The 72,089-nt window shown below is 45.0% G+C and overlaps 4 protein-coding genes and 3 pseudogenes across 4 annotated transcripts in view; 2 read left to right on the forward strand and 5 right to left on the reverse strand.

Moving 5' to 3' along the window:
* Window positions 1-660: 660 nt before the first annotated feature.
* Window positions 661-2,351, reverse strand: LOC136526462 (uncharacterized; annotated as a pseudogene).
* Window positions 2,352-20,938: 18,587 nt separating this feature from the next.
* Window positions 20,939-23,209, reverse strand: LOC136529524 (F-box/LRR-repeat protein 3-like; annotated as a pseudogene).
* A 316-nt stretch (window positions 23,210-23,525) lies between these two features.
* On the reverse strand, window positions 23,526-25,761 carry LOC136526463 (protein FAR1-RELATED SEQUENCE 5-like). Its single transcript, XM_066519123.1, has 3 exons — window positions 25,552-25,761; window positions 23,650-25,071; window positions 23,526-23,561 (listed from the first exon to the last, which is right to left on the reverse strand). Exons 1-3 carry the CDS (start codon window positions 25,759-25,761, stop codon window positions 23,526-23,528), a joined length of 1,668 nt encoding a protein of 555 aa, XP_066375220.1.
* A 12,283-nt stretch (window positions 25,762-38,044) lies between these two features.
* Window positions 38,045-55,053, reverse strand: LOC136526464 (putative disease resistance protein RGA1; annotated as a pseudogene).
* A 4,467-nt stretch (window positions 55,054-59,520) lies between these two features.
* Window positions 59,521-60,273, reverse strand: LOC136526465 (uncharacterized). Its single transcript, XM_066519125.1, has one exon. It carries the CDS (start codon window positions 60,271-60,273, stop codon window positions 59,521-59,523), a length of 753 nt encoding a protein of 250 aa, XP_066375222.1.
* Window positions 60,274-66,768: 6,495 nt separating this feature from the next.
* On the forward strand, window positions 66,769-69,168 carry LOC136528362 (probable receptor-like serine/threonine-protein kinase At5g57670). Its single transcript, XM_066521314.1, has 5 exons — window positions 66,769-67,553; window positions 67,702-67,939; window positions 68,041-68,176; window positions 68,298-68,447; window positions 68,838-69,168. Exons 1-5 carry the CDS (start codon window positions 67,067-67,069, stop codon window positions 69,018-69,020), a joined length of 1,194 nt encoding a protein of 397 aa, XP_066377411.1. The 5' UTR covers window positions 66,769-67,066; the 3' UTR covers window positions 69,021-69,168.
* Window positions 69,169-70,360: 1,192 nt separating this feature from the next.
* Window positions 70,361-72,089, forward strand: part of LOC136526466 (uncharacterized) — a 3,074-nt gene continuing 1,345 nt past the window's right edge. The window contains exon 1 of the mRNA XM_066519126.1: window positions 70,361-72,089. This exon is cut by the window's right edge and continues 791 nt beyond it. Coding sequence (XP_066375223.1) covers window positions 70,361-72,089 — 1,729 coding nt within the window.

Below are 72,089 nucleotides of genomic sequence, written 5' to 3' on the forward strand. Positions count from 1 at the left end.
TTTCCACTGTTTGCTGTCTAAGGTTATACCCTTTTATACTAAATATGTTATATCTTGAGCATTGTCTTTTGATATTACCCCTTATTTGTAGCTATATGTGAGATTTGACTTTCTGGGCTCACATATGGTGCGTATCTGGTTTTGTTCTTAAAACCGGGTGCTACACAACCGGTCCACGATCAAGTACTTCCTCCATTTCAAATTATAAAACATTTTAATCTTCTTTAGATATATAGCTTTTGCTATGTACTTACATAATAAAAGCAATATATCTAGAAAACCCTAAGCGTCTTATAATTTAAAATAAAGGGAGTAAAAAACTTATGGGACAATTGTCTAGCGGACACCGAAAGTGGAGGTCGTTGGCTGGCGAACACCCAAAATTGAGCCATTTGCTGGAAGACAATCTCGTTACAGATAATTATGTTGTTGGACACCGCGCCCCTTATTTTATTCATTTCCACTGGTTGAGGAGAGAGAACAGCGGTGAAATAACATTCTTGCTCCTGCCGCTTTCTTCTTCCTCTCTCCTTTTCTCTTTTTCCACGAACAAGACGAACGAGACGTGAAACGACGAGATGCGCGCACGTCATGGATCCCAAGCAAAGCAGTGCCCGCTGATCTGTGTGCATGCCTGAATAAGCCTACCTACCTAGCTAGCTAACCGCGGCGACGCTGGTAGGCGTCCGGCGTGGTGGCGGTCGGCTGTAGCCTGAGCTGCTCGTAGAACTTCCGTATGAAGTCGTCGGCCTCGGCGTCCACGCACTCGTTGCAGCACCCGTCCTTGGGCACGGCCGGGAACGACGAGTCGGTGACGCGTAGCGGGCGGATCCCGGCGGGGCTGCGGCCTAGGATCCACGCCACCATGGGTGACGGCGTCATGGTGGCCACCTTGGGCGACGGCGCGACCGTGGGGGTGCCGCCCCCGGCGTCCACCTCGGCGCTGAGCATCTCGAACGCGCGCGCCACGGCCGCCGTACTACTCGCCGCGCGCCCGACCGCCACCGCCACAACCCTTGAAAGAGAAGAAGAGCCCCTGCGGGTACGACGACATGGTGGTGCAGCTGAACTCCACCTCCCAGGGGTGGCCGTAGAACGAGGCGAGCGTGGAGGACAATGATGACAACGACGCGTGGGATGACGCGCCACCGTAGTTGGTGGCCGTGGCGGCGGTGGTGGCTCAACGGGATGTGCACGAGGGGGGCGCGCAACGTCCGCACGACGAGCTTGCCACGACCCAGGAGGAGGTGGACGTCCATCATGATACGCTTGTGGGACAGGCCGGCTCCATGGGCCGCTGCGCCGAGGTCGTTGCCAGATCCATGGCTAACTGCAGAACTCTAGCAAAGCACTAGCTTGCAAAGGCCGGATCAACGATGTGCCGGCGGGTGCGCGACGGCGGGTGCGGGAGGCGGAGAGGGTGGCGGAGACAGGAAACAGAAAAAAGAGAAAGTGAGAGAGGAAGAAGAAAGCGGTATGGGCAAAAATGTCATTTAACAGCTGTTCTCTCTCCTCAACCAGTGGGAATGAATAAAATAAGAGACGCGGTGTCTAGCAGCATAATTATCAGTAACGAGAGTGTCTTCCAGCAAATGACTTAATTTTGGGTGTCCGTCAGCCAACGACCTCCACTTTGGGTGTATGGTAGACAATTTTCCCAAAACTTATATATACTTAGAGCTTGGATTTGGATCATGCCATTTAATTAAGAACAAATCATGGTAGATATTGTTTGGCACGGCCCAAGCACAACATGGCATAATATGAAAAAATTTGGTTCATGCTAGCACGACATGAACACAAGGGTGAAACCAAGCCTAGGACCTTAACAACCCGTATTTTAGGTCATATTTACACCGCACGGCACAAAATGGTACATAAGCACATCTACAATGCTAAAATATAATTTTTCAGTATTTATTATACTACCTCTCATCTAATTTTTAATACATTACAGACGTTATTAAAACTTCTCATAAAACTAATATATGCTATAGCGATCAGAGAAAACAAGCAAAGATATTTTAAAGATCCTACTTAGATAATGTTTGGATTCCCAAGGATTTCAAGAATCTAGATAGAAAAAAATCTCAAAATCCTAGAATTTCCATCCGAACACTGTAGGTTTCTGGAGAATTCTAACACAGAGACACAGAATCCAAAAAAACATCAGAGATTATTTTTTTCTAGAATCCGGATTTTAGAATTGCATCCAAACATCCTCTTTTTTTTAGAATGCTGGAGGCCGGGGCTTGCGCCCCTACAGTTGTCATTTATTTAAAAAAACGGAAACAAGTTTACAAAGTTACAGAGTTTCGAGCAATCTCGCCGTGCCCCTCTTGAGTCTTCATGGGAGGTGTCAAACTTTTCAGGCGAGACGAACGGGCGTCTACACTACGCGGCTGACTTGCTGGTTGGCCTCGCAGTTTGGACCCCTCTCCGCTACGTGCTAAGCCATGTGTGACGTGAATCAACGTCAACAAATCCCTTCCAAATTCATTATATAAATTTGTAAACCTACAGACAATTAATCTCATAGGTGTCACCCTCCATAGCAGATGCCAAGAAATGTGCACGGTGGACTTGTCAACATTACAAGGTTTTATAAGAGTTTATGAGTATGAAATAAGATGACATGATATAGTAAAATGAAGAGACGATGGAAATTTTATGGGGTAAAATGAGTTTATAGAGATGAAACTTATCTATACTGTTTTTAAATACATGAAAGTATTGAAAATGGAAATATGAGACTCGCACCGACACTGGCCTAGAAGCAACGCCTGGCCTGACTGCCGTAGTCCGCTGACCGTTTGACCCGTGCAAACCACGGCCAAGCCTACCGGGCTCTCTCGGTCTTACAAGCAGCTTCCTCCGAACATTAATTCCTAGCAAATTCAGTTCCCAGTTTTGAACATTAATTTGTAGGTTGCTGGAGCATTGCTATACGTGAACGCGTCTAGTAGTATGCTAAGCTTTTTATATTCTCCTTAAAAAAAAAGAGTATGCTAAGCTTGCTCTCTCGGTTCTAACTTTTGCCCTCTTTCCGAACCTCGAATTCCCAAAAATGTCACCGAACACTGTCCATTTCTCGTTCCAGTTGCTGCGTGTCCTCTTCATTTTTTTACTGGTTCTTGTGAGCGGAGGCCGATCCGGTGGCCTAGGTCCATCATGCGGAACTAGTAAGTACAAATTAAGTGCTTCCCTGACCCTGTTTCATTTTAGGCTTTGTTTGAATAGACTGGGATTACGTTTATTCCATGGGATTACTGTGGGAATGGGATTAGTTCACTTTTACGGCCAATCTATGGAGATTGGGACTACTCCTTAATGAAATATGTGCTGTGCACGTTCTCGAAAAAAGAGATCGGGACTACCTGCTCATTCTCTCCCAATTCCATCCAACCAAACTCTACAGGCCTTATTTGGATCCTTGAAGTCGAAACTCATTCTGTGGATTAGATTCTATTTCAGATAAGTAATAAAAAAATTCAGATAAGTAATTGGATTGGCTAAAAAGTGATTCAGATCTTTTTTTTTATTTGTTGGCAAAACATGGAATTTGTTTCCAACAATCGAATGGAATAACTGTTACATTAGCCTTACCTCAATCACAGTTAGTCGACCAATGATAATATGATGTCACAGACCGCGGTCCATTTTCAGTTTGGGTTGTTGCTCGTCCTCTTCGTTTTAACTGGTTCTTGTTGTGAGAAGAAGCCATACAGTTGGCCAAGCAACACTAGTACTCCCCTCACCTGTTTCATCTTATAAGCTCCGTTTGGATACACAGGGATTACTAGTACAGTACCACTGATCCATGCTATTGGTGTGAGATCAGTTCACTTTTACGGCCAATCTACCGAGTTGGGGCTAGCTATTAATGGGTTTCCATCCAAAACCAAATTCCAAAAGAAATATCGACATATTTCCATTACCTCAATCACATCAACGTTACGTCTCGATAATTTTCCATCTTACTATATGTGTTGTGTACTGGAACTACTGTTCCTTTTTTTTTTAACATGTTCCTCTAAACCTTTATTATTTATATTTATATTCATGGCCTAACTTTTAGGCCACCATTTGCAGATGATCCGAACCACCCCCTATGTCAACCCTCCTCCTTATTGCTGTTCATAATGGTAAGCATTTGAGAGGGAGTGTACGTAATCTCTCTACATGACGTACAGGAAGATCAGAGACGTGACAAAAATCTCCAATTCCTTCAGTCCCTACACGCGGTTAGCGGCCTCGACGTTCTTTTATAGGCAAAAAAAAAAAAAACCCAAAATAGAAACTACACCTCACACACGCAAAACACGGGTACAGAAAATCTAGGAGACTACTATAGTCCTTCCGTATAATTCTCTACAAGCCTTGTTTCAGAAATATATATATTGAAAAAGTACAATACTAATAATTTTAATTCCTTATTATCTCCAGAAGGCTGTATGTACAACGAAGCGGTCCATTTTTGCAATATTCAAAAAGGAAGCAATAAAATCTTGCTCTGTCCTTACATCCCAACAAATCTTGTTCTGCTCTGTGCATGTGACCACATCTGTGTGCAGTGTGAGTGAGTGTGCCTGTGCGCATCAAACAAAGATCAATCTACGATTAGCGATGAATATTGAGTGTTGCAACACAGACACGGTTACAAACTACGGAGAGAACAATCTCCATAAAACTGAAGAATAAGTTAGCGATTGGTACAACTCTCACCTTGGCTGCTGAGGGGCGCACTATTCGGATGCCAGCCATCATGCGACGACTTCGCATCCAGCATGCGCACAACGGTACAAGAGATCTTCCTCATCATTCACTGGAAAGCGGGTCCCTAACGATGAAAGACTTTCATGGCATCTTTTTTTTTAGCAGTCAGTGGAGAAATTCCCCACCTATTTTTTTATTATTGATAAAAGAGGGTTACATGGTGCACAAGGAGTGCAAAAGGGGGAGCTTACAAAGTTCAAGTAAAAACACCAATTAAGACAGCTAGGCTAGACTCTCCTACAAATCCAGAAGGGGCCTTCTATGCTCGGCTTGGCTTTGGTACATACCAATCCAAGTTCTTTCATGTGGCATCTTTGCTGGAGTATCAGAGGGCATGCACGACGATAAATCAACTGGCACCTTCACTCCACGTAAATTGGTAATCTTACTCTGCCAGCTAAATATGTTCACTCAAATTGTTTACCTACTTGTTTGAGTGAGGACAGGATACAGAACCTCATCACCACCCATATATCACCATTGAGGACTAAAACCGGTGGTGATGGGTTCCAATCCGGCGGTGATGATGTTTCTCTAGTAGTGCTTGTAACAGCTAGTTCCTTTGTGCGGGTTATAATAGCCTCCTCGACCAGCCATGGCCCCTCGATCTCTTCGACATTTGGATTGATTGCTACACACTTTGGTGCTTGAGAAACACACTCCACTCACTTGACTCACTTAAGTTTGTATTTGTGTGAGATTGAGAGTGATCTAGTGCATTGCAATAGAGTGTTTACATCTTGTGGCACTAGTAGATCGTCTTCGCTGAGGTGCTCTTGTTACTCTGGGCAGTTGTCACCACCTAGCTTGGTGCTATTGGATATTCGTTGAATGCCGCTTGGTGATTGTGCGGACACTCCGGATCATATGAGGGGCTTTATATATGCTCATCCTCATGGGAGTTCGTTGAAGAGTAAGGATGGCAGCGGATCAGGTTTCGGGGCGAATATCCGCGAGTTTCGGGTCCGCGGGTTTCGGTTTCGAGGCCTGGTCTTCGCCCACGGTTTTTCGGGTTCGGATGCCCGAAATGCTGCGGGTTTGGTGCGGATCTTTAATCCCACCCGGGGATCTCCATTGGGCCCCGAAAGATTTGAGCCCACTAGCAGCCTGCGGGGGGTCCAACCCCGGGTACCCACGGCGAAAGACATGGGCCGCATCACCAGGGACGGTCCAGCCCACAAGATGAAGACTTGCGGCGCATGGCATTGCTCGGTGCACGCCGCAAGGCATCCTGGCGATATCCTGAAGATAGCATAGGATCTGTTAGGATATGCCGAATGCTTGATTCCTTATAAAGATTGTATCTTACCTGATTAGACTTAGACCTGATCAGCATGTAACCCTACCACCCAGGCTATATAAGGCGGGTAGGGGACCCCCTCAAAACGCATTCAATCTCAAACGATAGCCAATACAAACCGACAGAACACAGGACTAGGATATTACGTCGAGCTAACGGCCTGAACCTGTCTAATCTTGTGTCTCTGTCACCATCTTGCTCCAGTTCACGCGCACCTCTCCGATCAATCTACCAACTAGCAAACCTAGGTATATAACCTGGAATCCCAATCCCTTAGCCTCCTCACCCGCTCCCACCTAGGCGCCGCGCGCACTCACCCGCGTGACCACGTACCCTCGCGCTCTCACGGTCCCCTCGCACGACGGCCCTCTCTCTTGGCGCTCGAGTGCAGGCGAGCAGGGCCAGTCGACCGGCCACCGGCACCATCCGCCCAGCAGGTCCTAGCCACAGCCATCAAAGCGCCGGCCTCCTTCATCTCCTTCGGCTTCCCAATCCCCTCCCCTATGGCATGCCTTCTGCTTCCTAATCCCCTCGCATCTACGGAACCTGCCAACGCTGGCGCCATGGGGGCCTTCACGAAGAAGGGGCACCAGTTCCTCGCCAAGCTCGGCCTCACGCAGCGCAACCCGGGCGTGTTTCGATGCGGTGCGTGGGGCGGCTCAGGCCCCGCCGTCACCTCCACTTGCACGGAATCACTTCAATCCGGCTTCTGTGTGCAAAATGCTTTTGGGTTTTGGATAATCCGTCGGGTTTCAGGGATCCTTGGGTTTCGATTTCGGGGATGAATTTTCACCTGAATTAGTGTTCGGAGCGGGTTTGGGTTTTTAGTTCGGGTTTTGGTTTTGGGTGCCCAGAGACTCCACCCGATCTGAATCCGTCCCGTTGCCATCCTTATTGAAGAGAAACTCTAGTAGAATCATAGAGGCTTAGGGACTGCCTTAGTGACCCACATTGAGGGTTGAGCTTGTGTGCTCACGAGGCTCATAAAGTGGTGGTCTAATAGGACTCACCTCAACGGGAGTAGATTGTCGACAAGCAACGGATCTTTCGTGTAAATCTTGTGTGACTTGCCCTTGTTGGTTGCTTCTCTCTACACTTGCATTTATATTCGTATTCTTGTGCTTGTGTAGTTGTAGTTGTAGTTGTAGACGGCTAGTTGAGTAGTGCAATTCGTTTAGTTGCTTCACGTGAGTAGCTCGACTAGTAGGTTAGTAAGCCTCAGTTACTTTGAGTGAACTAGTGTAGCTTGTTGTTTTGTTCCCTAGAATTATGTAGGGGGCTTGCTTTGAAGTGCTATAGGCTAGGATGTAGGATTATAAGGGATTATCTTTGTTACTAATATTCTTGGCTAATTATATTTGTATAGGTGCCAGTGATAGCTTAGTGTTATCTATGGTCATCTATGCGATTGGATGACTTTGAAAGTAAGAAGGCTCGCCGACGCGATGCCAAACACATTGACTAGTCAAAGCTTACACACCACTTTGGGTCTATGGATGGAAACGGACCGGGGTTGATATTTGGATGACTTTGAACCTATGAACGACTTGCAGACATGCGACTTTGAAAATTGAAAGTATGGAAGACTCATGGATGTGATGCCAACCAGTCCACGATCAAGTACTTCCTCCATTCCAAATTATAAAACATTTTAATTTTCTTTAGATATATGTAGCATTTGCTATACACTTACATAAAATCAACATATTTAAAAAAACCAAAACATCTTATAATTTAAAATAGAGGGAGTACAAAACTTATATATACTTAGAGCTCGGATTTGGATCATACCATTTAAGAACAAATCATGGTAGATTGTTTGGCATGGCCCAAGCACGACATGGCATAATATGGAAATTTTTGGTTCATGCTAGCCCGACATGAACACAAGCGTGAAACCATGCCTAGGATCTTAACAACCCGTATTTTAGGTCATATTTACACCGCACGGCACAAAATGGTACATAAGCACATCTACAGTGCTCAAATGTAATTTCCTAATATTTCTTATACTACCTCTCATCTAATTTTTTTAATAGATTATAAACATTATTAAAACTTTTTATAAGACTAATATATACTATATGTCTTGAGCGAACAAAGAAAAGAAACAAAGATATTTTAAAGATCATGCTTAGATAATGTTTGGATCCATAAGTATTTTAAGAATCCGGATAGAAAAATCTCAAAATCCTAAAAATTCATCCAAACACTGTAGGTTTCTGGAGAATTCTAACACACAGACACAGAATCCAAAAATATATATAAGAAATTATTTTTATCTAGAATCTGGATTTTAGAACCTCATCCAATCATGCTCTTAGATTAGCACGACATAAAGATATGCCAACATATATACTATAGGCTGCGCTTGTTTTTTTTTTTTTTGCGATAATACGCTGCGCTTGTATTAACGTAAAAACTTATTGTGATGTACCCATATGGGCCATATATATCCATATGTCCGATGATACCTTGCATGTCTAGAGGCTATAATCAAGAGTAATATAATAACATAAGGTTATAATCAAGATACCTTGCGTGGGGCGGCTCAGGCCCCGCCGTCACCTCCACTTGCACGGAATCACTTCAATCCCCGTCACCTCCACTTGCACGGAATCACTTCAATCCGGCTTCTGTGTGCAAAATGCTTTTGGGTTTTGGATAATCCGTCGGGTTTCGGGGATCCTTAGGTTTCGATTTCGGGGATGAATTTTCACCTGAATTAGTGTTCGGAGCGGGTTTGGGTTTTTAGTTCAGGTTTTGGTTTTGGGTGTCCAGAGACTCCACCCGATCTGAATCTGTCCCGTTGCCATCCTTATTGAAGAGAAACTCTAGTAGAATCATAGAGGCTTGGGGACTGCCTTAGTGACCCACATTGAGGGTTGAGCTTGTGTGCTCACGAGGCTCATAAAGTGGTGGTCTAATAGGACTCACCTCAACGGGAGTAGATTGTCGACAAGCAACGGATCTTTCGTGTAAATCTTGTGTGACTTGCCCTTGTTGGTTGCTTCTCTCTACACTTGCATTTATATTCGTATTCTTGTGCTTGTGTAGTTGTAGTTGTAGTTGTAGTTGTAGTTGTAGACGGCTAGTTGAGTAGTGCAATTCGTTTAGTTGCTTCACGTGAGTAGCTCGACTAGTAGGTTAGTAAGCCTCAGTTACTTTGAGTGGACTAGTGTAGCTTGTTGTTTTGTTCCCTAGAAGTATGTAGGGGGCTTGCTTTGATGTGCTATATGCTAGGATGTAGGATTATAAGGGATTATCTTTGTTACTAATATTCTTGGCTAATTATATTTGTATAGGTGCCAGTGATAGCTTAGTGTTATCTATGGTCATCTATGCGATTGGATGACTTTGAAAATAAGAAAGGCTCGCAGACGTGATGCCAAACACATTGACTAGTCAAAGCTTACACACCACTTTGGGTCTATGGATGGAAACGGACCGGGGTTGATATTTGGATGACTTTGAACCTATGAACGACTTGCGGACATGTGACTTTGAAAATTGAAAGTATGGAAGACTCATGGATGTGATGCCAACCAGTCCACGATCAAGTACTTCATCCATTCCAAATTATAAAATATTTTAATTTTCTTTAGATATATGTAGCTTTTGCTATACACTTACATAAAAGCAACATATCTAGAAAAACCAATACGTCTTATAATTTAAAATAGAGGGAGTACAAAACTTATATATACTTAGAGCTCGGATTTGGATCGTGCCATTTAAGAACAAATCATGGTAGATTGTTTGGCATGGCCCAAGCACGACATGGCATAATATGGAAATTTTTGGTTCATGCTAGCCCGACATGAACACAAGGGTGAAACCATGCCTAGGATCTTAACAACCCGTATTTTAGGTCATATTTACACCGCATGGCACAAAATGGTACATAAGCACATCTACAGTGCTCAAATGTAATTTCCTAATATTTCTTATACTACCTCTCATCTAATTTTTTTAATAGATTATAAACATTATTAAAACTTTTTATAAGACTAATATATACTATATGTCTTGAGCGAACAAAGAAAAGAAACAAAGATATTTTAAAGATCGTGCTTAGATAATGTTTGGATCCATAAGTATTTTAAGAATCCGGATAGAAAAATCTCAAAATCCTAAAAATTCATCCAAACACTGTAGGTTTCTGGAGAATTCTAACACACAGACACAGAATCCAAAAATATATATAAGCGGCCTATTCGCTGGTTGGTTTCTGAGCTGGTTTGGGCTGGCTGGTGCTGGTTTGTTGTGAGAGAAAAACACTGTTGGCTGGCTGGTTTGGGCTGGCTGAAACCAACAAGCGAACAGGGTGAAGATATTATTTTTATCTAGAATCTGGATTTTAGAACCTCATCCAATCATGCTCTTAGATTAGCACGACATAAAGATATGCCAACATATAAACTATAGGCTGCGTTTTTTTTTTTTTTTTGCGATAATAGGCTTTGCTTGTATTAACGTAAAAACTTATTGTGATGTACCCATATGGGCCATATATATCCATATGTCCGATGATACCTTGCATGTCTAGAGGCTATAATCAAGAGTAATATAATAACATAAGGTTATAATCAAGATACCTTGCATGTCTAGAGGTTATAATCAACCACCTCCATAGTTATCTATGGAGTTAACCGACTGGGAGCTTGGCCCTCGCTAGTGGCTCCAACAAAAACTAGGGGAAGCCCGAGCTTCTCCATACCTTTGGAAAAATCATCATTGCAGAAATTTGCATTCTCTAACCCTTTATGTTTCCACTTTTACTTGCATTCCTAAGATTGTGTAGCTACCGCTAAGTTCCCGTGCACCTAGCTAAGCATGGTCCGGATGGGTGTGTTTGGTTCGTTTCCTAGACGAGCATGGCTAGAAAAACTAAGACAGGCTAGCTCTAGCCAGCTTTAGCCAATGCAAGTAGCACATGTTTGGTTGCCTGTACTGACTAAGCCAGGCTAGGATTTGGTATGTTTGGTTGTCTGGTTTAGTTTGCATGGAATCACCTCTTCCTTCAACCGGTAAGTTTACCCTCTTTGTGGACTTTAGTCAAACAGGCGGTGGGCATGTGTGTCTACACAGCGGTGGGTACCTGCAAGCACATCAGCGAGCATGGCAGCAAGCTACGAGCTCCTCGGCGAGCATGGCAGCAGGCTATGCTGTGCATCCCCTGTCGTGCGCCTGGCCGGAGCGCATCCGCCTGCCGCGCATCCCCTGCCGTGCGCCTGGCCTGAGCGCATCCACGGCGCACTACCGGAAATAGTAACTTTGCCGAGTGCCTGTGGCACTCGGCAAAGACCAAAAAACACTCGGCAAAGGCTTTGCCGAGTGTAACACTTGGCAAACAGCACATTGCATCTACCGTGTCGGCAAACAACTATTTGCCGAGTGTTTTTTATCGCGTTGCCGAGTGTCAAATTTGACACTCGGTAAAAAAAAGTATTTTGCCGAGTGTTTTCCAAAATACACTCGGCAAAAAAAAGTGGTTTGCCGAGTGTTTTCCAAAATACACTCGGCAAAAAAAAAAGTGATTTACCGAGTGTTTTCCAAAATACACTCGGCAAAATACTGTTCACATTGTTGTTTGCCGAGTGTTTTTAGAATTACACTAGGCAAACCTATTTTCCAAAGAAAAAAAAATAAATTTTTCTCAGCATATTTCAGTTACATGAAGCGACGAGATGTAAAATTAAAAAAATGGATATGTAAATAATGAAATAAATACTAAGTTAGGTCCTAATTCCTCATGTGAATCAAACGCACTGACAACAAATTACTCAAAAATATATAACAAATAACTTACCGACCTAAGTCCTCATACGAGTCAGGTATCAATAATACACAGACCCATGGGGACCAAAAGCTCCAAAAAACAAAAAGGCAATCCAAAGACCAACTGATCTCCAACATTGAGAGGGTGCTCTCCGTGCTTCCCACGCGGTAACTGACCTCCAACATTGCCGTCGCCGAAGATCAATTGCTTCGAACTCGCCTCTAAATGAATCAGATAGCTGAAGAATACAATACACCTAGAATGACAAAAGAAATCAGAATGAGAACAAAGGTTCCAACCAGATCTAAGAGGTAGAAACGAAATAATGAAGATGGACAAACCACGAAAGCTAAATCGCCGTAGAAGAAGGTCCACTCCAACAAAATCAAAACAAGGCAAAAGGGAGGAAATGAAGAAGACTATGCTTAGCTCTTGATGGCTAATAGTTCAACAGCTAAATTGCATGCCAAACAGCTGACTGAAACCTTTGCTAAAGAAATGTTTGTGTTGAACTCAAGCATTCGGTAACTACGTACCCGACAGACATATGAACCTAATCAGCTTTACTGATCTTTCAGACATTTCTCCTCTCTAAATATAAACAATCCCTTGATTATCATTAGATAAAAATAAGGTTAGCTTATGAATAATAGTTCAGAAATAAGTTTGGGGTTGATCATGTTTAATTCCAGGGTCATCTCCTTTCTCAAAGATTCTCAGAAAGAGCATGACTACCCTTTACGTACAACTTCCATCATGCTATATTTCTGCTTCAGCAAATTAGGATTTGACAAGTCCTTCAACTTCTGAGAAACTAATTGCCAAAATATGCTGTGCAAAAATAGAATGGTTGATATAGACAGGAACCATGAAGAAACTCGAATAACTCTAGAGAGATTAAACCATGCTTATCCGCATGCAGCATGCAGAATAATGCTTATATAGAATAAACAAAGAATGAAAGCATGGAATACTAACTACACATGAGGGACCATACTGGTTCCAACAAGGGCCCAAACAACATTACCATGACTCATTGTCAGTGCAAGTGTACAGCCCCAAGTTTCATACAGCAACGATTATTTTGCACCTATGGGTTTGTTTAGTATAATGTTTAGGGATCAGGACAGAAGAAAGAAGAAAGAGTAATCCACAATTTAATCTCAGTTCTCAGTGGTTCAAAGAAAGGAACCATGGAAGCTAGTCTAATAAAGGTAACGAGGAATGCAAAAGGGTCATACAATTCATCAATAACAATGCTTCGAAAGTATATTAAATTAAATTGTTAATCATGCATTCTTTACCAGTAGGGATAATAAAGCATATACTGATATACATATTAGTTTCAACATTACCATGCCTCTCAGTAGTAGGTAAATGAGCAAAGAAACATAACTCGCAGAAGCTTCATGGCCAAAATATCCATCCACTTCCCCTAGACCAACAGCGGCATCAGCTGACCATGGAGAGCCTCAGAGCCACCACTGGCTCCAATCTCTTGGTGCGTTGCCAGAGACAAGAGGCCTGATAGGCTGAATCACATGGCAAACTCAATCACAAAGCTAATACTCCATGCTTATAGAGCAAAAAAAATAGCAGTCATATCCATTGGCCGTAGCTATCAGTCCTAAGGACTGATCAAGACCATTGCCTTAGTCAAAACACAGGACTAAAGGGGTGTTAATTTCAGACCACCAGCAATTTTATCTGTTCAGCTGCACTAGGCACATGACCATCAAATATAAACTAAACTTTTTGATCCTGCTGCCAGCTTAATAATTAGAACAGAGATAAAGAAAATAATTAATATATTGAATCGCTCTTGTGAACGAAGTTGTTTGGCTCTGATAATGGGATCTCACAGCCTTAGAAAATTGAAAAGTATGTCGGACTGCGATAAACACTATGAGCTAAAAAAGACCAAAATGCATCATATTCCAGATCTATAGGACGACAATACTTACCTGGATCCGTTCTGCACCGAGCCACCTCGTCGGATCCGCCCGTGCCACCTCGTCAGATCTTGCTGCCGCCTGGAGCACTGGGGCCGCGTGGTACAGGTTAGCCGCCATGCCCTTGGACTGGCCGCACCACCGCACACTGCCTGGGGTACTTGGGTCGCACGCCGTGCTTCCATCGACCAGGGCTTCGCGCCGCACCGCCGCCTTGCGACAGCACAGCGGCGCCCCCTGCAGCATCATCGAGGGCAGCATCGCGGCCCCCACTGCCCCACCGCCGCTAGCCTTGGCCTTCTGTGCAGGGCCACCACGCCGCCGCCAGCACACCCACAAACCACCACCACCACCACCACGCCAACACCACGAAGCCCGCCGCCACGCCGCACGCCGCACGCTACCACCAGAGCCCAGATCCGGCCGCCACCGGCCGGATCCGGGAGAGGGAGGGCCGGATCCAGGAGAGGGGAGAAGAAGGGGAGGGGCGGCGGCCCGGGAGAGGGAGGGAGTGGAGGGGCCGGCCGCCGGCGGGGAAGAAGAAGGGGAGGGAGGGGAGGGGCCGGATCCACGGCTGCCTGAAGAAGAAGGGGAGGGGCTGGCCGCCGGCGGGAAAGAAGAAGGGGAGGGAGGGGAGGGGCCGGCGCCGGCGGTGAAGAAGGGGCGGGAGGGGGAGGGTGCGGGAGGAGGGGAGGGGTGGGGTGGGTGCGGGGTGCTGGGGAGGGGAGGCCGGGGCGCGGGTGCGGGAGGAGTGGGGCTGGGGAGGTTGGGTCGGGATTTTAGGGGCGGACGGTTTTTTTTGTTTTTTTTTGTTTGCCGAGTGTTGTCTTTGGAACACTCGGTAAACCTGTTTTTTTGCCGAGTGTTTTTTTTACACTCTGTGAACTTCATATTTGCCGAGTGTTTTTTTGTTTGACACTCGGCAAACTGCCTTTTTTGCCGAGTGTTTTTTTTTGCCGAGTGTTTTTAGTATAGCACCCGGTAAAGAATTTGTTTACCGAGTGCCCGAGGGAATACACTCGGCAAACGTAAAAACACTCAGCAAATTTAAGGATTCCGGTAGTGGCGGGTACCTACGAGCACATCCGTCGGTGAGGAAAGCTCGTCGCCGGAGTGGAAAGTTCGACCTACAGCCATCGCGAGGGCGTGGAGGAGGAGAAGCGCGAGTGGAATGGAGGAGGAGGAGAAGCGCGAGGGGCATGCTCAACTGCGTCCTCCTCGCGAGGGGAACAAAGATAGAGCGCACTCCCGGAGGTCGACAGCGCACGCAGAGGGGGGAGGATGACAACTACGGCCGTGGGGCACGCGGAAGAGGAGGAGGAGGAGGACGGCCCGCGGAGGAGGACGACGGCGGCCATGGCGCATGTGCAGGATGCGCCGGAGCAGGGGCAAGGCGGTGGGTCGCCTTCAAGCTGCCAGGGGCGAGGTGGTGCTCCTCCGATGAGCTCCGGGTGGACGCCGAGGGTGGCCGAGACTGGGCGGCGGTGGCAGTACTAGTATCTCCACCATCACCGAGCGATGAAACGAGCCCGAGCGCAAGCCTGGCTCCGCAAGAACGAGCGATGCGAGTGTTTCTAGCAAGCCAACTTATACGTACGAAATGGACTTGTGGAAGCCTAGAGCAGGCCAAATAGAGAACCAAATAGGCCCAAGTTGCATTATGCAAGCCTGGCTAGGGACTAAGCCAGGGAACCAAACACACCCGGTATGACTCGGGACAGCCATACTCATGAAGGCCTGTATTCCTAGCCCTAAACTCAGAACGTGGGGTCTGGTGACTAGTCAGGAGGTGCCCCAACCGATAGTCTAGCCCCCTCTAGCTGATAATCAAATGGGTTCAGGTATCTATATAAGTTTGAAATTTTTTACAATAATTGGGGAAAAAATCGATGGCTGACATCGACCGAGAGCGGCCAATCCGACGGTAACAAAGGTAGGAGGCAACGGGAGGCAATGGGACGGAGGCAATGGGAGGCGATTGCTGTGTCTATGATCGGTGGGCCATATGCGCAAAAATCGCCTTCCATTGCCTCCGCAAATGTGGGGATTAGGACTGGGCGGTAATTCCATTCTCGTAGTTTTTTTTGATAAAGGGTAAAACGGTAACTCTATAAATGCAAAAATAATGTTTTGAGTAATATAGTTAGGATGGATAATACAATTAGTATAGTTAGTTAAATGAATATGTCGTTTACTTCTTCTAGGGTTCCACCGCCGCCGTCCTGCGAGCCGCCGCCGCCGCCGATGGGAGGAGGCCAGGCGCAGGGCAACGGGCCACCCCTACCCCTCATTCCTCCTCGCCATCATCCGCTCAGGCATCGCCCTCCTCCTCACCGTACTCTGCTCGGGCGCCGCCCTCGGCATTCGTCCATGGTGGAGCAAGAGGAGGCAGGAGAGGATGGGGGCCATGAAACCTAGATCCAAGCGCGCCATGAGGAGGAGGCGCCGGTGCTGACACCGATGCTAGTGCTGGCATGCTGCACATGACCAGGGGCAGGTTCGACACCACCACGGTGCTATCTGTGATGGGTAGGTTCGGCGTCACGCGCCTCGCGCTGGGGCCGCCGGCGCTGCTGGCCATCGTGCGCACCGCGGAGGAAGCGAACGCGGGCGCGGCCGCCCACGTGGCCACGCTCTTGGCGGTGAACTGCGGCGGCGCGCCCCTCGCGGCTGACCTCATTGCGCGCTTCTCGCGCACTTTACCCGGCGTAGGCGTTACCCAGGTTGGTTTCTCGCTGCTGCAAGTTCATGTCTTTTGATTCTTAGTTCAGAGAATATCGTAACTACTAGAGTAGTTCATACAAATCACTTGCAATTGTGTGTTCATCATAGCATACAGTGCTTGTTTCTAATTGGCAAAAGGGGTATGGTCTTACAGGATTGATGGTTTTCGTATACTAGGTTATAAACTGTCAAGTATGCTCTCTTTAGTTAGTGAATTATTTATTGACAAATCTCATTTGCAGATATGAGCTTGAATTAAATGTTCTTGGACTTAGGTTTTTAGTTTGACACAGCCATCATGTGTAATTTTGAGTTTTGTGAAAAGAAGTATGAAGAGCTACTGATACAACTATAGTTCTGTCAGCCGGTTCAACTTTGACTTTCATAGTTTGCAAAATTTCTGGTGGCTTGGTTGGAGCATTTGTAACATTGGGCAGGATTGGCATGTCATTGAACACATTAGTGCTTGCATTTCTGTTCTTCTAGGCAAGTTTTTCTCTATATTAGCTTCAAAAGCTTTGGAGCACTACCTGTTTAAGAAGGCTTTGCTTATATTTCACTTAACTAACCTGATGGTATAGCGGCAAAGCTAGTGTGAGTATATGCATTGATGATTTTTATTTGTAAGGATGAATACCTGTTCAGATCTACAACATGCATTTCTTTGGATAGGCAAATGGTTTAGTGCAGCAATTGTCTCGGTTAGATTTTCCTTTCTGGTACATGATGTCTATTATTTGTGTCCTGACAGAACTCACATCCACCATATCTGCTTCAATGAAAGGAGCAGTCAGCTTCTTTTTAATCATTGCAAATTTTAAGAGAAGTTTTCCACTACATTGTAAATGTGCAAGTGCAAAGATTGCTTGGATATATGAAACCGTAAGATTCTAATTATATTTTATTCTCCAACTTACGGCATTTTGACTGGGTGTTACTTTATAAATTCGTAGGTGTCATGGAACAAGTTCGGAGGTCCCTACAAGAGTTCGAGGAGAAGGCTACCGAACTTAAGAAGGTCCACAACAATGAGTATTTGAAGATCAAGCTTGACCGTACCAAAGCTAACATCAAGAAGATGAAACAGCAACATCAAACTGACACGGACATATCATTTGATCGTGACCAGCTGGACAAAGCAGAAGAGGAAGAGCTTGTTGCCTTTGCCAAAAGAATTGAAAAAGAACAGGTTGCCCAGCTAAAGAAAGCGCTAAATGATCAGCGTGATCTCTTTGCCCACATGATATCAAAAGAACGTGCTATTGCAGATGAAGTCTTACAAAAGACCCATCAAGAATATGATGAGAACATGAAGACACAACAACAAACAATTGATTCCTTGAGTAATCAAGCAAGGTCACAATTGGAAGGGTTGCAGAATGACTGCTCAAAGTTGAAGGGTCTGACTGACAACTTGAATGTCGAGGTAACCACGGTACTCTTTTAATTTAAAATTTTTACTATATACACAGTGATCTTAAACCCTCTATTGTTAGGACTTTAAGGTACCAGATGATATGATTTGTATGCCACGTTGGTACTTCGACATGGCAGTGGATAACTACTGTGCACCGGTATATATAATTTTTGGACATTTTTTTGTGTAAGAACTCGTTGTGCTCAAATGATTCTTATTCATGTAATCCCTACATGCAGTATTTGGCTATGAGATTTAAGGTTTTCAAATTGGAGGAGCTTTATTCTGATCTAGAGAAGTACGACATTCGAGCAGATTTGAGAGGCTTTGCAATTAAAGGCAGATCTGTTAAGTTCCACAAATTCATGAGGGCTTTGACCTATAATGGGCACATATTCGACTCAGAGGTATACTACCTCAATCCTGCTCCTTGGAGTAAGCCATCAACTGACCTTGTAAAGATAGTCGGAGAAGATGACGTGAACCAAATGGTGCGTGCTCATGCTGAACAGGGGACTAAGATTTGTCTTTTGTACCTAGTGAGTAGATATGAAGACCAAGACCCGGATGTGAGTATTGGTTCCTCTTGACAAATACTGCTCCTTGGAGTAAGCCATCAACTGACCTTGTAAAGTACCGATGCTCTAACATCTAATGGACTATAATGCAGGATGTGCCAATGGAATCATCTGATGAGTCCGATGATGAAGCTGACGGAACATCTAATACGAACGTGGTACTAAATAGTACTGAGGGCATAAGGTGAGATATTCGATCTATTTTCAAAGATATACTAGTTAAAACTTTAGAATCAGTCGTGTCCATATAGCAGTATGCAAAGTACAGTAACCTTCCATGCAAGTTTTGACATAGCTATGTCCTATGTGTTGCTGCTCTGGTGCTGACATTTAAGAAAGCGATCTCTTAGCATAATCGGAAGACATTTAGTTACTTGTCATGTCGGATACTTGTCATTTATGTAAAGATTGCTTGAAACCAATGAATTAAGAATCCATTGATGATTCATCTTTAAGCTGCACTCAATGTGTGACAAGAAGCTGAAATTTTAATTTATGCAGACAATCTGGAGATGATGGACAGCTACCTGGAGCTGGAGACAACCCTTGAGGCAGACCTAAAGGTGAGCGCGACCTTCGTGAACAAGAGCACACTGCAGCCGGAGAGTCTCAGCAGCTGTATCTCTAGACAAAGAAAAGGACGCTGCTCCAGCTATAGCTGACCAACAAGATGTTGCAGCTGAGGAAAAGGAAGCTCCTTTAGCAGCCTAACACGCAGACATGTACACACTCCGTAGGTGTCTTAGTTCTTGTGGTGACGACGATCTTTTCTCTCCTGTTTACCAGTTTGGTTTGTTTAGTATTTTGCCCTCAATATTTGTTTGGTGCAATGTCTATTTTTTGTTCATCTTCTCTGCCGATTACCGGCTTCCTTGGCCATGCAAATGATTTGATGCAGGTGGCCCTACATTTTGGATGTAACGATGTAGGTACACTCTGTCCAACTTGGGACTCCATTACTCCAATCCCCTTCCCTCTGAGACTAGAGGATAACATGAGTTCAGTTTGTGATGGAAACCGAGTCGCATAATTTTGCCTAAGTTTCCTTAGAGCTTTATAGATTCTAACATCTGAAGCTGAATCGGTTAACTTTTCTTTTCTGAATCAACAAAACACACTTGGTTTCACATTAACTCTCAGTTAATTCCATTGACTACCAAAAAGAGTGTCACTACGAGATTCATATTGGTCAAACTTTTTTTAAAATTTGACTAGGTTTATAGAGAAGATTAACAACATTTAAATCTCCTAATAAGGTTATTATGAAAATATATCCAGCGATTCAACTAACGATACTAATTATGCACTATAATGTTTTCTTATATGTATTTGGTCAAAGTTGAAAAGTTTGACTTTGTAGGAGTATAGGACAATGATAAATAGAGAGGGGTCAAGACAAGATTTAGGTTGTTTTACATCAACTATGCAAGAGCGGAGAGCACCAAACATGAGCAGGAACGATGAAGACTAGTCAGAACTCAGAGTTTAGCTGTGAAGGCCAAGGTGAATCCATCAATGGTGCTGTGCTGGGGCCAAGAGGGCAAGGGCTGCATGATCACATCACCATGGGCAACATCCTCGACCATGACTATTTGGACATGCCATCACCAGGCTTCACTTGAATTTGTCACTAGGTATGCTCGACGCGTGCTTAGGGTCAGAAGAAGACAACTTCAAGATTAGCCTCCGACCAATTCTTCAAATCGCTTGTAGGCTCAGGGGCTAGAATCACTGAGACCACTACGTGGCCTCGGTCGACTACGACAACAAGAGAGCATTCAAATGCAAAGAGTTCTCACATTTAGACATCAATCGAGACTAACCCTCCGCTTGATTCTTTGAATCGCACGACGACTCGAGGGCTATTGTCGTTGATATATACCTTGGACGATATCTCACTGCATGGACAACAACCCAAATGGGATAGGGTACACCAAGAAGGCTACACAAGAAGCCTAACTCATACGGGGTACCTCATCTTCTTGGTGGACAAGGTATAGCAAGATGTACTTAGAAACCAACTCTATGTTGTTGATTTTCTTGTAACGAACTAGAAAACCCATATGTAAACTAATTGGGACTCTCTCTATAACCCTACCCTTGGACTAGATGAGCGGTGTGGAGCCCCCAATCAGTATCTCACTACATAGCAATCCTAGGCAACTAGTCATCAGTAGCCCCTTCTAAACTCAAATCAGTTTGTTTGAGAGAGGATACGACCGACCAGATCCTGTATGGCGTATGCAACCGGCAAGCCACTTAACTCGAGCACCATAGACAGGCAGAGATCACCAGTATCCTTCATTCTATTCTTGCATCCCAAACCGAGCAGATAGATGCAATGCAATAATCACAAATATGAATGCAACAGCCAACAAACACAGGCACTGCAACGCATATCTGTCGCACTAAATTTCAAAACCATTTTATTATCAACCAAAACCATCTCTTCCGTATCAATATCTTCCCTTCATCTTACATGCTAATATTCTATACAGCAACTTCCTAGCTATGCTCCACAGAAATGTAATTTACTCCCAGGCATATGATCACCTCACCAAACAAATGTGAGATTGAGGGTGAGTTGGGATTGGATCTACCCATCTAGTAGTATACAACATCAGGATATACACTACTACTCAAAGTCGGCATATCACCATGGTACCCCACCGATTACAGTACAAAATTGAGTTGTTCTTCAGGCTTCACTTCTGGATACCAAACAAAACCCATCCCATCTACAGGATGCATGACCTAGTTTCCACAATAGCTACACTTTAGGTCTTCTCATCGTACAAGCACATCTTGGGACTGTTGCTTCCATACATCACAAGGTTCCACCTCAACCTGCACAAGGCCACACCTGTTATTAGATGCTTGACTTTTGCATGATTGTAATTCTAGTAACAACAAATCCACTCAATAGATATAAGACAACTGTGCTATCCTCTTTAGGGATTTTTTTAAACACCATGCATAAGCAAGTCATGATTTTTGTGTTTTAAAGCATAGGAAAAATACTGAAAGTACAAAAAACAGCATTGCATTTAGATCTGGCTAGAACCACAACTTTTTTGAGGCAAATTATGTAGTGTTCTCAAGTAGCAAATCGGGCAAGACGCTTATACGACTTGGTCACAAGGGTTTAACGCTGTGTAAAGCAACCATGGGAGCAATACAATACCTTAAATGGTTTATCGATCCACTGGAAAACACACCCTCGTGCCTCGACATTTTTTATCATATGAGGCGGCATCATGGATTTGAATGCTTCATGAAGCTTCACTTTCATCAAACAACCACAAACCATAAGAGTAGCTGTCACGCCATTCGGCGTTATACCCGCTAAATGGACGATGGTCATGTTCTGCAAGCCAGATATGCTAGAAAGGGACAGAAGTCCGATATCGGTGACTGAACAATACGACAAGTTTATCTGTGATGAGACATAGATGGTATTAGCACAATTGCAGAACATACATGGTACCATCAGATTCCAGTTACAGTTATAGGAGAAAAGGATAATACCTGACGGAGGCTATGAGAGAACTAGGAAAGGTAAAGCATTCCCACATCATTAATCTCAAAGCATTTCTTAATATCAAGCTTGGAAAGTAGCCTACACCCCATCGCTATTTCTGAGAGCCCAGTGGATGTAATCATGGGGCAGCCACGAATCTCCAGAGTATTCAGCTTTGCGCATTTTGAAAGTGATATCAGTGAACTGTCTGTTATTTCTGTACAGTAGGATAGATTGATACACTCTAGCATTGGACAACCCTGTGCAATTTGAATAATTCCATCATCACTAAGGCCTCCAAACCTGAAATAGAAAATATAAGTTAGTTTACTGACAAAGAACCAAATAAGGCATGTCTAATAATTACCTGTACAGATCAATGTTGTGGAGTTTTGGGCAAGACCTTCCAATGTGGGTAAGACCTTCATCGCTAATCTTCAAGAAAATTCCAATTTTTAGACTTGAAAGTTTGCTGCATCTGGCAAGAGCTTTCAATCCTACACAATATATCCAGGGTCAACTTTATGTTCATCTGGCAAAGAATAATTCAGTAACTAGTTCAGTAAGTACCTTCACCATCCAAATCACTGTCAGTAATAAGGTCCAACTCTTCCAAGTGAGAACAGTGCTTCCCGATCAGTTGGAGTGCTCCACTGGAAACACGGCTACAAGACTCCATCCTCAGAGAGACGAGGGAAGTGCATGAACTAGTTATGGCCGCTAGTGAAACATCAGTGATATTGCGGCAACAAGTAATGTCCAGCTTCAGCAGGTTCTTTAGTCTTGACACCGCAAAAGAGAGTTATGTATCCGTCACTCCAAAGCACTTGCTCAAGCTTAACTCCCTTAAAGAAACACAAGAGGTTCCAATAGCTTTTAGTCCATCAGCTATGAATTTGCAGCCTTCCAGCTTCAGGGTCCGCAGTTTAGGAATCTTCTGTAAGCTTCTCACCATAGAAGGAGTAACCTGATACACAAAGGATGTAAGTTAAGCTGTGAGGGCTCAAGTTATGCCCAGGTGATAGAATAATATGACTAGATGGTTGGCTACTTACAGGACAGCAGTATGAAAGATCTAGTTCCAATAGATTGGGTACCGACTTCAGTATGGCTAAAACTCCCACATCAGTGATATTCTGACACTGAGACAGATCAAGCATCTACAATAGTGCAAGCATGCGAGTTCAGTCATAAGCGGAGCTACTATCAAACAATTTCTTTTGTGAATTATGAAAAATACATATTTTAGTCAGTTGACTAGTTCATACAAGGTATCAGCAGAATTCAGAACCTAACAGTGACCAAGCAGATCAAAATACTACCAGTGTTTCAAATGAAGGTGATGTGTGATTGCTAGTAACAAGTATAAATCAACAAAAACAGCAAGGGTATGGGTTTCACATGACAAGGAAAGCAAATGTGCTAAATAGTGTAGTGTTTACACAAGACTAGGCCATTTTAGTTACCTTTGGCAAATCATATATCCAACACATCCTCAGGGAGCATTGTTTCCTACAAATGAAGAGGAACATTACCCATAAGTACACATGCCTCACAGATAGCCAGTTTTCAACTTTGATGAACATTACACTTAGCTTACCTCTTCTCTCTTGGAGCATGTTCGCCGATTGTGACCCTCACCCTTACACAGGGTACATTTCTTCTTAGATTTATCTGGAACTGACTTCAACTTTTTCTTCGGGGCCCCTCTGTCAGGCACATGTATGGGATCAAAGACATCTGCAGAATCAACATCCAGAGCTTGCGGTAGCACAGGACCAAACCTCTTGCCTCCGTTCTCTCCTCCATTTGGAGGGATCATAGCAGCTTCCTCATGAAGAACGCATTTCAGCCACCCATATGCTTCAAGTGATTGAGATGCTACGAAGGATGCCGTTTGATTGATATTGTGTAGCTCATGGTACCTCTGTAGGCTATCGGAATAGTCATACATGGCGCTCTTCCTTATAGGAGGAAATCCACGCTTGGCCCCCCTCATCCACCTTTCCAAAACACAGCAGTCTGGAAGCCTGTGTTCTCCTCGATGACCCAATACAAAGAAGATGTGTGAGCATGGGGTTCTAAGGGACTGTAACTTTAGACAAGAACAAGAAATTTCCTTCAGCTTGCGTTCAACAACGCATATCTCACATTTCACATAGTATTGTTTGTCTCCTTTATCAACCCTTCCAACAATATACTCAACAATATCATAGCCATCTACAGTCTCAATCCAATAACACTTGTCGGCTGCTTTTACGCTGTACTGCACATCAGCAAAATAAACACTTGGTGTGAATAAATTTGCAGCCTCTTTCTCAATAGTTGAAGCATCTGGTTGTAAGCATGGCTTAGAACTTGCTTGAAAGTCCAGATACGCTTCATTACTGTGCAACTTTGAAAGACAGTGGTCAGCGTACTGTATCAGCTCTAACAGTGTCATTTTCCGATCTAGATTAAACTGAATCCTAGAGTGTAGGCTCTCACTATGCTGGTTGCTCCTCAGTCCTAAGTAGCACTTACCAGCATGATACGCCACACACCAGATTTCCCTCATCTCATACATCTGGTACAGCCATGAGTCCTTATCTGTAACTTTCTCCTTTGCCAAGAATGCTATCCATTTCCTCTCAATCTTTTCTATGGAGCAACGATCATAAAGAAAACCCCTAACCTTATCCTTCAGATCCTGGGTGTGAAGATTACGTGCAATGCACACCTCAATATGCCATACGCATAGCTTATGCGATGAATTCGGCCACACAATACTGATTGCTTTCTGCATAGCATGGTCTCCATCGGTGATCATAGAAACCGGATGCTTCTGAATCATGGCATCATAGAATGACCTAAGTAGCCACACATACGACTCAGTATCCTCGTGAGAAAGAATTCCACAGGCAAAAAGAACCGTGCTTTTATGGTGATTCACCCCAACAAAAGGAACAAGGGTCAGGTTGTATTGATTCGTTTTGTACGTGCCATCAAACACGACGACATCACCAAACGCTCTATAATCCATCTGACATTGAAAGTCACACCAGAGCAGTCCCGTCAGGTGCCCTCTCCCATTAGTCTTGTACTAGAAAAAGAAATCAGGATCTCTACGTTTCGATTCTGTCATGTAACTGATGATTGTTCGAGCATCACCACCGGAAAGTGTCTCCGCCTTGTTGCGATGGCAGAAATTGTAAAGGTCCCTTGATGTAAATCCAACCTTATCATACCCACCGTACCGCCTAACCATAATATCTATTATCTGGTGTTTGCGGATCCCAGAAATTTGCAGCTGTACAATCTCTGCTTTCTGATCATCGCTAATTCTTCTATGTGAACGCAGAAAGCAAGCAAGGTCTGGTTCCGTCATCGGATGGTTGTGCTCGTCGATGAAATCCTTCACATACCACTACTCTGTGTTTGGATCCTGTGCAATCACAAGTTAAGCACGACATCCACAACGAGTGATATTCCATGGCCTCCGCTTCTTGATCTCCCCCCTCACCTCCTTCTCTGCACGGAAACCTTCACAGCTGCAAACAAACTTTCGAAGGGTCCTCTCATTATGGCCGTTGTCCCACTCGCAGTATTCCTTTCTCACACTAAATCCTTTCTCATAAGCGTAGTTGTTATAAAACTCAAATCCGTCGTCCTCACTGCCAAACATCTTCATAACAATTTCACTGTACTCCAGCAAAGAATCATCATCCGACATTTCCTCCTGAAAAATGAAGCTTTCATTAGGATGCATAGGTTTTCATTATTGAAATTCACTTTGCACTTGAAGTTTCAAATTTTAGCAGCCTGCCATGTTCTAAAACTGCAGCCTATGTTTATATGCATTTAGAAACTTGGAACCAGCCAAGGTGTAACAGAAACAAGCTCCACCAAGGTGTAACAGAAACCAGCCAAGGTGCATGAGCAGTGACCTATTATATCCAAAAATAATACAAGACTGTATGGAAAATGGACCATTGGCCCATTTACTTTGGATTTTGGTGTTTGATGACTAACACAACCAAATTGGACTAATGCATTTGTAAGTGTTTGTTTTGTAGTTCAATAGGGTGCAAGATGTAACTTGGACAAAGGCGACGTGATGATCCGATGATCAACACCTCAAGCAAGACCTTAGGAGCACAAGAGAAGACCCAAGATATCAAGCAAAGTCCAAGCATGAAGATTGGAACCAAGCCATAAGCAAGATCACAAAGAAACGAGTTCACTGAGGTGACCGGACGCTGGGCAGAGGACTTGGCAGACAGGAGACCGGACACTAGACCGGACGCTGGCGGCAACCGACCGGACGCAGGACAGTAGCGTCCGATCGAGTATAGTAAGGTTCCAGAGCGGCAAATCTACGACCGGACGCGTCCGGTGGCAGGCGACCGGACGCTGGCCAGCGTCCGATTAGTATATTGCCGGCTCAACGGTCGGGACGACCGGACGCGTCCGGTCAGGACGATTCAACGTCCGGTCAGTAGCAGTTTCGTGGGAATTCGACCCCAACAGCTACTTTCTCAGTGGGGCTTATAAATACAACCCCCAGCCGGCCATTTGAGTTGTGTGGAGCTGAGGAAACATACCAAGGGTGTTGATACACCATCTTAGTGATCTCCACTTGCATAGTGCTTAGTGATTCATCAGGTGATTAGCGTAGGTGCTTTGCGAAGTGCTTAAGTTGATTAGACCACCGCTTATGCGCTTGCTCTAGGTTTAGGCCTAGTGTTTAGTGAGGTTTGCATACCTCTTACCACTCGGTGCTTGCGAGCACCATTGTTGTACATAGGAGGGGCTTGAAGTCTTGCGAGATCACACCAACCACGTTTGTGGTGTGGCCGCCACCGTGTACCGGAGGGAACAAGGCCCGCGACGTTTCGGCCGTAAGCTTGATAGTGAAGACGGCGGGGAGCATCCGGGAGAGGCTTGCCGGAAGGCACATCGGAGACCCACTTGCGCGTGGGGAAGGCCTGAGGCTATCCACGGAGTTACCCGACCGGGAGCTTGGCTCTTGCGAGGGATTCCTTGCGAGGGGCTCCAACTAGGACTAGGGGGAAGCTTGCGCTCTTCTCGATACCTTGGTAAAAATACCGGAGTCGTCGATGGGAGTTTGCATATCTCTACCTTGCTCTTTAGGTTCCGCATTTACATTGATTACATTACTTGTTTTGCGGTAGAGATAGCAACACACTAGCAAAACCATAATTGCACATCTAGATAGTTTATCTATTGCATAGGTTTTGCTAGGGTTAGAAAAAGAGGTCATAGTTTAGAGTTAGAATTTTTAAGTTGTCTAATTCAACCCCCCCCCCCCCCCCCCCCCCCCTCCTCTTAGGAATCACGGTCCCTTCAAAGACAACCCCGACAAGAGGGAAAGATAATCACATAACTAAAACATCAATAAGCTTCAAGCACAAGTTTCAAATATAAGAGCCAAGCTGCTGCCGCTGCTCACCTGGGATAAGAGCCAAGCTGCTGAGGTGCTTCTGTTCACCTGCTTTTGCTAAAGAACTAAAGCTACTAGATGTTTGGAGTAGCCCCTGGAGCTTTATGACATATTGACATGCTTCTCATCAGTAATAAGAGCTTGGGATCTAAACAAAATATTGTAAGAAATTTTTAGAACAGCAGGTAATGAAAGTTATACGAGATAGTATAATTCTGATCATGTCATGCTAAAAGTTCAGATTAGTATAATTCATGTATTATTGCGAGAATCTGAATCTTATGTCTCCATTGTTCTTATAATGATTTGGGCAAATGCCATTCATCATCGGCTCTATTTTTTTCACAGATGTGGCCAACTAAATTCCAGAACAAAACAAATGGAGTGACTCCCACTCTCCCAGGTGTTGTATGATTCAGATCAAGACTTGGTAAAAATTCAGATTAGTCTAATTCAGGTATTAATCTTAAAATGGTTTGGGCAAATGCCATCATTCATCATCTGCTCTGTTTCTTTGGCAGAAGTGGCCAACTAAATTCCAGAATACAACAAATGGTGTGACTCCCAGGTGTTGGATCTGGTTTTGTAATCCTGAATTAAGTACATTATTTTCAAAGTGGATTGGTTCTGCCAATTGCGTGCTTAATATAGACAAACTTGCAGAACCGAAGAAGGTATTTCCATTTTGGTATTCTATTTTTTTAATTTGTTACTAACTTAAAGTTTATACTCTTTACGTTACCTATGCTTTATTCTCACACGCTGTATTTTGCTAAGCCTGTACTTAGAGCAAGCTTTCATGAACTTATGATTTCAACATAACACAAAATAATGAGATGATCGAGCAAGCAAACTTCACATAGAAAAACTTTTTATTAAGGTAATCTACAGTCAGTACATGTTCCTTGGATGTATGACCAAATTGCAGCGACAGTGAATATATGCATGTCGCACTAATAGGCAACAACAGTAATAACTTCATCGGTTTTGATTAGCAGTGGTTTCAATTCCCAAAGACATGCTGCTTTTCAACATATTGATATAGCCCACCAAATACACCAAGACAATTAGTGTTGGATCACACATATTCAGTGCCGCTTTGTAGCCATCAGATATACCATGATGTTTTTGGTAAGCATTGTAAAATATAAAGATCAGAGGAGACATGCTCATATACTTCAGTGCACCTTCTGAGCCATCAGATATGCCGTGATGTTTTTTGGTAAGCACTGTATGCAACCAGATGTTGTAGCTAATATGAAATGTTCACATCTTAGTATTGACTCTATGCAAATTTACAGATCAGAGGAGACATTCTCATATGCTTGATCTGAGAACCTGGTGGAGCTTATGAAGCATATTATCATTGTTACTTGCACAGGAGTCTATACTATTAGGGGCTCTTTTGGAAGCAAGAGGGAGCAAAACTCAGGGATGGAAAACCCCCACTAAGAACTAGAATGATAATTAGAATGATATCTCCATGGATTACCCACACAGGGAAAAGTCCGGGATCTCGGAGGGATTGGAGTTTCTAAATTAGGCCTACATGTAGGAGTAGCTATCAGTTCCCCAAAATATAAAAAACGCAAGATGGAGGAATATGCCATATTGTGTCCACGCAACTGTTGAGATAGATGCACTGTGATGGATCTATCAAAGTCTCCTACAAATAAAATGGAGTATGCATATTACTTTTGTGGCACAAAAAGTACCACTTTATTCCTTACATGGAACTTATCTACATTGCAGCAAGCAAATTTCATGGCACCGTAATTTTACATTTGTGAGATCTTGACGCCTCAAATCATGTAGTTTAAAGAACACTATAGAATTTCAAGGTAGTAGAGACAACATTTTCTGCTCAGTTTGAGTCAAATGTCATCGGAAAACAATTGCATTTCTCTCTTCCTCTACTCTCACTTACATAATGTCAGAGCTTAATGTATGCTACGAAGCAAAAAGACTTTGCAATCTCAACCGAAAGCATATTTTTTAAGAATAGAAGAATAAATAATCAAACATATTTACCCTTACACTATTGCTAGAAGGTGCTTTCATTTCCTTGCCCTCGCTGATACAAAAGTAATCAGACATCAAACAAAAGAAATTCTAAACGTTAGAAATCCCACGTAGAATCACCACTGGCTAGCTCAACATGGCGCGGCAACGCCGCGCCCTAGGTTTTCTAGTACACAAAGGAAATATGCTCGATTTCTCCATATGAAAGAGTAGTGAATGGAATCAGAATGAACACAAACCAAATTGATTCGAGGTTTCATCATGTGATCGGATTACAGGGGAGTTGGTACCTCGAGGCTGGCCTCGGACTGGAGGGCGGCGAGGGCACGCGGGAATCCGGCAGACTCGACGAAGGCGGCGACGGAGGCGACCACCGCGGCACTCACGCTGGGGGCGGGGGCAGCGCGCGGCTGGGCCGCCGTCGCGACGAGGCTCCGGCGGCGGCTAGAGGGAGGGAGAGAGCAGGGCAGCGGTCGCTAGGGAAAGAGCAGGGCAGTGCGGGCGATGGCAGGCCGGCGCGGCGCCGTGCGAGGGCGGCGGTGGCGGTGGCGGCGGCGGCTTTGGTGAATGCGTGCGAGGGTCGGGGCGTCGGGCGATGCCGAGTGCGAGGGCGAGTCGGGACGACGGCGTCGGGCGCGGATCGGGGAGGGGGCGCGGCGAGTAGTGATAGGCACGTGAAATGACCAACATACCCTTTAGGATGATAATTAATATTTTATGGAGGCAATGGAAGGCAACGCGGGGCAATTTCAAGTACCGTAAAAGGGCTCATATAAGTTTATCACAATTGATGGATAGAGAATATTACAAGTATTTTTATTTGTGTCTGGCACTTTCCATACTATTAGAATGATCGCAGGATCGGCCAACAAACCGAGCTATACGGGCCTAATTTCCATCTACTCTGCCCTGATCGGGCAACAAACCCAAAGTCACTAGCTTGGTCCTAAGGTGCCCGAGCTATAAGAAGGGGTCACAATGTCTAATCAAGGGAGGTGATAAGACACTGATTAGCTACACTAATAACCTACCAATCAAGGTAAGCTCGGAGCGTCTCCTGAAGACCTACGCCAAACACTAGCCAACCTATGTCGGCGTCCATCTCACCATCGACGCCATGCCTGCTGAACAATCAAGCACGGGACATTAGCAGCCCTCTGGGCATCTTTGTTCTATAGGTAATCTAAGTGCAATTAAATGCTAAGGGCAAATTGGGTGTTCTTGTGATTCAACTAATCGCAATCCTAATTAAGTATAAGTTCTAACACATGCTTATACATCTAATATCAGTCGTGAGCTCAAGGCAAGACAAGAACAATTCTGCAAAGCCTTAGTCCAATCCGCAAAGGAGTCAAGAAGAGCCTGTATTGTGTTAGAATAGAAACAACTACGGTACTTTGAGTATGGCCTTTCTTGAAGACTTTTTCTCAACTTTCAGGCACCTATGTTTCTTGGTTTTTCCTGTAGTTGGGTTTGAAGAGCTACTGAATTCGATTTGTAAAATTTGAGGCACCTAAGGTACCTGGATTGAATTTGAAGCTAAAATCCCTTGCAAATACTTTTTATAAATTTGTAAATCTACAAACAGTTAATTTTGGTTGGTGGCATCAACCAGGAGATGCCAAGAAATGTGCATGGGGTGGACTTATCAACCCTACATGGTTTACATTGACCTCAAAATAGAAATATTTACATTACTCTATTTGCACGAAAACATGTCATTCTAGCTTGTCCTATATCACACTATTTTAAATTTGACCAAGGTTGTAGAGAAGATTGCTAAAATCTGTGACACCAAATGGAACAATAGACATGTTATGAAAATATATTTCATAATGAACCTATCGATACTTAAATGGAAATATAAATAGTGATATTTTATTATAAAATTAATCAAATTTAAGATAGTTTAACTTAGGATAAAACTAGAATGACATAATTTTTATGACGGAAGTAAAGATAGGCTTTGTGGTTGGTCTTCCCTGACATCAACTAAGCTATTGCACTCTGTTACGAGCTTAACAAATGGATTCATTCGGCACCCTCACTATCCCCCGAGAGCTGTCATCAAATCTCCAGAGGTGATCGATTAATAATTGTGCAGTGTTAGATTTAGAGAGGGACGCCCCTATCAATTTCGATTCTTTATTAGGAGCTTTTAGGAGCAACGTTTGACCTGCCTAACTGCCGTAGTCCGCTGACCGAACGACCCGTGCAAGCCACGGCCGAGCCTACCGATAAGTCGGTCTTGGAAGCAGCTTCCTAGCGATAGCGAGTTGAGTTCCCAGTTCTAAACCTTTGTTATTTGTAGGTGACGGAGCATTGCCTTCTTTCGGAACCCCGAATCCCAAAAAAAAAATGTCACCGAACACTGTCCATTTGCCGTTTCAGTTTCTGTTTGTCCTCTTCATTTTACTGCTGCTTGCGAGCGGAGGCCTTGGACCAGGTGCATCATGCGGCAGTAGTAAGTACAAATTAAGTGCTTCCACTCTGTTTCGTTTTAGGCTTTGCTTGTATAGGCTGGGATTACGTCTACTCCATGGGGCTACAATGGGATTAGTTCAATTTTATGGCCAACTATGGCGATTGGTGTGACCTGCTCATTTGTTTCCAACCAAACTCTATACTTCTGTAGGCTTATCGTAAATTATAGGTCGTTTTAGCTTTTTAGGTACATTGTTTTTACTATGCATCTAAAAATTTGATATGCCTATATACATAATAAAAATTATGTATCTAGAAAAGACAAAACGAACTATAAAATTGTAACGGAGAGAATAGATTGTATTTCAGATTCTAGAAGGAATTGAATTGGCTACTAAGTGGTTCAGATAGTTTTTTTTCATTTGGCGAAATATGGGATTTGTTTCCTATAATTGAATACAATAACTGTTACATTAACCTTACCTCAATCACATCAACGTTATACACCAATGATATAACGCTGTCCATTTCCCGTTTCGGTTGCTGCTTTTCCTCTTCATTTTACTGGTTCTTGTTTGTGAGCGGAAACCATGGAGGTGGCCAAGCAAGCAGGTGCAGCATGCCACACTAGTACTCCCTCACTTTTTCATCTTAAGCTCTGCTTGGATACTCAGGGATTACCTCTACTCTAATCCATACTATTGGTGCGAAATCAATTCACTTGTACCGCCAATCTACGGAGATTGGGGCTAATGGTATCCATACAAAGACAAATTCTAAAAGAAATACGGACCTATTTCCATTACCTCTGCTCAATCACATCAACGTTACGTCCATCTAGTATAGATAAGTTACTATGGGCATGATTGGTTGCGGAGCAAGCCTTGAGCAGGATGGCTAAATTGTGCTAGTCCGAACAGGGGCGGAGCTCTTGCATGGCAAGGTATGGCGCTCGCCGTACCTTGAACTCTCAGAAATTTTTACCTCCAAATCACTCTGTACCATGGATATATTAATGAAGATGAAGTTTCACTGTTACAAAGAACAATAGCGACTCGACTATTACCTTGACGTTCTCTTGGGCTATTGGCCTATTGCTGCTACCTTTTTTAATTAAATGAGAGTATATCACGTATATGGGCCTTTTGGCCTTATCCTTGGCCTGCTGGCTGCCGCAATCGATCTTCTACCGAGAGTTTCCTTCTATACGACTTGCGAGGGCGACGATTCAACTTACCGCTCGTCCGCTCTACGGTTCGCGGGCTGCGTCGCCGCTCGATCAGATCAGTCAGGCGATCATCGCGAGCGCGACTGCGCTACGCGAGTCCACCTTCTGTTCGAGCAACTCCGCCTCCGGGAGTCCTTGCATCGTCGACGACCTACTGCGTTTCGTTAGGGGCAGACCCTGCAAGTCTGAATTTCTCATTAGTCCTGGCGTCGGTAAGTTTATTTTGTAGATGGCAAACTTGCTATAGCTTATGAGTATGAACAGGCTGCTGTCACAATTGAAGAGATGGAAAATGATATAGCAGTTGAACATCGACATACCTTAATTTTTTTTTTCATCCTCCGCCACTGGGTCCAAAGAAGCTGAGCTGAGCTTGTGTAGGTGGTTATTTGGTTGTCTTTGTTGTTGGTCCGGTATGAGATAAGGTCGTATTTAGTTGCATTGGATGCCCCAACAAGACTGTAGTGTATGGAAACTACTGTTCCATGTTTTGTACATGTTCCTCTAACCTTTATTTATATTTAATATATTCGTTGCCTAACTTTTAGCCCATCATTGCAGCTGATCCGAGCAGCAACAACTGTCCAAATCTGTCCCCTGTCCACCCTCCTCCGAGCTGTTCATAATGGTAAGCATTTGAGAGGGAGTGTAAACTCTGTACATGATGTACAGGAAGATCAAAGACGTGACGAGAATCTCCAATTTCTTCAGTCTGTACAAGGTTAGCGGCCTCGACTTCCATTTATATAATATAGGCAAAAAAAAATCCAAAATACTCACCTCACACACACAAAACAAGCACTTATTTCGCCTCACCACGGTACAGAAAGCCCTAGGAGACTAGGCCTTCCGTATACTAATTATGTATGCCTTTGAACTGGAAAAAGTTTGATATACAACGAAGCGGTCTATTTTTTTGAATGTCTTGATTGAAAATGGAGGCAACAAAATCTTGCTCTCCCCTTATGTCCCAATCTTCCCTGTTCTGCTCTGTACATGTGGTCACATCTGTGTGTAGTGTGTAGTGTTCAAAGAGACGAATATTGAGTTTTGCAATATTGAGCATCAAAGAGAGATCAAGCTACGATTCGCGACGAATATTGAGTTTTGCAATAGGGACGCGGCTACAAACTATAGAGAGAGCACTCTCCATAAAACTGAAGAATAATCTAGGGTTTACAAACAAATCTCACCTCGGCTGCTGAGGGGCGCACTATTCGATCGTGAGCTTCCACCGGCTATGCCCTTGCCCCCAATGGTGGTAAAAAACTGGCAGATGCCAGCCATCGTGCGACGACTCCGCATCCGGCGTGCGCACAACTGTGCAAGAGATCTTCTCCAACATTCACTGGCATCGGGTCCATCGATTCCTCGTACTGCATAACGAACCATGCAAGACTTTCATTGCTGGTCTGGAGTGTCATAGGGCATGCAGATGCAGGATAAAACAGCTGAACTGGCACCTTAACTCCATGTGATCGATAATCTCACTCTGCCAGTTATTCATGTTCACTCAATCTGTTTGCCTACTAGTTTGAGTGAGGACAGACGACCAGATATTACGTGTTTCTAAAAACTAAGATCGATCTCAATGTGTCCTCTTCCAAGAAAAGCGAGGAGCAGACCATTTCGATTTTTCGAGCACTGTTCTTCGTGTTTCAGAAAAGTGGTTATCTCATAGCGAGTACAGGAATTTATAACTAGGAACACCCAGAACACACGAAAAATACTTCATCTAAAAGTGGTGCTTTTGGTCAATTCTCAGCTGGGGCACCGAAATACTTAATCCTGTCAAGCAACTAAAATAGTAGCAGAACTCAAAGGAAAGATTTCAAATGCGTCTCTGACTTCTCAGCACATTAGGGCGGTGTCCATCCCTAACAAATCAGTAAGATCCAAATATTTCAATCGCGGCTGAGTAATCAACTACTGTATAGTAGGATCCAAAGATAAATAGTTGGAAAATGCTATTGTGAAATTAGTAGTTAAACTGAAACTGGCGTTTACACGATTATATATAGTCGAAAAAAAACTTTCCACAATTGTTATACTGGTGACATGCCGAATGAGTACGTATTGCAGTGCCACTCACTCGCCACTGGTTTTGCTCAAGAGATGAACTGGCATTCCATTTGTAACGTGTATAAAAATGAAACGCCTGAGCTGGGATCACGCACAGGTGCTCCAGCTAACGAAGTTACGAAGACAAGAGATGCCCATTCAAACTGTTTGCCAACCTTTCTGAAATTCCAGGTTTCCTCTCTTTCCAGAACATTGAGGACCTAACCATTTGGAGCACTGTTCTGCATGCTGCAGGGAAGAGAATTGATTATCTTCCTAGAGAATTAGTAGGTAGTGCAGGAATTTATATCTAGAAACACCCAAAATAAGAATATGTTTGGTGCTTTTGGTCAACATTCAGATCGAGGATCAACAAAACGTGAACCTGATAAACAGCCAACCGTAGCAGAGCTCAAAGCGAAATTCCAAATTATACAACCTCACACACATCCAGATTTCAGACTAAACCCTGCACTGAATTGCAGACTGTTGATGCTCTCCTATGTTGATTAGGATGTCAACTTTGGATGTAAGGGGAAAATGAACAGGGTTTCTGGCAAAGGAGAAGAGGACGCAAGGTTAGCTACCAAAAGAAACCTGACGTATATGCATGTGATGCCAGATTTCTGAATGCCAAAGTTCCATGTAGAAACCTGATGGTGCCCGATGCAGCCTTCTGCGGTAGATAAGATTGGATCCAATAAGGTGTGATCCAACTGACCGACAAGGATTAGAGGATCACCTTCTTTTTGAAGTAAATGGCAAGAGCTCTGTCTTTCAATTATGAGGGAAAAGGAGTAGAAAAACAGAGTTAGGAGACTGAAACAATAGCTCCTAGATGCTGCCAGGAAATGGTGCTGACAGGGCGCCAAAGCCCACCCTCTCACATACAAGCAGCAAACAAACAAATGAGAAACTAATTACAACGGATCAAAAGCTCTTTTCCGTTGATCAATGTCTCCTTTTACCCTCAGAGCCACTTGTTGTGCTGTTTGGAAGCGGTTTTCAAAAAATATCCGATTCCTTTCGTTGCAGAGGTTCCACATGACGTAGATTGCCAAGCCATTAAACTCTTCCAAAAATTATCCGATTCCTTTCTTTGCAGAGGTTCCACATGACGTAGATTGCCAAGCCATTAAACTGTCATTGTTGCTCTTTCCTGACCATTTGTGCCACCACCTCCCAGCACAAGCTGATGGTCGATGATTCCTCCACGTGCTGGATCAAGCCCAAATTGAAGTCCTCCCAAGCCAGCACTTGATTCCAGACTAATTTTGCCAAAGGACACAAAAGGCACAGGTGAAGGCCAGTCTCAAGTGGTCCACTGCACAAACTGCAGCTACCCTGGTGTGGCCAGCCCTTACAGTTACAACTAGATTATCAGCTGTAAGAATTTTGTTCTGGATGCAAACAATTTGCACTTGTTTTCTGTGGCTTAGAGGATCATCGATGAGAGTATCCACAAAAGCACCAACTGTCCTCTTTTCAAGTGGATCAGCTTGTAAGAAAAACCATGCCAAGAACTACAGCCTATGCCTCTCCTCAATGTACCCTTCACACTCCAGCCTTACGATCACCTTAACAAGTTAAGTACCTGTTTTGAAACAAGTGGGTTGCCCTAATTAGCAATTGTTTTGCTCATGTTTTGCCTGAAACGCTTGAAGCATGATAACAGGTGGTTGTGCTTTATACCACAAGTTTTTATAAGTACCCTGTCAAAGAATGACCACAAGTGCTTGTAAGTCCCACGTTTGGGTTCTGCCATCAACTTTTGTGCCAATACATAAGTACATAATAACCAAATAAAATTACAAAAACAACATGGATTTGACATGGGCATGTGTATATGAAGGACAAAAATACCATCTGCTTATTTCACAAGATCATACTTATGCTACCTGAGTTTCTAATGCAAAAATGTGATATTTATTCATAACTCATTCAAATTCTAACCTGTAATTAAACTAATGAATTTGATTAAGTAAATAAAATGGGCTAATACACATCTTCAAATTGGTACAGTTAAGACTCTTTGTGTTGGTAGAAGAACAAAATGCCAATTAATTCAGTCCAGTTAAGGACATTCTAGAGAAGATAAGCATTACCTTTGAAGATTAGTTTGCATTGCAAGAGTCGCCCATCAACATAGTATGGAAGGGACATGACGGATCAGATGATGATCCTCGCCGATTCCCAGAGCGCGTCTGCTGCTCAACGCAGGGCAGCTATGAAGCACAATCTTCCTAAGGGATCTGAAGTCTGGGATGAAACTTGGTAGCTTCTCCAATGCCTTACAGTTCACAATCGCAAGATATTGAAGAGAGGATGCAGCAGCTTTGAAGCTCTCTGGAAAACCCATCAGTTTCGGAAGGCCAACAAGTTGGAGCCAGCGAATACTCCTCAGCCCAGTCAGGGCATCCCCTGGTTCCATCAAATCCAACACTGCACAATTGTTAATTGACAACCTCTGGAGGTTTGACAGATGCCTTGTTGAAGAGGGAAGAGAAGCCAGCTCTGGGCAGTTGGATATACGTAGCTCTCTGAGGGCAGTGAGGCTGCCGAATCCATTTGTTAAAGATGTTAATTTAGGGCAATAGCTTAACTGAAGAAATGTCAAAGAAGACCAGCCACAAAACCCATCTTTCAGTAAATATTTCTGTTTCGAGGTCAGGGAAAACCACGTAAGGTTGATAAATCCATGCACAAGTTGGTCGCACCTACCGAGATTAACTGTTTGTAGATTGACTAATTTACAGAAAGTATCTGGAAGGGATTTGAGTTTCTTATTCCATTGCAGGTCCAGGTACCTTAGGTGCCTCAAATTACCAATCGAACTTGGTAGCTCTTCAAACCCAACTGCAGAAAAAACCAAGACACGTAGGTGCTTGAAAGTAGAGAAGGTCCTCGAGAAAGGCCTTACTCAAAGTACCGTAGTTGCATCTAGTTGCAAATCTCCTGGCCTTGTGTGCCTTTTTCAGCTGCTTAGGAAATTTTATCTCCTTTGAAAAGTCTTGACAATCCCACACTACATGTCTGGTTCTCTCTGAGACGTCTACTTTTTCACAGCTAACAATTGCGTGCTCCTTTTGGGACACAAATATTGCAAGGTCATTAACAAGATCATGCATTTTACATGCCCGGATGGTTCCATCATAAACAACATACTGTTCTTGAAAAAGAGATCTTCCAAGAAGTTCATGCAAGTATTTTGTTCCAAGAGTTATTGCTTCCTTGATTTCACTAGTTCTATTCAACAACCCCAGTGCCATCCAAAACATGATAAGAGAATCCGTAAAGAGCACATAGCCTTTTGGGAAAGTGGATAAGGATGCAAAGTATGCTTGTAGATGAGATGGAAGTGCATCATAACTTAATTTTAGTGCTGGCAAAATACCATCTTTATCTTGTTTAACATTCCACAGTTTGTCATTCTCAATGCTCTGCCACTCTTCAAAATTTTGACTACTAGACAATAGGGAACCCAAGTCTTTGCAGCCAAGGGAATACCACAACATTTCTCAACAATTTTTTTTTTTTGAAATTAATGGCAGGCTGCCTTTCAATTAAGAAGAATAGAGTTAGCCTAGTTTATAAGGTAAACCAGGCCTGAAAACCTTACAAAGGCAGAGATTAAAACACAGAAAATACCCACAACACCAGAACATCATAGCCCTGACGACTAACACACAGAGGGTAACACCCACACCAACGACGCCCACCCACCACGCGTCCTCATTGCCGAGCTAATCACAAGCAGCAAAAAGCAGCTCTGGCTTCCCATGGTGAACAAACAGCCAAACACCTTGACATCCTCCCATCATCTGATATCTCCGACAAGATCATGTACCAAGTTTCACCTTGCGCCGTCATTTAGTCCCCTCTATAACAGCTTGGTCTGGCATGGTATGAGCGAGTCCTCGAGCAGCACAGACGGTGCAAAGAAGCATTACGTGACGACCTGTCCCGACATGGCTGGTCCGTCGAGGCCACCGAGTGCTACCAGCGCCTTGATGACAAGGTCGGATAGCGGACCTTTGAAGAGGTTGACATACTGCGACAAGGTCATCTCCATAGTTTCGTCTTCTTCCTATGTGATGCCCAGCCGCTTCATGAGCACTTGCCTTGCTTTGCTTTGCGCGTCACCAACTACCTGGGACGGCTTGCTCGGCCTCTTCTTTTCCTTCCGTGGCTTCACTAGGCCATGTTGTTGTGGAGGTCCAAGTTGGCTTCACTAGGCCTCACTGCCCTCTGCGACAAGGTCAGGGACGGCTTGCTCGGCCTCTTCTTTTCCTTCCATGGCTTCACTAGGCCATGTTGTTGTGGAGGAAGCAGGGGTTGTTGGACAGGCTTGGTTACTGACTGGATGAAGTTTGCCAGCGCTACCTCACGCGCAGTCCAGCCACCACCCTCCGGCGAAGGTGACGAAGTGTGTCCATGTCCTCCAATGTCCATGCCAGGCTCGGCACCAGTGGCAGCTCCAAAGCCACGACAGGGGCGTTCAGACTCGCAGCGTGGACGCCTGGTGTACATGCAGCGCGGGCGAAAACGACACCTCCTCAACTTGAACCTCGTCGTCCCATCCAAGGTCGCCTTTGCCAGTTCTGTATCCTCGAGCTGATGGCTTGTTGGCACATGAGATGATACATCGATCTCTACTGTGGGGGTAGTAGACTCAACAGTCTCTAACCTTAGCATTTGAGCTGACGAACCTGCTGTCTGCTTCTAATATTTCTCAACAACGGAAATCCCAATTTTTAATAATTGGGGGTCCTTGTCTTCATCACCTTTGAATGCATGTCGAATAATTTCAGCATAAGCGAACAGGGTGAATATTTGCATACACATATCCAGTGGTAGCTTTTCCACATCATATGGTTCCATGGTCTTCACTACTGATGCAACATCTGAACGCCGTGTGGTTGTTAGACTATAGAATCGTCTAGGAGCGTAGATCTAGCCGGGTACTTCATGTAAAAAGGTAGCATGTCCTAGTACCTTCTAGACTGAGAGACAAAAATACAGAGAGGATGGATGAGGGCTGATGAACCTGACACCGCGGAGGGGGAGGGTTCAGAGGCCGCCATCGGGTTCGTCGGGGTAGTCTGCGCACGGGCAGCGGCGGTCGGTGAAGAGGGCGATGAAGACGTCAACGTCGATGGAGCGGACGGCACGGCTGGTGGCTTCCCGTCACTGGCTGCGCCCCTCTCTAGATCGGATTAAGGTTTAGGTGCCGGTGGAGAGCACGGCTCAGGTCAACCTCGTGATTAGAGCCGCCGGCCCCCACCTCTTTTTATAGCGCAGGGTGACAGGGGTCCTCCAGCCATGGTGGGCTGGGCGCCCCCGATCAGGGCACGAATCAAAGGCCCAACTGGGTCGTTGGGTCCAGTTAGGATTAGAGATCAATCCAACAATCTCCCCCTTGATCTCTTTCCATCTTTTACTTTCATATCATTTACTTTTGTTCATTTCATTACAGATTAGCGCATAGAGCATGTCTCATCGTCACGGTACATTACCGATAGATTTAACAGCTACAACACACCACTCTGTTCTAAAATTGATACTTATCTTTGGGCATTCTTTTGTCCAGGAATTATAGGCTTTCCCTTAAACCCATGCCGGCTACATGTTCTCTAAACACGTTGGGTGGTAAGCCTTTTGTAAGCGGATCCGTGAGCATCTTTTCGGTACTTATATGCTCAAGACTTATGACTTGATCCCGGACTTTATCTTTCACAACATAATATTTTATGTCAATGTGTTTGGCAGCACCACTTGACTTATTATTGTGAGTATACTGTACTGCCGGATTATTATCACAGTATAACTTAAGTGGTCTATAGATGTCGTCAACCACCTTCAAACCGGGTATGAACTTCTTTAGCCAGTTCACCTGCCCCATTGCCTCATAACACGCTACAAACTCGACATATATTGTGGACAATGTAGTGACGGTTTGCTTTGAGCTTTTCCATGAAATAGTTCCCCCTGCGAGAGTGAATACATATCCAGACGTGGATTTTCTATCATCTCCAGCATAATCAGAATCTGAATATCCCACTATATGGAGTGAATCAGATCTTCTATACGTCATCATGAATCCTTTCGTTCCTTGCAAATAATGCAATACTTTCTTTACCAATTTTTAGTGTTCTGTTCTAGGATTGCTCTGGAATCTGCCAAGTAACCCGGTAACAAATGCCAAGTCAGGGCACGTACATACTTGAGCATATTACAAGCTTCCGACAGCTGAAGCATATGGAACTGCTTTCATTTGATCGATCTCATATTGGTTCCTGGGGTATTGAAAATCCCCATATCTGTCGCCCATAACTATAGGAGCAGGTGAGGGACTATATTTGTACATACTGAATTTCTTTAAGATCTTTTCTATGTATGCCTTAGGTGACAGTCCTAATACCCCTTTACTTCTATCTCGGTGAATCTCGATCCCTAGAACGAACGAAGCTTTACCAAGATCTTTCATATCAAATTTTGAGGACAAAAACTTCTTTGTCTCCAGTAGTAGACTGACATCACTACTAGCAAGTAAGATATCATCCACATACAGGACAAGGAAGATAAACTTCCCATTTTTAAACTTTGTATAGACACAATTGTCCTCTACATTCTCTTTTGAAGTGGACCGTGATGCCTAAGAGGGGGGTGAATTAGGCAACTCAAAACTATAACTCTAAACTATGGCCTCCTTTTCTACCCTTAGCAAAACCTATGCAAAAGATAAACTATCTAAATGTGCAACTACGGTTTTGCTAATGTGTTGCTATCTCTATCGCAAAAGGAGTAATGTAATCAATGTAAATGCGGAAGCTAAAGAGCAAGGTAGAGATATGCAAACTCTCATCGACGACTCCGGTATTTTTACTGAGGTATCAAGAAGCGCACAATCTTCCCCCTAGTCCTCGTTGGAGCCCCTCGCAAGGAATCCCTTGCAAGGGCCAAGCTCTCGGTCAGGTAACTCCGTGGATAGCGTCGGGCCTTCCCCACGCACAAGTGGGTTTCCGACGTGCCTTCCGGCAAGCCTCTCCCGGATGCTCCCCGCCGTCTTCACTATCAAGCTTCTGGCCAAAACGCCGTGGGCCTTATTCCCTTCGGTACACGGTGGCGGCCACACCACAAACGCGGTTGGTGTGATCTCGCAAGACTACAAGCCCCTCCGATGTACAGCAATGGTGCGCGCAAGCAACGAGTGGTAAGAGGTATGCAGACCTCACTAAACACTAGGCCTAAACCTAGAGCAAGCGCATAAGCGGTGGTCTAATCAACCTAAGCACTTCACAAAACACCTACGTTAATCACCTAATAAAACACTAAGCACTATGCAAGTGGAGATCACTAAAATAGTGTATCAACACCCTTGGTATGTTTCTTCGGCTCCACACTACTCAAATGGCCGGTTGGGGGTCTATTTATAAGCACCACTGAGAAAATAGCCGTTGGGGACGAAATCCTGCTTTTCTGCTACTGACTGGACTCTGACCAGCGTCCGGTCACGAAAACGGCTCTCTAGAACCTTACTGATGTTGACCGGACTCTGGCACTCAACGTCCTGTGCAGCGTCCGGTGCAGCGTCCGGTGCATCGGAGCGTCCGGTGTAGTGTCCTGTGCAGCGTCCGGTCGCTATTGTTGACTCTGCTGTGGCCGAGCCTCTTGATCGGAGCGTCCGGTGCAGCGTCCGGTGCAGCGTCCTGTGCATCGGAGCGTCCGGTGCAACGTCCTGTGCAGCGTCCTGTGCATCGGAGCGTCCGGTGCAGCGTCCGGTCACCTCTGTGAGCTCGTTTATTCGCAATCTTACGTCTGGCTTGGTTTCTATCTTTGTGCTTGGACTTTACTTGATATCTTAGGTCTTCTCTTGTGCTTCTGAGGTCTTGCTTATGGTGTTGATCATCGGATCATCACGTCGCCTTCGTTCAAGTCACGTCTTGCATCCTATTGAACTACAAAATAATCACTTGCAAATTCATTAGTCCAATTTGGTTGTGTTGGTCATCAAACATCAAAATCCAAAGTAAATGGGCCTAGGGTCCATTTTCCTTACAATCTCCCCTTTTTGGTGATTGATGACAACACGACCAAAGCAAGCAAATAATAGAATTTTGAAATTTAAAAACTACCTACTTGCTAGGATGTAATGCAAGGGGCAAGATTATATGATGCTAAAAGATACTTCTTGTAAAACTAAGGGATATCATATAAAAACTTATCTTGCTCTTGTAAATGTCCCCATGTGGCATTATGGATTTAAGCCTTGCTTTCTATAAATTCTCCCCATTCCATAGGCAATCCATAAACCACTCTCCTCCCTTTCTCGGACCATTACCACTTGTAGACAATTATAGTCTAGCTTTTGGTCCTACAAATTAATGCTTGCTTTTGGTCCTCTAAATTCTCCCCCTTTAGAATCAAACACCAAAAAGGAAGAAATTAGTAGCACAAGGGAGGGTCAAACTTTGTGATCCTTTGTGTGTGGAGTGGAATAGGTCACCAAATTTGACTCTCACATTATATAGATTAAGCTCTCCCTAAATATATGCATACATATGGTAGAAGGCAAAGCATATGCATAATCGACAAATTATTGCTTAAGGGAATTTAATCTATATAATGCATGGAAAAAGCATATAAATATCAAAATGAAATCAACATGATGATATTGGTTTAGAAATACCACATATGGAACCCAATTTGATTTCTACCACTTGCAATAGGTGGTGGATATTTGAAGTATGATGCTTAACTCCGGGGACTCTATTTTCCTTGCAATGAGACTACTACACATATGATAAGCTTGAAAAGGTGTTAATCTCAAGGCATCCAACTTGTAGAGTAACATCTCCCTAAATTTGTGCACACAAGTGTGGAATACTTGTAAGAATCATGCACATTGATTTTAGGATCAAAATACCATTTGAAAGATGACATCACATGAATGTGAGAGTCATTTTTGAAGATGATATTCGGGAGAGATTATCTACAATTTGGACTTTGGCACATATTAGATGAACAATTGTAAGACAAGCTATGTGCCATGCTCCTAAACAATTTTAAACCATATAGGTTTGCTCCAAGGGTTAAGAATAAAACCGAGCAAGCCTACCATAAGATATACCTAGTATATGCATGACAAAAGATATAAGCATGCAAATGCAAACCTAGGCATGAAAAACAACTAGATGCTTAAGGATACCATTTTATAAGAAATACCACTTGTAGAAAATATCAATTGAAAGTAATAACATCTAGTTACCTAACATGGGAAAGAGAATTTGGATCCATAGTATTCACTTACCCACATGACAATGACTTTGTCCATCATGATGCACCCCATGAAATGCACCCATACTTTGCCAAGTCTCCAAATTCCCCAAAATCCATTGAACTTCTCACTTCCCTTTTGGGATCCAAACCTTCTTGGTGCTCTTCATGTTGGAAATGATTTCCTTTGGCACCCAAAAGCGTTTGACCCCATTGTTGGCTTGCTTGTTCACCTTGATGGCCACCACCTTGTTATTTTTCTTCTTCTTTAACAAGTATGGTGTGGAGGCCTTCTTGTCCACCTTGTTGGTGTAGGTGTTAGAGAGCTTGCTTGTTTGCTTCTTCTCTTTCTTCTTTGCTCCTCCCCCATTCTTCACCTTGCACTCATAGGACTTGTGACCTTCCTTGTGGCACACGTAGCAAACCACGGTTTGTCCTTCATCAAGCTTCTTCACTCCCTTGACGGTGTATCTTGATGAAGTTGGGCTTGCTTCGCCTTGCCTTTCGCTTGAGCCAAGTCCTTGGTGAGGCGAGCTACTTCTTGCTTGAGTTGCTCATTCTCCTTTGCAACCTCTTGTGTGCATGTATCTACAACAACTTTCTCAACACAAACTTGGTTGCACAAAGATAAGTCTAAACATAAATCATTACAAGAAGTAGAGGCATCCTTTTTAGACATGTTAAAGATAGAACATTTCTTTTTAGATGCCTTGGTGGGGGTTGTACTACCGGCTTCAAGCTTAGCAACTTTGTTAGTTAGCTCATCACAATGTTTGCACATAGTTTCCATTTTAGCAAGCAAACTTTTATAAGCATCTTGTGAGCTAGCTAACTTTTCTTTTATTTTTTCATTTTTCTTCACAAGTTGCTCACCATTAATTGTGCATGCATTTGTTGTTGCACTAGCCATAAGTTGCTCAATTTTAGTTGATAGTTCAATATTGAGATTAGCAAAGTTCTCATATTGTTTAAGTAAAGTTTTATATGCTTCTTGTGAACTATCTAGCTTTCCTTTTAATTTTTTGAGCTTCTTTTGTTGACTAGTGCAAACTTTAGCATTATTAAGATTTTGTTGCACAATTTCATCATAAGAAGGTATTTTAACATCACTATCACTCTCACTAGAGGATGAGCTTTTGTAACCTCGTGCCATAAGGCACATACGAGAAGAGCTTTATGATGAGTGCTTGCGCCCTCGCCTCTTGTGATGGTGTTCTTCTTCACTTGAAGAATCGTCCCATGACCTTATTGATATGAGGGTTTGGTTCTTGCATGCCTTCTTCTTTGTCTTGGTGTGGGCTTGTTTAGACAAACTTCCATAAAGTGCCCCAACTCGCCGCATACATAGCATCCTCTCTTTCTTTGCTCATTTCTTTGATTAGTGAAAATGAGATCTTGGATTTGGATGGACACACCCTTGACATTGAGCCTTTGGATCATCTTCTCCACCTTTTTGATAAGTTTGATTGATTCTTCATCAAGGTCGGAGGTGGAGGAGGAAGATTGATCATCATCACTTGAACCTTCATCATCATCATCATCCTCATCTTCTTCTTCATGTTCACTTGAGGAGCTTGAGCTTGAGCTTGTCTCAACTTGCTTGCCCTTCATCTTTTTTTTCTCGCTACATGCGAGAGCTTTGCCTTTGCTCGATGAAGAGGCTTCTTCTTGACTCATCTTACGTGACATTTCAAATGCCACTAACTTGCCAATGACTATGCTCGGGGTCATGGTGCTCAAGTTCTCCATGTTGTGAAGGATGGTGATGATGCTTACATATTTTTTTTCTGGTAGCACGGAGATGATCTTCCTCACGATGTCTGCATCATCTAGCTTTGTTAATCCTATAGAATGGAGCTCATTGATAATTAGATTCAAACGAGAATACATATCAAGCTCATCATCATTCATTATAAAGGAATCATAATTTTCCTTAGCTAGACAATGTTTTTGCTCACGAACATTACTTATGCCGTCATGGAGCTCTTGGAGTTTTAACCAAATTTCATGTGTCGTATTTAAAGTGAACACTTGGTTAAACACATCCATACTAAATGATTCAAACAAGCAATTCTTAGCTCTAGCATTGAAATGCATTTCTTTTTCATCACTCTTTGTGGGTTTTTCGGGATTCCTAATGGGTTTCATCCCGTCACGAGTGACTCTCCAAACACCCAAATCAACCGCCTCAAAATAGCAAGCCATTCTAGCTTTATAATAAGATAAGTTAGTGCCGTCAAAGTGTGGAGGCCTAGAGGTATCTATCTCAACCACTCTATAGCATTGGCTCAACGGCGGTTAAGCTAAAGGTCCAAAATGAGCCAACCGGCTCTGATACCAATTGAAGTGGACCGTGACGCCTAAGAGGGGGGGTGAATTAGGCAACTTAAAATTCTAACTCTAAACTATGGCCTCCTTTTCTACCCTTAGCAAAACCTATGCAAAAGATAAACTATCTAAATGTGCAACATGGTTTTGCTAATGTGTTGCTATCTCTATCGCAAAAGGAGTAATGTAATCAATGAAAATGCGGAAGCTAAAGAGCAAGGTAGAGATATACAAACTCCCATCGACGACTCCGGTATTTTTACCGAGGTATCGAGAAGCGCACAAGCTTCCCCCTAGTCATCGTTGGAGTGCCTCGCAAGGAATCCCTCGCAAGGGCCAAGCTCCCGATCGGGTAACTCCATGGATAGCCTCGGGCCTTCCCCACGCGCAAGTGGGTTTCCGACGTGCCTTTCGGCAAGCCTCTCCTGGATGCTCCCCGCTGTCTTCACTATCAAGCTTCCGACCGAAACGCCGCGTGCCTTGTTCCCTTCAGTACACGTTGGCGGCCACACCACAAACGTGGTTGGTGTGATCTCGCAAGACTACAAGCCCCTCCAATGTACAACAATGGTGCACGGAAGCACCGAGTGGTAAGAGGTATGCAAACCTCACTAAACACTAGGCCTAAACCTAGAGCAAGCGCATAAGCGGTGGTCTAATCAACCTAAGCACTTCGCAAAGCACCTACGTTAATCACCTAATAAAACACTAAGCACTATGCAAGTGGAGATCACTAAAATGGTGTATCAACACCCTTGGTATGTTTCCTCGGCTCCACACTACTCAAATGGTTGGTTGGGGGTTCTATTTATAAGCCCCACTGACAAAGTAGCCGTTGAGGACGAAATCCCGCTTTTCTGCTACTGACCAGACTCTGACCAGCGTCCGGTCACGAAAACGGCTCTATGGAACCTTACTGATGTTGACCGGACTCTGGCACTCAGCGTCCTATGCAGCGTTCAGTGCAGCATCCTATGCATCGGAGCATCCGGTGCAGCGCCCTGTGCAGCGTCCGGTCGCTACTATTGACTCTGCTGTTGCCGAGCCTTTTGATCAGAGCGTCCGATGCAGTGTCCTGTGCAGTGTCCGATCACCTCTGTGAGCTCGTTTCAACGCGATCTTGTGTCCAGCTTGGTTTATATCTTCGTGATTGGACTTTACTTGATATCTTAGGTCTTCTCTTGTGCTTCTGAGTTCTTGCTTATGGTGTTGATCATCGAATCATCATGTCGCCTTCGTTCAAGTCACGTCTTGCATCCTATTGAACTACAAAATAATCACTTGCAAATTCATTAATCCAATTTGGTTGTGTTGGTCATCAAACACTAAAATCCAAAGTAAATGGACATAGGGTCCATTTTCCTTACATCTTTAAACCCAAAATTTCTTATTGTCTGATCAAACTTCAAGTACCACTGTCTTGAAGCTTGTTTTAATCCATAAATGGATTTGTTTAGGCGGCATCCCATTCGTTCTTTTTCTTACATGACAAAACCTTTCGGTTGTGCCATATAAACATTTTCTTCCAAATCCCCGTTGAGAAATGCCATCTTTCCATCTATCTGATGTAATTCTAAATCGTAATGTGTCACTAATGCCATTATGATTCTGAAGGAATCCTTACATGAGACTAAAGAAAATGTCTCATTGTAATCAATCCCTTCTCTTTACGTAAAGCCTTTTGCCACAAGTCATGCTTTATATCTTTCTATATTCCCTTGAGAGTTAAGTTTTATTTTGTAGACCCATTTATAGCCTACTGTTTTGGCTCCTTTAGGAATTATTTTCAAATCCCAAACTTTATTGGCATTCATAGATTTCATTTCATCTTCCATGGTCTCAAGCCACTTTGATGAATGATCATTTCTCAGGGCTTCTTCAAATGAGGTGGGATCATCCTCTATTTGAAATTCCTCAGTGTTGTACACTTCATAGTCAGCAGGAATAGCTGATTTTCTAACTCTTTGAGACCTTCTAGGGGCCTCCACATTTGGCACATCTTCTATTTGAGGCCATTGTTGCTCCCCCTCATGAGTGGCAATAGTTTCTCCAGGATCCTGAAGAACAGGTTCCTCATCGTTATTCATTGTTACCATAGGCGGAATAATAATAGGTGCTGGCACCACAGTATCTTGCAATGTTGGTGCAGCGATAGTAGGTAGTGAGAAAAATGGCTCATGAATCATCGGAGTGGGCGCATACACCCACTTCTCTTCAAGGTCAATTTCTCGAGCTACCATGCTCCCCCTCATTATTTCATCCTCTAGGAAGACAGCGTGTCTCATTTTCATAAATTTTGTATGTCTATCTGGACAGTAGAAACGAAAACCTTTTGACTTTTCTGGGTAGCCAATGAAATGGCAACTTACTGTTTTAGGATCTAGCTTCCCAATGTTTGGGTTAAATACTTTAGCCTCAGCAGGACTCCTCCACACACGTAAGTGGTTTAATGAGGGTACTCTTTCTGTCCACAACTCATATGGTGTTTTGGGCACCGACTTACTTGGTACTCTATTGAGAATATGAATGGCGGTTTTTAACGCCTCCATCCATAGGCTCAACGGTAAGGTGGAGTAACTTATCATACTACGCACCATATCCATCAGGGTACGATTACGTCTTTCAGCTACTCCATTCTGCTGAGGTTCGCCTGGTGTAGAATACTAGGCTACTATGCCACTTTCTTGTAAGAACCTTGCAAAAGGTCCAGGAACTTGGCCATATGGGGTATGCCGACCGTAGTAGTCCCCCCCACGGTCGGACCTAACTATCTTCATCTTTAAATTATGTTGGTTTTCAACTTCTGCCTTAAATATCTTAAATTTATCCAATGCTTCTGTTCTTTCTTTGATTGGATAAATATAGCCATAACGGGAGTAATCATCTGTGAATGTTATGAATGAATCATAACCATCCACACTCTTTACAGGAAACGGACCACAGATGTCTATGTGAATAATCTGTAGAATTCCTGCGCTTCGTTTGGCATCTTTCTTAATTTTCTTTACATACTTTCCTTTAATGCATTCTCTGCATTGTTCTAAATCTGATAGCTCTAATAGAGGAAGAATATCATTCTTAATTAGTCTTTCTATTCTCTCCCTCAAAATATGGCCTAAACGACAGTACCATAATTTCGACAATGCATCGTGAGCTCTCTTTCATTTTCTGTTTACATCCGCAGACGAGGATACATTCACATTGTCGCACGCAACGTTTCCATCATCGCATATAACATTCACATCATCACGTAGTGATAACAGATAAAGCTCATTTTGTAAGATAGCAAGACCAACACATGCATTATTAAATGTTATCTTACATTTACTATTTCCAAAATGACAATCATATCCATCATTATCCAAGCATGAAACACTAATCAAGTTTCTCTGTAACGAGAGAACATAAAGAATATCTCTAAGTATAAGTTTGAAACCATCAGCAAGCTCTAGAGAAAAATCGTCAACAGCTTCAACTTCTGCTCGAACTCCATTTGCTACTTTAACGTGTCTTTCGCTTCTTTCCGTAGTCCTCGTCGAACGAAATCCCTGTAAAGAATTAGCAACATAAACAGTTGCACCTGAGTCAATCCACCAAGTAGATTTCGAATACTGTACATACAGGGATTCATTTATGAACGTAATAATATTCTCACATTTCTTTGCCATGATCATCTTTAAGTAATCGGGACATTTTTTCTTATAATGTCCCGCTTTCTTGCAATAGAGACATTGGTCTTTCTCTACTGTGAACTGGTTCTGCTGAGGCTTATGCAGCATGGAACCCTTTTCCTTTGACTTTAAGGAGAAGTTTGCATTATTATTCTGTTTCTTGTTGTCTTTCAAATAATTAATAGTGTCATCATTGGCAGCTTTCATTCTCTCCTTCTCTTGCACACACATAGCCATGAGCCTTTCCATGTCCCACTTCTCGGGTTGTATGTTGTAGTTGACAACAAAGGTGTCAAACTCTTTTGACAAGGAAGCAAAAATTAGATGGATAAGGAACTCTTCCTTGAGAGCTAGATCCATTGGTTTTAGCTTGGATGCCAAATTGCTCATCCTTAGTATGTGCTCTCTTATGCCACCATTACCAGAATACCTCCATGTCATCAGCTGCTTTATCAGCTAGGTAGCATATGTCTTTGAAGAGCCAGTGAACTGACTCTTTATTCTGTCAAGGTACTCAATGACGGTGTCACACTCTGGGATTGAGCCCACAATTGCAGGTTCAATCGTATTCTTTATCACAGCCAAACATTTCTTGTTGGCAGTGACCCACTTCCTATGCTTAAGGTCATAGGACATCTTTTGGGATGCAAAATCCCTTTCTCTTGTTGCCCAAGCGGCATCAGCCTCGTTTGTCTCCCTCACTGGTGCCACAGGCTCAGTGGGACATGGTAAGGTGACTACCCAGTCCACCTCAGCCAAGATAAATGACAGGTTTATCTTTTTCTTTCACTCCGTGTAGTTATCACCTTTGAGAGTGGGAATCTCTTTGATACAACCCATCAAGTTGTATCCTGAAAACATAACTTATATCAAGTGAGAACATAAATAATAACAATAACAATTGTATGTCTTAGTTCCAACGTTGGTCAAAATTAAAACATACAACTGTTCTCTACACTAATTCTACATCACCGTTAGGCAGAAATAGAATCAATGCATGACAAAATCATTATAATATTACCATTAATCAACGTTGGTCAGAATAATAACAATATTATAATAAACTAAAACATATCCATTTTTCAAAATTAAATTCTTCCGTTGGTTCGAATTTAATAATAAAAATAACAACTTTAAATACGCAGCGGAAAAAATGAACTCTTTTCTTGAATTTTACCCACAGGGAAAAATCACTTTTTCTAATTTCTTTTGAGCCAATTTCCATTTTTTTTAATCTTCTGGGAAAAAGAAAAAACAAAAATCGGCTCGCAGGCTCATTCTGCCTTTCTTGGCCCAAAAACCGGCAAAAGCCGGCTCGGCCCACCTTTCCTCGCTCGCGCAGGCCGCATCGTGGGCCTGGGCCGGCAAAGCTCCGCGCGCCCGCTTGGGCCGCGATGCGGCCTGTGCATCTGGCGCCGTTGAAGCCGATCGGACGGCTGTGCGGCGTCTTCGGGCGAACAAAACCGCCCCCGGCCGCATCGGCCGAAACCCTAGCGGCCATTCGGCCTTCTCTTCTCCCTTCCCTCTCTCAGCCAAGCGAGCTCGAGCAACGAGCAAACGACGACGAGAGCGAGCAGAGAGCCCCGGCGCCATCGCCGCCCCCCTCGCCGGCGTGCGCGCTCCCCAGCGGGTGAGCACGCCGCCGTCGAGCGGCCTGGCCGCGGCGCCCCTATGGCCAGAGTCCGACGAGCAGTTCCCCCGGGCTCGGCCTTCTTCTCCCCGCGCGTCGGTCTGCACGACGGCGAGGTAAGCCCTCTGGGTCTCCCTCTTCCCCTTTTCCCCTTCTTTGGATCTTATTTGCTCTTCTCGGTTTTGACCGATTGGGATGGGAATTAGGGTTAGGGTTTCGGGATGGGCACTGTTCTTCTTCCCCAGAGGGACTCTACGGATTTTAGGGCTCGGCGTCGCGTGCCAAGCCCTCCTGTTCTTCTTTCTTTTACCCAGTTAGGGTTAGGGTTAGGAAAATCCTCTTCTTTTCTCAGTTACCCAGTTAGGGTTAGGGTTCAACCGAACCCTTTGTTCTTGTTAGACCCGCACTGGATCTAACCTTTACTTCCTTTTCTAATCGGTTTACTCATTCTAGATCTAAAACCCTAGAAACCGATGGCTCTGGTACCATTGTTAGACTATAGAATCGTCTAGGAGCGTAGATCTAGCCAGATACTTCATGTAAAAAGGTAGCATGTCCTAGTACCTTCTAGACTGAGAGACAGAGATACAGAGAGGATAGATGAGGGCTGACGAACCTGACACCGCGGAGGGGGAGGGTTCAGAGGCCGCCATCGGGTTCATCGGGGTAGTCTGCGCACGAGCAGCGGCGGTCGGTGAAGAGGCGATGAAGACGTCGACGTCGATGGCGCGGACGGCGCGGCTGGTGGCTTCCCGTCACTAGCTGCACCCCTCTCTAGATCGGATTAGGGTTTACGTGTCGGCGGAGAGCACGGCTCAGGTCAACCTCGTGATTAGAGCCGCCGGCCCCCACCTCTTTTTATAACGCAGGGTGACAGGGGCCCTCTAGCCATGGTGGGCTGGGCGCCCCCGATCAGGGCGCGAATCAAAGGCCCAACTGGGCCGTTGGGTCCAGTTAGGATTAGAGATCAATCCAACAGTGGTGACTATAATCACACTTCCCCTTCCACTGCTGGACAGTATGCTTCGCAAGTCTTCCCAGTCACTAGCCTTTTCATTACACATGTCATCTAATACAAAAAAACATCTCTTTTCCCTTAAAATATCACATAATTTTCTCTGTAGCACGTCCAGGTTTAGTTGTTTGTAGCTTTCACCAGTAGATGATTGTATTATGTCATCCAAGACCTTGTTAAGATCAAATACATCAGAGACACATGCCCATAATTTCATTTCAAATTTGTTAGTAATCTGCACATCATTGTAAATCAATTTGGCCAGTGAAGTTTTTCCTATGCCTCCTAAACCAACAATAGGAAGCACAGACAAAGGACCTGCAGAGTCTGCAGCCTTTAGAACTTTTGCAACTATCTCATTTTTAGCCCTATCTCTTCCAACAATGTTGGGCTCACTGATGAAGGAATGTGTTTCCCTGTTTATGCTTCTGGATACCTGGGTATCAATTGGCTTCTCAGTTAATCCAAATTGTGCTCTATTGGCTGCTATCTCGTCTAACTTTTCACGCACTTCCTTTACTTTGTGACTCAATGTAAATGGGTAAGAAATCAGATGTTTTCCTCGAGCAAAACAACCTTTGTGGACTTCTTGCTCCAACGCTTCAGTGGACATGTCATCCAAAATATCATCTATGTCATAGACTACATCTCTTAGATTGTCTAACCACTCCAGAAGTGCATGAGAAGTAGACTGCTTGCTCTCAGCATCCCTAAGGACAACACATATGGATCTTAGTGACCTTTCCAATTTCCCCACTTCTTTCTTGACATTCCATGCTGACTTGAACTCATTAATGGCCCAATCAGTGCCGAAGGATGCGGCCTTGCGAAGAACTGAGACCGCTAAACTTGACAGATGCACCTCCGCCATAGTGTCCCTGTGTGTGATGCAAAATATGTAACAGATATGAATATGCATCCATGACGCTGATGTGTAAATGAGTAGATCTGATTATAGCCATGCTTGGCATCAAAATGATGATGAATTTGATGCTCAGTTGCTCATCTTAAGGGAATTAGTACTGTCAAAAGAATTTATTGCACTTTCTGTACATTGGGTAAATTTTGGTCAACAATTTCAGTGGAATTGCTCCATCATACTCTAGAATAGCAAACAGTGGAAGCCGAAAGTGGTGAAATGGTGCTTATGGAGTGTGTAAATAGCTCCAAGGAAGCTAGATTTCAATGTGCACAAGCAGTTTAACAGGTGAAATCAGGTGAAATGGTGCTTATGGAGTGTGTAAATAGCTCCAAGGAAGCTAGATTTGAATGTGCACAAGCAGTTTAAGAGGTGAAATCAAGCTCTGGGGGCTAATAGAAGCAATAGCACTAAACAGTCCATGGTTCAAAGAACCAACATCGCACAGAAACTAGTGCATTGTGGAACGTGGATCCGTGTGCATCTCTACAAATTGCAGGATGTGGAACGCATATATAGATCTCTCCTTGAGCTTGAAGAATGAGGCCCAAATATTCCTCAGTGATCGCAGTTTCGCTTGATAGAGAAGAGATTAAGGCAGGCAAAAGACCACGAATCACAATCTGGACAAGGAATTCTCCATAAACACCTGGAGAAAGCAAAGCAGATGAATCGCTGCTACTTTGATTGCTGTACGGAGTACGATGCAAGCCAAATTGCTACAGAAAAAGTCTGGCAGATCTAAAGTTCTACAGCATGCTAAAACCAAGCAATTGCTAGTTCAGAAAGTCTTACTGCATACGAATATGGAAATAAACTGCAAGTGATGCGAAGATTTGTGTTTAAAACTGAAGATTAAGCTAGGCTTACAGATCTCACCTCAGCTGCTGAGCAGCGCACTATTCGGTCGGGAGCTCCAACCAGCTCTGCTCTTGCTGACTTGCTGCAATGGTGGAGAAAACTCGTGGATTCCAACCATCATGCGACGACTTTGCCTCCTTTCTTGCGGGGACCGAACGGCCTGCACACAAAAGATCTTCTCCAACATTCAGTGGCAAGCGGGTCCCACCGTATCAAAAGGTCTCCCACGATACAAGACTTTCATGGCATCTTGCCGGAAGAATCACAAGACCTTCTGGTTTGCTCAGGAAGAAGTCAAAAGGATTGAAATCGATGTGTAAACCCAACAGTTGTGGCCATGGCCGACGAGAACAAGGTTGATGGAGATGGAGTATCCCAGACCGAGGCCATGCACGAAGGGTAAAAGAGCTGAGCTGGCACCGGTAACTCCCCATAAATGGAGTTGCATTGCATAGATCACGAGTGGTAAATTGCTAATTTCACTCTGCAAGCTAAACATGTTCAATCGACTGTTTGCCTGCTTGTTCATGTGAGGAGCAGAAAAAATGCATGTTTATACTCTTCCCAGAAAAGTGAGAACCAGACCATTTGGAGCACTGTTCTTCATGCTTCAGAGTTCAGCAATTCTCAGCTTGGGCACCCCCCAAACAAAAGATGCTTCATCTAAAAGTGGTGCTTCTGGTCAATTCTCAGCTTGGGCACCAAAATACTTAGTCCTGACAAGCAACTAAAATAGTAGCAGAACTCAAAGGTATTTCAATGCATCTCTGAATTCTCAGCACATTAGGGCGGTGTCCATCCTTAACAAAACAGTAAGGTTCGAGCTGTTCACCCTCGGCCACATACAGAATTCAAAATACATGATGCTGAGTTGCTATGGATCATAATGTGGTGCGCCGAACAGTCGGAGCGAAATTTGTGAACTCCTATATTGTGCTACCGGCGGAACAGACACGAGGAGGCATCTTCCTTGCGGTCAATGAAGACTTCTTCAACCTCTCCGACATTGTACTTACCGCGAACGCTATAACCGCGCAGATCAACATGAGGGCAGATGGAACAAGGTGGCAAATTACAGTGGTATATGGCCCGCAAGGAGAGGTAGTCAAACTTCAATTCCTCTAAGAACTGAAGAACATTCCACCGCCGGAGAATGATAGATGGCTCATCCTGGGAGATTTCAATCTCATCTACCAGGCGGAAGACAAAAACAACTTCAATCTAAACCGCCGCCTCATGGGGGCATTTAGAGCGACCATCAATCATTTGAGGCTCAAAGAAATCAAGCTAAATGGACGCCGCTTCACTTGGAGTAATCAACAGAAAAACCCGACACTCACTAGAATTGACAGACTATTATGTACCCCCGAGTGGGAGCTGTTCTTCCCCTCGTGTTTCTTACACTCTCTTCCATCGCTCATGTCGGACCATACCCCGCTGCTACTCCAGGGAGAACTTGACCACCATCACAGCACGTCCTTCCGCTTCGAAAATTACTAGACTAAGATAGAAGGCTTCCAAGATCTTGTCCAAAACACTTGGAATAGGCCGGTCACCTCCGCTCTTCCAATCAAACGCTTGCATATCAAAATGGCGCGTGTGGCAAAAGGTATCAAGCGTTGGAAGAAAGACAAGATAGGGGATATGAGGATGTAGCTCGCCATAGTGAAAGAAGTGCTGCTACAATTAGAAGCAGCCCAAGAGCATAGGTTGCTCACTGCCATGGAGCTTCACCTATGTCGCCGCCTCAAAGCCTGTAGCACTGGGCTCGTAGCCATCGAAAAATCAAGAATCAGACAGAGATCGAGACTAACATACATTCGATGTGGAGATGCTAACACTAAGTTCTTCCACAGTAGAGCCAACGCACGTCGGAGAAAGAATTACATACATTGTCTACATACGGATGGGGGGATCACGGTGGCTCATCAAGAGAAAGAAAAGGTGATTCAAGATTATTTCAAAAATCACATTGGCTCCGCGGTGCCGAGAACTTCCACAGTAAATTGGCAATCCCTAGGCTACAACCAACACGATCTCTCAGATCTGGAGGTGCCTTTCTCCCAGGAAGAGATAAAAACACTATATATTCCATGCCTTCCGACAAAGCACCAGGACCGGATGGCTTCACGGGTGCCTTCTTCAAAGCTTGTTGGGAAATCATTAAGGATGATGTTATGGTAGCCATGAACAGCCCATTCACATTGAATGACCAGGGCTTTGAATGGCTAAACTCGGCTTGCATCATCCTTCTACCCAAAAAAACGGATGCAACAAGAGTTACTGATTTTAGACCCATCAGCCTCGTCCATAGCATTGCAAAGATATTCTCCAAGGTGTTAGCTAACAGACTTGCCCCTCGACTGAACTCTCTCGTCTCCAACTGCCAGAGCGCATTTATAAAAAAGAGAAGCATCCATGATAATTTCCTTTACGTCCAGGGTACGGTACAAAGGCTACACAAGCAGAAGATACCGGCTTTGTTCATGAAACTAGACATCCACAAAGCTTTTGATACGGTTCATTGGGGGTACCTGCTCGAGATTCTACAGGCTCTGGGCTTCGGACAGCGATGGCGTGAATGGATCTCTATCCTCCTACGTACATCCACTTCCACACCCTTGCTTAATGGGCAGCAGGGTGCCGCTTTTAGCCATGCCAGAGGCGTCCCACAGGGAGATCCACTCTCACCCATGCTATTCATCCTAGCTATGGACTCGCTTCAACGTTTGCTTGACCAGGCAACCGAACATGGGATACTCACCCCCTTACCAATCACAGCGGCAAAATGGAGAACCTCCATGTATGCGGATGATGCTGCCATTTTCATTAGCCCCACAAAAGACGATGTTGAAGCCGTCAAAACCATCCTATAGGCTTTTGGCACATTCTCGGGACTCCATATTAACCTACAAAAGAGCTCAGTGCATCCGATCAGCTACGCAAACGTTGATCTAGACCAAGTCCTCTCACCTTTCACCGGTTCTAGAGGGAGCTTCCCATGCAAGTACTTGGGGCTGCAACTACACATCAGATCACTGCAAAAGATCCACGTGCAACCTCTCATAGACCGTATTGGGTAGAGGTTACCCAAGTGGAAAGGAATATGGCTTAACAGAGCGGGACGCCTCACTCTAGTAACATCAGTCCTCTCCTCCATGCCAACCTACCACCTGACGATGTTTCCTCTCGCTGCATGGGCTAAGAAAAAGATCGTTCCTGTGGAAGGGGGAGGAGAATGCCAATGGCGGACACTGCCTTGTTAACTGGCCAACAGTTACCAGGCCAAAAGAACTTGGTGGTTTAGGCGTCCCCGACCTTGATAGATTTGGGAGAGCCCTCCGGTTACGATGGCTTTGGCAGGAATGGGTGGACGATTCCAAGTCTTGGAACGGCTCCGAGCTTCCATGTTCTGATGATGATCGTCTCCTCTTCAACTCCTCAATCATTATAACTTTGGGGGACGGTGCAAAGACTAGGTTTTGGCACCACAATTGGCTCGATGGACAAGCTCCTAGGTGCCTAGCCCCGAACTTGTTTCGCCTAGTTTCAAGGAGAAACTGAACGGTGCAACAAGAGCTTCGGAACAACAACTGGATGCACAAGCTAGGAAGAAAAATCACCTCGGCTGTCCACATAGAGGAGTTTGTGTCCCTTTGGATACAGATACATGATGTGCACCTACAACAGGGCGTCCAGGACACCATCATCTGGCGGTGGACCAATGATGGGAACTACTCCACCCGTTCGGCCTACAGAATACAATTCAAAGGCTTGCTCCTCCCTTTCCGTACGGACATGATCTAGAAAGCGCAAGTGGAGAACAGATGCAAGATCTTCGCCTGGATCTTAGTGCAAGATCAAATTCTAACGACGCAAAACCTACAGAGGAGAGGGTGGCCACACCAACAACAATGTGTGCTCTGCAATGGTCCCTTAGAGACCGGCCTCCACCTATGCATATGTTGCCCCTTCGCAAAGACGGTTTGGGATCAAATCCTCTCGTGGGAAAATTTCACTCAGCTTCAACAGCAACCCCAGGTGGACCCCACCGATATCAGGTCATGGTGGGAAGAGGTGGCGAGGAAAGTGCCAAGATCTGAACGTAGGCGGCTTAACGGGATAGTAATCTACACCTTTTGGAATATTTGGAAAAAGAGAAATAGGAGAATCTTCGACAGCAAAATAGAAACGGTGTCACAAGTGACCGTAAGGATAAAGGAAGACATAGAGCAAAGGAAGAGAGCACTCGCTTATGTGTAGCTATTGCCCCCACCCCTTTTGGGCCGTGCGTTTCCCTACTTTGCATGCTTGTGGGGGTTTGAAACCCTAATCTCGAGTGTCTTTGTTTGTACATAAACTTTCTTTTCCCCATCTTAATTGAAAGGCAGAGCTCCTGCCATTGCGTTCAAAAAAAAATGCTGAGTTGCTATGATGACTAGTGACTAGGATGTCTAACCTTAGATCATGGGCAAAATATTAAGCGGTTAATTGAGGAAGTATTACATTGAAAAAGGTTCCACTGAAGAAAAGAAAATGTAAAGGTTAGATGCCAAAAGAGCGGGGCTAGAACGACGATGGTTCATAGAACCCTCAATGCCAAAGTTCGAAACAGAAACCAGGTGGTGCCTGTTGTGGCCTTTTGCTGAAGATTGCATCCGAGAAGACGGCATTCAACTGACTGGCAAGGCTTACAGGATCATCGATGAGAGTATCCACAAACACACGAAATGCCCTCATTTCATGTGTAGTAGCTCGTAGGCAGAACCATGTCAAGAATTTCATCCTAAAACTGGCCTCAATGTATCCCTCACACTCCAGCCTTCTGATCATCTTAGCACAGTACTCGTAAGAAGCTTCTGAGTGTCCACCCCGGTGGCTGATCTCCTCCAGTTTACCTGAGAGTCTTTTGTCTGATGAACTATCTGGTTCGGTTTCAGGCTTCAAAGGGCATGTTTGAGCAGTATGATAATCTGTTTCTAGTTCACTGGGTAGTGGTGAGCCACAGTGTGGCTCTGGACCACCCAAATGATATTCACTTGGCACATCTGATGCATTCTCCAACCTAGCAGCATCTGCATTCAGGTTTTGCTGAAATCTTTCCCTACTTTGTGAGGACTCTCCATATAAAGATGTTTGGACAGTTGTATTTGGATCTGCAGGCCCATTCTCTTGTCCGCCATCCTCAAATCTTCTGGAAGTTCTTTTGCATGATGAACTCCTTGGATCTGTTTCAGCCTTCTTAAGGATCCCATCCTCCAGCACTCTTATTTGAGCATCCATATTACCCAATAAATCCTCAAAAGAAGGATTGTGCTTTTCCATCCTAATCACCTCAGCCTGCATTTGGCGTGCCAAGGATTGTAACTGAGTAAAATTTGGTAGAATCAAATAAGGTGCCAACATTGAAAGTTCTTCTCTGGTCTTCAATTCTTCTGTAAGCAAGTCCTTCTCTTGGGTAACCTTCTCAACCATTGTGTTTTCCAGTTTCAATGCTTGAGATGATTCGTCGATTCGTTGGTTCAGTTGATTTACTTGATCCTCTAAAGCTATAAACAAGACAAGTAAAACATTCAGTAAGGAGATCAGTTTTTTTACTAGAGTTAAGATGCGTGCAAGAGAAAAGCGTTACCTTTCTTCTCTCCCTCAAAGGTCTTCTTCACTTGTTCGAGTGTTCTACTTGCATGCTCGATTTCTTTTTTCAGTTGCTCAACTTGATCTTTTAGGGCTACAAAGATGATAAGAAAAACATGAAGGAGATTGTTTACATGAGCTCAAATATATCCAAGGGAGAAGCTTTACCTTTGTTCTATCCCTCAGAAGACTTGGTTACTTGATCAATTGTTTGATTAGCTTGCTTCTTTTCCTCATTCAATTCCTCTACTTCTTTCTCTAGATCTATAAAAAAGAGAAGTAAAACATAAGTCGACGTTTCTTTTTTGTTTTATCACCAGAGCAGATGTTGCAAGGGAGAAGGTTCACCTTTTATCTTTCCCTCACAAGTAGTATGTAAACTTGTTACAGAAGCAAGGTCTTCGCACTTTCGAGATAAATCTGACCTAAGGGCTTCTGTTTCTTTAAGCAACTCTGTCTTGGTTCTCTGATTCCGCTCAGACATCGTCTTAAGTGCTTCTTTCATAGATTTTGCCCTCGTGAAAGTATCAGCTTCCTTCTTTCCTGCAGTCTCTAACTCTCTAGAGGTGGTTATAAGAACAGCAAGTTAAATGCCTTAATAGGGGCATTAAAAGGAGAAAATCACAAGTGTTTTTTGCTTCCTCTGTCAATCTCGCTACTTCTGCTTTCAAGCAGGCCTCAGCTTCTTTTTTACCAACCTCATAAGCAAGCAATTCCAGTTTCTTACATTCCTAGTCATCACACGCAAAGTTAGAAAGCTATAAATTTAACCTCTACAAATGATGAACTATAAGATATTACTTACTTGAATGACAGGACTGCATAAGTCTGTCAACTCGGACAGGAGGATCATCCGGGAGTGAGAAGGGATGCCTATCACAGCTGCCTCTGGGGTTGCCACCTCAGTAACAGTATCTGTTGTTCCAGCAATCGAAGGAGAAAGATAGGTCGCCTGATCTTGTCTGGCAGCTGGTTGGTTGCGTGCGATTACCTCCCTCTGAACATGAGAAGGGCCTGTCTCAGCAATATGATTACATGTTTCGGATTTACTTCACGTTGCAATGCTTCCAATGTCAGATTTGATCTCATTCCCAGTTTTGTGACAAACCAACTCGTTTTCATTAGGTGCCTTTGATGAATTGTCCAACCTAGAAGCATCTGCATCCAGGGTTTTCTGAAATGTTTCCCTATTGTTAAGCATCAAGTTTGAGGACTCCCTAAGTAAAGATGTTTGGACAGTTGTACTGGGATCTGCATGTCCATTCTCATGTCTGTTGTCCTCAAATCTCTCTAGGTCTGTTGCAGCCTTTAGATAGCTATTCTGAGGAACTTGATAGCCAGATTTTGCCTTCCCAAAGCTCTTCACTGAATCCCCCTTGTGATTTTCAGTTCCTTTAGGTATGATGTTTAGTACTGACCTAGAGTTTTTGGATGGACCAACCAACATATTTTCAGTGTGCGCATGTGTTGCGATCTCTAACCCAGTAAAAATCATATCCAGGTTTTGCTTCTAAGTTCCTCGATTATACACCATTAAGCTTGAGGACTTCTTCACTGGCTGAGTATCTGACCTGGCTATTTCATGTTCGTCGCCAAAAGCTGCTGCTGAGAACCCAGGAGATCTCTCCACACCATAAACTTTAGCTTCCCTAACATCACCAATGATTGATGTTTGTGATTTACTGGTAGGTACACTACAATGAGTTATACAGGATCCTGAATTACAAGTGAAACATAATCACTAATTCCAATCACAGATGTAGGATATAAAGTAAAAGGCATAGAAACTTACTCTCGATTTGCAAATCAGCAGTTAAAGAACCAGAGAACAACGATTGGACAGCCTCAATGGCACATGTACAAAGCTCCTGAACTTCCGTACCTACAGCAAGACGACCAACAAGTCCATGGCCCATATCTCGAATGCTAGTAATAGGACCAACCTCAGCCTCCAGCTTCTTCATTGCTATATCCACATAATTATGAAGAACCAAGTACATTTTAGTGGATATAAGCAGCCTGTGACTCAGAAAAATCCGGTGGCACAACACATCCAACCGCCGAGCATTTTTTGCTACCGATAGTTGTTTCTCCCAGCACCTGAGAAAAACACATGCAAGTTCATTATATTAGGTTACATACTCTACATATATATGGAGACGGCCTCTTTGACAGGGACATTTTAGTGCACCGGGGATGTATTTATGTTTCAGAATGCATTGCAAATATCACCTGAGCAAACACTGGCATGTGCCCCTTGGCCCACTAGTAAGCCTCACATTTAATAGTACTTTTCTAATTTATGCATATTTATGATAATACTGAGCTATGGTTTTTTTTCTCCAGGAAAATTGGAGGGGAAGAATACCTGCGTTCATTTTACTTAAAAAAAAGGAGAAGCGCTGGCAAGCTCGACAGAACTAGAGTAAGGTAAGAGAGAAGTACAGATCAAGGAAGGGAAAGAAGTAAAAAGTGTGTTGTAAACATCACTGAACTAAGAAAAAAACCTCTATCATAGAATAACATTTCCTGTGTGCCAGTTCAAGGCTATCCAGATGCATTCTGATTATTACATTGATATTTCTCAACTGCATCAAAGATCTTTACAGATACTGAGCTAATTTTATGCATGTAAAAGATTAGTCCAAATCAATTCAAACTCAAGTGATTGATCATAGTTCTAGTTCTAATGTTTAATACAACTATCTTCGTAATACAAAAATGACTGAAACTAAAATTGCACATTAAGCAAAATATGACAAGCAGTGATGAAGTGAAGGAACAGTTATTGCGCCAAGTGAAATAACTCATAAGCTTTGGTTGTATTGGAAGGTTGGAAGGGTGATCTTACAAATTTGACCTTCTACAGAAGGTAGGAAGAATGGAAGGTGGCCCTCCAAAAGGAAAAAATACCATGAATATAGCGCAAGAAAATGCACGGAAAAAGAAAGAAAGAAAGGCGGGTTGGTTCTGACCGCCGGAGGGAGGGGAGGAGGAGCCCATGGCTCAGAAATTGCGGTCTCCAGATTGAGAAGGGCGAGAGGTCGCTCGCGATTCTTCTCTCGCTCTCACATGGAGTAGAGGAGCGAATTCATGCCCCTCCTTTACCCGCTTCGCTTCCGCGGGCGACAAAACCCCAGGCCACCAGGCAACGAGCAGAAGCAGAGGCCCGAGAAGACGAGTTGAGTGACAGAGTGAGGGCTTTGCATTTTGCTATGACACCCCTGAGCTTTACGGTATTTGAGAAGTTCATCAGTGAATGATAAGGCTGAACCGTAGGGATAGGTCATTGAATGGATCAAAAACTTTCTCATATAAACTAGAATGGTATTTAACATAATTTTAAGTGAGGATTAAAATAACCGTAATTAGTTAGCTGACCAAAAACACCATCGAATACTCACTTGCATTCTTATACTTAATAGCTTTCTGGTTTTAACACACAGCTCAAGTAATTTTTTTTTATAAACGTGAACTGATAAAAAGTACAGACTTGCTAGCACCCGGACGTACAATTCGGCGCGCTAGCGTCGGACGGTGCTTCCGCAGCCGCGCTTTACACACCCAGCTCCCTCGCGCCCGCACCCATCCTACTCTGGAGGCCGCGCGGGCCCACGCATGCGTGGGGACCACCCTGAGCCCGCTCTTTTTCACGCGCTCACATGCACGCAGCAATAGTAGCACCAGCAGGCGCGTGTGGTGACCCATGGCGGCACGGCTGCGCACTAGCAGCAACACATGTGCTTCTCCGAGATCTACTTTTAAAACATCTAAATAAAATACTTGCAACATTGTCTGAAACAGATGAAAAGCTTTAAACATGCGTGTATAGCTATAGCAGCATGTGCAACACCATATCTACTTTTGAAACATCCAAATTAAACGTTTGCAACATACGTCTAAAATAGATGAAACACTTGAAACATGCGCTTGAAACATGCGTGTGTAGCCATTGTAACATGTGCAACACCAAGATCTACATTTCAAACATCCAGATAAAACATTTGCAACGTACGTCTAAAGCACCTGAAAATATTTGAAACATACACTTGCAACATGCGTATATAGTTATTATAGCATAGGCATTATCCAGATTAGACTCTTGAAAATGTACGTCTGAAACACTTGAAATACGACATCGTCGGCGACCACGGCCTACATGGTAGGGAACTGCGGTAGCCTCTTCCTTGACGGAAGCCGGGGACTCGGCGGCGACGGACTTGGAGGCGGTGGCGCGCTCGGCATCGAGCTTTGAGACGGCGTCATAGCGCTGGGAGAGGACGCTAGGCGCCACGAGCGTCTGCACAAGGCGGCGCACCACGCCGTCGTGCATGCGATGCAACGGCGGCAAGATGTTGAGTAGTGGCAGCCACCGGGGTGGCGCCGGCAGATCCCTCGGGGTCGCGGACTGGCTGCCCTCGGCGGCGGCGTTGGGGGCATCCTCCACTATGGTTGCGACCTACGGTGGAGAGCTCGGAGTGGACCAAGCCGGATTCCGCGGCGGCGCGGGCTCGGCGACGAGTGGAGGGCGCATGAGTCGAGTGAAGCCAGGCTTTGAATGTTCTGGTGTAGATTTTTTTTACAAACTCATGGAGTGGAATGTTGAGGGCAAGACGCAGTGGGTCATTTGGGCTGCCACGGCCCACGATAGCGAGAGCGTCCGGACGCTCTAAGCAGAGCATTTTCCATAGAAGGTGATGTGATCGTGCACAAAAACAAACAAAGATTATATCCACAAAAGATGAAAAGATAGCCGAGGTAGTTGACCCGTGATAATTGGCGCTACCTTCATTTTCAAATCAAATATATTAATGAGTGAACTACTAATTGAGTTGCTCTACACGTCAAGCAGTAACTTCATCTTGATAGTTCTTCCTAGTAACTAAATGAAAATTCACTCGTTCAAAAAAACAAAAATTAAAAGGGATCAAACGAAACAGGAGCAACATAAGCTTTTTCCGACTTGGGACCCTTCTTCCTCCTTGCTAGCGCCGCCCTACCCCTGCCCTGCCCCTGCTCACACACGCTGCGCACCCCTCCTCCGCCGTCCTCTCCCTCGCGCTTCCACCACCTCTTGCCGCGTCACCCACCTCCTGTCGCCGCCTCGACCCCACCCTCCCCTAATCACATAATAGCCGGCGACCACTTCATCGCAACACACCCGCCGCCAACCTCGTACAACCGTTATCTCCCACTGCCCCAACGGGCGGCATCCCCGCCGCTGTCTCGCACGTCACCATCCCTCTTCCTACACCTGCCGGTGAGTGAATCTCCTCCTAGAAGCCTAACCCCAGCCTCGATCAACTCTTCTTCTCCTCTCCAGCGGGGCGCGGATGGATTGTGCGACCCATCGCGTGTTTGAGTTTTGTCAATCTTACCATGCGCTCGCTCGTTTCATTTTGTTTCTGTCCTTGCACAAACGGGTTTCTCTAATCTTGTGCAAATAGGGCTGGGGGAACGAATAGTAATCCACAAAGAGCGGTCTTTTCCGGGAGCGAGGGCCAGATAACGCATCTTTACATGGGCTTGATAGTTGATACGTCGTCAGTCGCCACATTAGCCAGGCTATAGCCCATGGACAGATGCGGCCCGAAACAGGTCCATTCCAAGAAAGAACATCTCAGCGACTTTTTTTTTTTTGATAGCATCACAGCGATTCGATGCTGATGGTATGTATTGCTTGATTAGAGTTGAGGCTTGGACACTGATGTTTTTTCTGACCCCATAAATAAAGTACAGACAGAGCTTGGACACTGACTTTACTCGCACGCTGAACAGCAAAACAGAGCAATGCATACATTTTTCTCTTCCCTCCAGTCGCCACTGTGCAGTACGGAGCTACTACGGCCGACGGCAAGGACACGGTTGACGTTGCAAGCTGTACGTACTGTCTTGACGTTGGTGACAGCGACGCTGGCAAGGAGTAACAGTTGGGTACACTGTGGACGGACCTCTCCGCTCCGGGCGGTTGCGTTCGCCGTTGGTCGTCGGTGGGAGCAGGGCAGGGCGGTCGGCAAGGGAGGAGCTCCGTTTCTGCTGCACTGCACAGTGGAGCCGGTGGCCGAAACAGAAAAGGCCCTTCCGGCAGGCACCCTGCAGGAAACGCTAGCTCGCTTCCTTCCCCTGTTTATAAGCAACCACCGCCGTCCGACTCTGCTCTCAGTCAGCCGCAGCCACAGGCAGGCCCAGTCAGGGGAACACGCTGGACCTGTTCCACGGCCGCACGCTCCACCCCGGTGGACGCGACCCCTGAAACAATTTTTTTTTTTTTTATGACAAGAAACACCGCCGGCCGCCTCCCTCCACAAAAACGCCCGTCGGCTTCACTCGCTTGCGCCTCCCGCGACACTCGCCACCTCTCCTCGCCGTTACTCTCCCCACCATCAATGCCCTCTTCTTCCATTGGCCTCCCTCTCCCTCTCCTCCCCCTCTGCTTCGACCATCACCTCGCTGGCTGGCTCTCGGCGGCGTCTACGGCATTGCCGAGCCCAGCGGGGAGACGAGAATGAAGCCTCTGTACCTGCGGAGCAGCGGGAGCTTCAAGCGGCTCCTCCTCCTCTCCATCGGCCACCACCGATCGCCTGCCACTAAGCCACCCCCGCCGGCGGACGCCGACGACGCCGACACCAAGGAATCCCCGGAGGAGCCGGGTTCCCCGCGGCGCAGCAGCAGCAGGCCGGCGTGGCGCTGCTTCTCGTACGAGGAGGTCCACCGCACGACGGACGGCTTCCACGAGCGCAACCTGGTGGGCCGCGGCGGGTCCTCGGAGGTGTACCGCGGTGAGCTCCCCGACGGGCGCGCCGTGGCCGTGAAGCGCCTGCTGGGCGCGTCGGCGTGCGAGCGCCGGGAGCGGGACTTTTTGGCGGAGCTGGGCACGGTGGGCCACGCGCGCCACCCCAACGTGTGTGGCCTCCTCGGGTGCTGCGTCGACCAAGACCTCTACCTCGTCTTCGACTTCTCACGCCGCGGCTCCGTCGCCGCCAACCTCCACGGTACGTGCATCCGCGCGTGGGACCGTGGGAACAGGAACCGACACACACAGCCGCCGTTGCCGTCGAACCAGCGGTAACTGGCGGCGAGGTCAATGAATGCGCGCGTGACGTTTCTTTCTTTTCTTTCCATGACATGAATGATCGGCAGACGAGGCGTTGCCGGCGATGGGGTGGGCGGCGCGGCACGGCATTGCGGTGGGCACGGCGCGCGGGCTGGAGTACCTGCACAAGGGGTGCCGGAGGCGGATCATCCACCGGGACATCAAGGCCTCCAACGTCCTGCTCACCGACGACTTGCAGCCGCAGATCTCCGACTTCGGCCTCGCCAAGTGGCTGCCGGCGGAGTGGACGCACCGGGCGATCGCGCCCATCGAAGGCACCTTCGGGTACGGTAAACCCATACCCATGGATCGTCGGTCGTCGCTCGTGATCGACGACGACGCCCCTGTTAGTTCAGTTCATCAGCCATGTTTGGTTTTCCGATCAGGTGCCTGGCGCCGGAGTACTACACGCACGGCATCGTGGACGAGAAGACGGACGTGTTCGCGTTCGGCGTCTTCCTGCTGGAGCTCGTCACCGGCCGGAGGCCGGTGGACGGCAGCCACCGGAGCCTCCTCAGCTGGGTATGTCTGTAAACAAGACGTTTTCTTTCCTCCAACCCGCACTAGTGTTGTAGTGTGTCTACTGACCACTGACAGAAACTGGTCGTGACGAGACGAATGAACAACGTATACATACGTGCAGGCCCGGCCGCTGCTGAGCGACGGCAAGATTGAGGCGCTGGTGGATCCGAGGCTCGGCGGCGACTACGACGGCGAGCAGGCGCGGCGGGTGGCGTTCGTGGCGTCGCTGTGCGTCCGGGCGCCGGCGACGTGGCGGGCGTCCATGACCGAGGTGCGTGCGTCCCTCCCGCTTTGTGTCGTGTCGTCAGGTGGCGATCACTCACAAGTCAATCTCGAGTGGAAGGTCACCGGAAGCGTTTCCGTTTAGGCCCTGTTCGGTTCCCGGGGAATGACGTCCCGGAACCGTTGCCAGAAATGTCTATTTAATTTGTACGTAGCGGACTTGTAAGAAATCGTTTCAAACGAACGAGCCCTTAGCGTTTCCGGGCCGGCGAGTTTAGTCGTAGTTTAGGGCCGGCGTTCGTGGCACAGGACACCGGAAGCTACTGGCTGACCTACAGTCCTACGCTACAGTCCACTCCTTACGTTGCTTAGTTTACCTGTAACAGTAGTTAGTGTGAGTGATAATTTAATGCGGTGGTGGTCCGTGGTGGCATGGCAGGTGCTGGAGCTGCTGGAAGGCGGCGAGATCCGTCAAGACCGGTGGGCGATGCCTGAGGAGGCGGCCGGCGACGAGGAGCAGCCATGGTGGTTCGACGACCTCGACGACGACAGTGAAGAGGACGAGGGCGAGGAGTTCAGCACCCCGTCCCCCTCTTCCTCCTCGTCAAGCACGAGCAATTAGGCTACATCAAGACATGAAAAGAGATCCATTCTTCAAAAAAAAATGTTAGTTTATCCTAAGGGGAGGTTGGGGCCCACTTTGTAAATACAAGATTATCTTCTTAGTGTATGTATGACGATGAAAAGTAAATATACGTACAATACCAGTCTCCATCGATCATGACATGATACATACATGTAGACGTCGAAGTGTGTACTTGCCCTGCGCATAATACGGGCGATTTTGCGAGGATAATGATGTGGTTTATTAGCCAGGGGCAAACTGAGATTTCGTCGGCCGGCGACAGGACAGGTTTGGACTGGACTAGCGCATGAAAGGCGCGTGTGGTGCCGCAGCTGCTGGCGACTTTGGGCCGTTCATTTGCAGGATTTTAGATGAGTCTCGAGAAATTTAAAGGAATTTATAAGAAAAAAACAATATTTTAAATGAAAAAAAAGAAACAGATCAAGCTGAGTTCAAAGAACCCACGAACGGAGCCTTGCACCGGGTGATTCGCTGCCGAGTGGTCTCGAGCTCTCGCTTTCTCCGTCTCGTTGTTGGTTTCAACGAGGATTTATCAGTTGCTGGCACCAGCTAAATTTATTAGTATAGAAATGGCAAAATAGGCAATGTCGTCCTTCAACTTTTGCTCTTGGGTCAAGTTCGTCCCTGAACTCTTGCGAGGATCAATTTAGTCCTCGAACTCTTGCTCTCCGGTTCAATTTCGTCCTCCATCCGAGCTGGACGTCCACGTTGGCGTGGGAACTCAGCAACCAGTCAGCTTAGGGTTCCAACTCCTGTTGAAATGACCAATTTACCCCGCACTCGTTTTGGACAGAGCAGCCGCATCGAGCCCCACCACTCCCTCTCCTACCAGGTTGCCGCCCCTCCCAGTAGCGTAGCTCGCCACCCCTCCCTACCAGCGCGCCGCCACCTCCGAGCCAGCTCGGCTCGCCGCCCCTCGGCACCCCCTCCCTAACAGCGAGCGCGGCCCATCCCAGCCAGCTCGGGTCGCTGACCCTCGCCGCCCCCTCCCTGCCAGCAAGCCCGCCGCAGCCAGGCCCGCTCGCCGCCCCTGAGCACCCCCCAGCCATCTCTCCAGTCGCCGACCCCATGGAAGCAGCTTGCTCGTAGGATTTGTTTGGACCAGAGGGGATTCAACAGCAACACGACCACGATTTTGAGGCGAGCAACCAGGGGCTGGTCAGGGAGCCGTGGCCCTCTTGGACGGAGGAGGAGGGAACCAACCAGCAGTACATAAAGGTATGCTAATTCTTTTGCATTTTACTTCGTGGAGCTGAGAAGCATGTTGGCTTTTTTTTAATCTAATGTTAGAATGCATCCTGTAGGGCTAGGAGAAGATGGGAGATTCAGAGGTACTGGTTGTTAGATTTCATTTCAATGGGGTATTTGTTCTTGATGGATCATCAGTACAATATTGTAATGGAGATGAGGGAGTTTCACATATAGATAAGGATAAAGTGTCCATCCCAGAACTTGAAGGCCATCTGATGGATCACACAACTTTTAAGAGGTCTGTTAGGATGTATTGGTTGCCATTTGGTGCAGCAGTGAATACTGGGATGAGGATGCTGGTAGATGATAAGTCATGTCTTGATATGGTAGATGCAATAGGATCTAATGGCGCAGTGGATATATACACAGAATTAATTGATGTGGACATGGCTAAATTTAGTGAAACGGATTTACAAGATGGAGCAGGAGATGAAGCTGTGTTTGACCTGTTTAGAGATGAAAATGTCTTAAATTTCGATGCACATCATGGTGGCCAAATTACAGAGGATGCACAGATTGGTGAACCAAATACTGAAGATGAACAAGAAGATGGTTTAGATAGTGAATGTGAAGCCACAGGGTTCACATCTGATGAGGACGATGAAGCAAAGGAGATGAGAAACAATTATAAAACATATATGTCAAAAAGGAAGAAGAGAGGAGGCATTCCTGAGGACACCCCCACTACAATGGATCTTCCAACAGGGAATGATCCTAACAGTATGGTTCAGGTGAATGAATTTGGAGATGGCATTGCATATTTTGATTCAGATGAAGATGTATCATATGATGATGATAGTGAGACTGATGCCAAGAGAAGGAAGTGCAGGTTTCCAATATTTGATAGCCGTGCCGACACACCTCAGTTTGCCTTGGACATGTGTTTTAGAGGCAAGAAGGAATTAAAAGATGCAATAGAAAGGTATGCACTGAAGATGAAGGTAAATATTAGGTTTCCTAAGAATGACAAGAAGAGGTTAAGGGCTGTTTGCTCATGGAAAGGTTGTCCTTGGCTTGTGCATGCTTCATACAACTCCAAAACTGACTGGTTTCAGATTGTGACATATAATCCCAACCATCATTGTTGCCCAGTCTTGAAAAACAAAAGATTATCTACAAGTAGAATATGTGACAATTATAAGAGTACTATCAAGGCTAACCCAGCATGGAAGGCTAGAGCAATGAAGGAGACAATACAAGAAGATATGGGTGTCGAGATTTCATTGACAATGGCGAAAAGAGCAAAAGCAAAGGTTATTAGGAAGGTCATGGATGCTCGGAGTGGAGAGTACTCTAAGTTATTTGACTATGCCCTTGAGCTGAAGCGCAGTAATCCTGGTAGCAGTGTGCATATTGCCCTTGATCCTGAGGAAGAGGACCATGTGTTTCAAAGAATGTATATTTGCTTGGATGCATGTCGAAGGGGTTTCTTAGATGGATGCAGGAGGGTGATAGGGCTTGATGGTTGCTTTCTAAAGGGTCCTATGAAAGGGGAGCTGCTGTCAGCTATTGGGAGAGATGCAAATAATCAGATTTACCCTATAGCTTGGGCTGTTGTGGAATATGAGAATGTAAATTCATGGAAATGGTTTCTTGGGCACCTTCAAAAAGATTTGAAAATCCCACATGGTGCTGAAGGATGGGTGTTCCTTACAGACAAACAAAAGGGTTTGCTAAAGGCAATTGACCTATTCTTTCCAATGGCTGAGCATCGAATGTGTGCACGACACATTTATGCAAACTGGAGAAAAAAACATAGGCTACAGGAGTACCAAAAGAGATTTTGGAAGATTG

Source organism: Miscanthus floridulus, chromosome 19 (genome assembly GCF_019320115.1).
Source record: "Miscanthus floridulus cultivar M001 chromosome 19, ASM1932011v1, whole genome shotgun sequence".
In the NCBI taxonomy this organism is placed as follows: domain Eukaryota; kingdom Viridiplantae; phylum Streptophyta; class Magnoliopsida; order Poales; family Poaceae; genus Miscanthus; species Miscanthus floridulus.

Excerpts from the sequence above, each read along its gene's own strand:
- LOC136526463 (XM_066519123.1), bottom strand. The coding sequence starts at position 25,761 with ATGTCGGATGATGATTCTTTGCTGGAGTACAGTGAAATTGTTATGAAG. Across the intron at positions 25,072-25,551 it reads GTTTCCGTGCAGAGAAGGAG|ATGGATTATAGAGCGTTTGG; the intron begins GTGAGGGGGGAG and ends TTTCAATGTCAG. Across the intron at positions 23,562-23,649 it reads CATGCTCCAAGAGAGAAGAG|GAAACAATGCTCCCTGAGGA; the intron begins GTAAGCTAAGTG and ends CTTCATTTGTAG.
- LOC136526465 (XM_066519125.1), bottom strand. The coding sequence starts at position 60,273 with ATGCAGGCTGAGGTGATTAGGATGGAAAAGCACAATCCTTCTTTTGAG.
- LOC136528362 (XM_066521314.1), top strand. The coding sequence starts at position 67,067 with ATGAAGCCTCTGTACCTGCGGAGCAGCGGGAGCTTCAAGCGGCTCCTC. Across the intron at positions 68,177-68,297 it reads ACCGGAGCCTCCTCAGCTGG|GCCCGGCCGCTGCTGAGCGA; the intron begins GTATGTCTGTAA and ends ACATACGTGCAG. Across the intron at positions 68,448-68,837 it reads GGCGGGCGTCCATGACCGAG|GTGCTGGAGCTGCTGGAAGG; the intron begins GTGCGTGCGTCC and ends GTGGCATGGCAG.